Genomic DNA, 72089 nt, shown 5'->3' with positions numbered 1-72089 from the left:
CCAAAATACATACCACACTTGTGCCAATTGTTCCGCACATTTTGATGTATGTGTGGAAAATGATGCAAGGCTAGTGGTCCAGAAAACAAACCAAAAACAAAATCGAATTTTTTAATTCATCACCCATCTGTACATAAAGAGGTAGGAAAAGCATTTCAAAGTAGTTCACCACCAGCAAGATAGTTCACCACATTAAATCATAATGCAAAAAGCACCACCTGTTTACATTTAAAGGTGCATATGATAGCTTGCTGTGAGGCAACAGTGCTAACCACTGTGCCACCATGCTGCTCCTAATAAGTAATACAAAATATAATGTTGTGTGTGTGCGTATGTTTGTGTGTGCATGTGTGTGTGGGCTTGTGTGTGGCAACCCATTTAAACTTGAAATCATTTTTCTGTGTTAATGTATGGCATGGCAACAAGGCCCTTAAGAGAGGTGGGCTTGAGCTCATTTCACATTGATTTCCCATTATTTCTTATGTAACAGTATGGCAAATCTCCATAGGATATGCTGCAAGACTAGCAGTGCGGTGGGAAAAAATTATATGAAATAAACTGTCATATTAAGAATGGCACATTAGGCACACTAAATTAGCACTCAATACAACCTACAATGGTAAATACACATTTTACAGGATGAGTCACTCTTAACCATATTTTAAGTTGGTGACTACGTGTGTGGTGTACCCCAAGAGAGGTACTGGCCTTAACTTGACTGTAACAGTGAGGGCGTTTGATGGCTCTGCTCTTCTGTGGGCATACCAGCATAGTTTGGGTCTACTTGCCTTAGAGGGAAAGGTCACTGCAAGTTACAACAAACTTATCCTCTGCGATGAAACATTTCTGTCCTGATTGGAGTGGTTGTTTCCAGGATGACAAAGCCCCCATCCACAGGGCATGGGGGCTCACTAAATAGTTTGAAGAGTATGAAAAGGATGTGAGTCACATGCACTGGCCCTCATAGTCATCATGCAGATGTCAACCAGGAGCACTCTCCTCCACCATTATCACAAAACCAAATGAGGGAATATCTTCTGGAAGAATAATATTTATCCATCTAGTACTCTTCTATAAACGTGGAGAATATATGGCAAGCAGTACTGAAGGTTTTCCAATCATTCATGATGGCACAAGACCTGATTAAGACACTTTGCATTATTTTCCTCACCCATCTGTATTTACTGTTATGCTGGATTGGGTCTTTATATCCATCTACCTTAATCTAGGGTGTTGACTAAGAAATGCTGGCTCACATGGTGGACAGGTTGATTTTTTTCCCCATCAGAGCACTCTAAAGTTATGTGTAGGCTTACAGGGAGGCACTACAGGTAAATAGGGTTAAATGTTTAACTGATAGATATCACCTGGAAACTTCTCCTGTTGATTAATATATCAAGACAATTATTATTCTGTATTATAATTTTTCAGAAATGTTCAGAAATAATCTAATGAAAAATGTGCTAGTTTGTAGACACTTCCAGAAAAGAAATCGGATAAAACCAGGTTCAAGGATCAAGGATTTTCACAGGGAATTTTGGATATCTCTTTTTTATCTCTCCATACTCCATCATAGTCTGTCATAAAAAATAAAAACAGTTTTCACATGTCTTTCTGAATAAAATGTTCTATATCAGGCTATAAATGATACATCGGCAAACCTCTCTGTAAAAACCTTCAGAATATAGACGGGAATAAAACTGGAAAGTTTGATGTATGTAAGTGCTACTGAAGTGGAGATTTAAAAAATATTGTAAAATTCCACACATTTTTTGACAAAAAACATAACGTACAATTGGTGCTATTTCCTGCTGCCTGTTTTTACAGGGAACACGTAACTATGCTAAAGCATATAGCATTTAACCAATAATATACCGATAACCATTTCATGGGAACTTTACATATGTAATTTGGACGTTTTCATTCAACTGGTCTGAAAGAATGCAAATTAAATGTTATGAAAGCAAAATAGCCCAAAATCTCAAGTTGGACCAGTGCAGGAAAAGAAACACGTGTAGTTTCTTCCCTTAGAGATTTAACACTGCAAACATACAATTAATTAGCCTCACAATTTGTTTTCTCCAACGCCCTTGTAATTCAAGCTACTTCAGATAAGTATTTTCTATATCGGCAGGCTAAAAGAAAAGTCATGCAAAGTTAACTCTGCCTCCAAGATGGAAAAAATAGGCAAAAACTTTACCCGAGAACAGAATTTCCCTGTAAAATTCTGCGAATGAAAGAAGTGAGGTAGAGGCTGTGGGTTGTTGTCTTTTGTTCAAATGATTGCTTGAAATACCAAAGACAGATTTAGAGCCTGTGTGTGTGTGTTGTGCCTTTTTTATTGGTAGATGCCAGTAAAAAAAAAAAAAAAGGAAAAAAGCTGAAGCTACTGCTCCTCTTCCTGTTAGACACATCTCAGACTGGCTTTCATGCCAAGTTTGGCTGCTGCTGCACCTCAGTGTATCACAGCTCCCTCACTGAAGTCGCAGCAAAGAGGAACAGGATCGAAGCAGGAGCTCCTGGGAGAGACTCTTGAGAACAGTGTGGACTAAGTGAAAATGCTGTAGCACTTGGCCTGATGCTTTAAATGCATGTCACAGTCCCCAAAAAAAGCTTTCCGGGGGTTCAGGCCAGGTGAGTGGCTTTAGCTGCAGAGCACGCACTTCTCTTAGCAGTTTAGAAACGCAAATCTCAGTGCAGCTTGCTAGCTGCTAAATGATGCAGCGACACAGCTTTAGGGAGGAGAAACAATCCTGCTGAATGCATTTTAATCCTGTAGCCCCCATTCAGCATCTTTTTCTACATTTGTAAAACAGAACTATGCCTATAATGATGGCTCGGGGACGATCCTCTCTCCATCTGAAGCACTCTTTCATTGCAGTAAGGATGTCAGGAATCCACTTGATGCCATTTGGAAGCTAATGATACTGTTTACCTCTAAGATAAAGAAAGCTAAAGATATTGTCTGTGCTGTATGGCACATTCTTCGGGGGTCCTCGCTTTTTCAGTAAACTGACAAAAAAAACTGAACTGAGCTCAACTGTGAAAACAGAGTGAAAGCTGCATTTTCTGGGAGGTATAAATATGGAGATGTGTGCCACTGGAGATTGTATAACATATGCACACATTTTTATCCAAGATTCAATCCAAACACACTGGAGAGTGTACTGGCACTATAACTAGTGCTTATTTTCTAGTTGTGGGTACAACTTTTTATTGCAACTGAATACTCCATTTAATAACAACCAACATTTTGAATGAACAATGGATCAAATATCTATTTATTATGTGAAAATGACAAACCCACAGAGAGTTATTACCTTTCCTCTTACATTTAAGGGCCGACCACAGCTAGGATGATAACTTTAATGGTAACAATAACGATGTGATATTTAGTGTTGTGCATTCGATGAACATGAACGTGAGCATCACTCACTCCCGGAAGAGATAATGCCGCTCATGAACTGTTTTAAGGAACCCTGCTGTAAATGAAAGAGAGTAATGTTTCAGACAGGGCACTATTATTATGGTTCCCACTGCTTTTCCTGAAATGACCTGCCCCACTCTGCCTCTGATTCGTTGACAGAATCAACCCAAAGCAACCCAATCATGCTAACAACAACAATAACTGTTTTCAACACGGACACTGGATAAATAATCACATAAGACATTCAGTGTTGGATTTATTCATTTTGATTTATTTTCTAGACTCCAAAAAGACATTGCACTTTAAGGCTGGATTATAAAGCTGTTTAAAGGGATGCGATCGACCCGGAGCCCTCATTAGCACAATGATTTCCTTCTGGGCTAAAAGAAAAGTAATACTTATATTTATATGAGACTATTTTAATATAGACTATGACATTGTGGACCCCAGACGACAAGGTCGTGTGGTAATGCACTAGTTGACACTGTAAATGTAATAAACCAGAAACCAGACTAAATGTTGTTAGTAATGCTGTATGTTACTTTGTTACTGCTAAAAGTTACATAGAAGAATATGGAAGAAATTAACATGAATTTGTTCATTTTTGGGACTGTAAAATTAGTTCAAAATTCTAAAATGTGAACTATAAAAGTAAACTACAGTAGTTGATTTTAATCTGTGTGAACTGAACTTTGAGCTAGCTCTTGTGCACATTGCTGTGAAAGATAATGTTCTATAAACAGTGGCGCTAGTTGAAATTCTTCAAAGACAAGAGGAGTTCGGAGAACTCAGTACTTAAATGAGTCAACATCAATTATCCTGGCGATTGTCAAAGAGGACATCAGTAAAAAAAAAAAGAACTTCAGAGACCCCACCAGCGCCAAAACATAGGAAAGCTGAGTTTAAAGATTGGTGTGGTCCAAATCATAAGCACTGAGTACTCATGTAATCAGTCAAATGTCAACATGTTGACAGGTGTTGTGGTTTGTGTGATCACATCACAAGATCGGTATGAATGGCCCTGTTGTCTTGGTTTCCAGCCCTCAAATCACACCCTCATCTACCTCAATTCAAGACACAGCATCCAGTTGTTTTAAGTGAAAAAGCTCTGATAAACCTACTGTATACTAGATACCCAGCACCAAACAGCGGACAGGAAAAAATCAATGACTAGCTTGTGAATATAGAGAAGAAGTTCGCCACTATGCTGCAGGGTATTTCCCTCAGGAGTTTGTCGGCCATCCAAAAAAAAGAGCAAAAAGGAGAATGATTACTGGAATTACATTACGATAAATGTATCAGAAAAAAATTTAATTTTAAATTGAGTTGTACTAGTGTTGTAGTCAAGACCGCACCAACCGAGACCAAGACATTACAGAGACCTGAGAGTACCGAGAACCGAGACAAGGCCAAGACATTTGGAGGTCGAGACCAAGACAAGACCAAGACTTTTAGAGGTTGAGACCGAGGCAAGACCAAGACCATATATATCAAAGGAAAATCATAACAAAACATCAAAATGTGAGTTTTCTTTTTTTTAGCTGGGTGAAATCTTTACACTACCAATGATTTGAAGTTATTAGCTGTTTTTGAGAGGGTCCTTTTTCACTCTTATCAGTAAGGCATGGACAAAAAGCCTATCAGCGGTGGTCTTGATCGGTCTTGTTCGAAAAACCCAAGTCAGGCCAATCCGAGACCGAGACAAGACTGAGTAAAAATGCCCTCAATTCCAAGACAAGACCAAGAACCTCAAAAAATGGTCTTGAGACCGGTCTCGAGACCAAGACCGATCTCGAGTACTACAACACTAAGTTGTACTGTCCACAAGAAAAGGAATGGAAATTCCCCTAAAAAATTAAGTTAATTAATTAACTAAGTTTACAACTCTGCTTCTGAAGGGGGTGTGCATGCGGTGGCTGCTTCAGTTTAGTCACTCACACATTCAATGTCAGGCTGCCTGAGCCAAAAGAGGATAGAAAAACATTCGCCCTGCATTTCTCCCACAGCAGATCCAAGCGGGGAGTTAGATTCACATTTCCAAATGCCAAGAAGTGATTATTTTTACTGCAAATGACAGCAAGAAAAAAGTAGGCTGAAATTTACAGTTTGATGCATAAGGGTTTCAAAATAGTTTTTCCACCTCGAACGTGATTAATCTTTAATGTCTGTATAAATATAAATATGTATGCTGAGCAGTGGTATTTTCAAGCTTGAGCATAAAGTACATTAACTGGCTTCTTTCTGGACAGAAATTCCAAAACGATCATTAACATAAACTTCTAATGTTCAGTTGAATACTAAAACAATGTAGCAAAGGAAATACAGATCTTTAATTACATGATTTCTAAATGGTAAGTCATACAGTATGTTACATCTGCCTCAGACAGCCTGATTAGATAAGAAAAGTAGTTAATCAAGAACATCTGAAATAACAGACCTGTTTACTTTTTTCCTTTCACCCTTGACTGCATCATCATAAATCTTGATTTTCTCTGTGTTGTATCAGTTTCTACACAATCACTACATTCATTCAGGGTTTGAATGCTCGCTGTGGGCTGAATACTGATGAGGCAAATGATTAGTCTCCTATTTGTAAAGAGAAATTTGGCTCACTGGTGTACTTCATAATTAATGTATGTGCTAGAAAACATTAACCAAAGACAGCCTGTAGGGATAGTGTGGCAATTTTTATATGCTGCCTCAACAGAAGTTACACAGTCATTGTGTCTCCATCAGGGTCATCACTAGTTTGTGGTTAGGTTGCGTTTGCGATTGCTGATTTAGAGAAAGCATTATAATCTAGAGGTGAGGAGTGTATGACTATGCTATGCTCATTACATTACATTTGCATTAGTCTACAACGTCAACTGAGATGCATTGTCACATAATTACTAGTTAAAGCTGTCGTAAGCATTGTCGTCGTTTTAGCTAACTTCCTGTCTGTTGTGCAGTTAGCAATCCCCTCCCTCCTCTCTACGTCACCACACTTGCACGACTCCTTTGTGTATTTCGAAGCAGCTCTCTTTGCTTCTTTCTTTTCTTCAAGCGTTTTGCTTTTTGCTTGGCCTGTTTCGTACTATAGGCCATCACCAGGAGTGCTGGAATTGGTAGGTTTCCCTGTTTTGCCATTGCCAGTGTCGGTACCAGAACAGGAGGATCCTGCTCTCTGTGTTCACCTAGCAGACAGGACTGTCTCTTGATGAAATTCTCTTTCTTGATTGGATAAAGTGAGCAGGGATACCAGAAAATATCTTTTCATTTCTAATGCATGAGGAGACATGGGTTACTGACCAAACACTACAGTTATTACTGTTGGAAAAAACAATGTAACACTTATTTTAATATAGATATATCACTTACAGCAGCTTTAACAATATAATGCTACTAGCTTACATGTCCACATATCAGCATAAATCCCTATCCAAAGGAGGATATGCACTTCTTCTTCTTTTAATGCTCTTTAAATGGCATATGAACTGCATTTAGCAGGACAAACACACTCAAACAAAGCCACTGGAGTCTGTAGCTCACCAAACCATGGCTTTATTGTAGAGTAATCCAGCTTTTTTGTACCATTTATATGAAAAGGCACAGTTGAGTTGTAACAAGATAATTGTTTGATTAGTCACTGTAATGTGACGATGTAATGTAATGTGTTCTGAATGAAGGAACATAAACTTTAATTTAATTACTGACTGTACATCTTCATATCTAAGCTTCTGTTTCCTTGATTCTGTCCCTGTGCTCTAATTTAAGAATCTGATGTTAGTATGCCTGGCCTGGCAACACTTTTTGTACTACATTTTTTTGGGGGGGTTCGAGTTTAAAGGTCCAATTTGTAAGAACGTTGATTATGAGTCTCATTCCCAACTCGTCAAATACTGACGCTTTTGGATGGCAGCCGACCTGACCTACAATACCAAAGCGTCAGTACTTGATGAGTCGAGAATAAAACTTCAAAAACAATTTTCTTATAAATTGGACTTTTAAGTAAATCAAAAACCACCTAGCACATCCACTGTGTGAGATAGCTATCAGAGTTTAGGCTCTGTCCTGCTGTATTAGATTTGGGAAGGTTCACACTTCCACAACCCCAATGTTACCCAGATAGTGTTACACTGGCCATTAGGGGTGGGCGACACCACAACATTTTGTTTCAATCTGAAACCAAGTAATACAAAGCCAATATTGTGGATATCGATATTTTTTATTATTAAAACACAGGACGTTTTTTAAAGGCAAATAAAAATATTGAGGGAACCACCTTGGTGAAATACCCAAATAACAAGACTACATGTAGCCTCAATATAGAAATCCTATACCCTTACACAGCTACACGAAAGGTTATTTTGTTTACATATTTCGGGTTTGAGTTACATTATTTTTTTCAGTTTTCATTAAAATAATTCTTGTAAATGAGAATTTTCAGTGGACTGAATATATTATTTAGATGTCTGAATATAGTTTGCTGTATTTAGTCAGTTTAACTGAAATATTTATTTCACTGTATTTACCTGGATACTACCTGCCTCTCTAAATAAAAGACTGAACTCTGTCACTGTGGTAGGGGTCTGGGTGCTGAGCAGAGGTGGCAGGTCAACAGAGGGCGATAGGGCGACGCCCTCCTTGAGCCACAAAAAAAGAAAATGTATAAGAAGATTAAGTGTTCTTATTAAAATCATAATTGTTATTATAATTTCTATTCATAATTTATTAAACTATACAAATTCTCAAGACAGTGTATCCCATTTTCTGACCGCCTTAGTCAAATCAGTCACAGCACCAAGCCATATACCTTCCTTTTTGGGCGATTTTAATCTAATTGGAAATCGCCCAGACTCCTCTGATAGCCTTAAGCCATCGTAAGGCTTTTTTTTTTTTTCTAAATTCAGGTACGGCCATGCAATTTCTATGGGTTCTGGGAGGGCTTGTACTAACATGTTATCATCATACGCAACCTGGTGGTATTCACAGGCTCCTTAGATGGTTTCTTTTTCTTTGTTTTTTGGCCTTTGTATGGCTTAAGAAAGTGATAGGACAGCTTCAGAGATGACAGGAAACAGGACGAGAGAGAGGGGGGTGACATGCAGCAAAGGGCCTCATGTTGGTCGAATTTTACCACAACTCAGAGAAGCAAATCAATCATTTTAAGAGAAATACCATTCACTCTGACTGATTTATAGCCTATATCTGATGCTTCTGGATTAATATTACCTCAGCATTAATGTGTATGTTGCATTTTACTGCAGCTACAGCAGTAAAATGCAACATACACATTAATGCAGTAGTAATATTAATTTTAATATAAATTCAAGGTTGAGCTCATTTGTTTTTTGTGAGCTCACAACAAATCTGTATAATGTTTGGGTAGATTAATCTACAGCAATGAATCATATTTTATAAGATCATCATATTCTGTATGTTTGTAGTGTTGCTGTGCTGTGAGAATTATGCATTTGTAAAAAGTCAGAGAAGCAGCCCTGTTTAACTTTGTGACAATGTGTTTTATCTTTAAAGATTAAATGCATTTTTAAGCTTGTGTTTAAACAGGTTTGTGGTGTTGCCACATTAGTGATCAGCCTTATACACGCATCACAGTTCGCAACATTTTCATTTACAGCTGTGAAATAGCTCCAAACAATGCTCCTCTTTCCTTCAGCCGTCACTGCATGTCGGATTAAACTAGAAGAGAGGGTGCACACTGGAGCGAGCTGCATGTGCACATGCCACAACAACAGCACAGTGGTGTAGTGGGGAAGCAAGAGAGGGCTTACATGTGTTCACAGCAATGGAACATTTTCAGACAGCTCTATTCATTGATGAAATACAAATGTGTGGGTACAATATAGAAGAGAGATGGTGAAACTGATCCATTTGTATCAATCTAATTGTTGCTGGGATCGAGCTTTAAAAGAAGTACAGAGTATCATTAGTAACATTAACATTCAACATTTTGGGACCGATCTGCCCACCTCTACTGGCCATACCATGTTGTTAGTCTTTATCTTAAAAACCTTTACTGTTGTAGCGTTAAAGTGGAACAATGCAAACAGTAAAGCATACATCTGACTTGTCTTACTGGCTGGCAGCTGACATTGGGCTTGGTGGGGTACACCCTGGTCAAGTCGCCAGTTCATCACGGGGCTGACATATAGAGACAAGCAACCATTCACACTCACATACACACCTACAGAGACCTGGGGAGAACATGCAAACTCCTCACAGAAAGGCTCTGCCCCAGCCCTTGCTGTGAGGCAACATACCTAACCACTGTGCTGCTGTGCTGCCCACAGTTATTTTAGTTTCACTTAATTTTCTTAGTTATTGAAGAAGTCGTATAGAGAGATGAGCATACCACTTTTTCCAGTTTTGCAAGTGTTAGCGTCCCGTAACTGGTCTGGTGAGAACTGTATGCCTCCCTCTCCCTGTGCCGCTAATTTTGTGTCTATTATGCCCCTTAAATATGTGCATCTAATGACCGCTACCAATTGTACAAAATAATATTGCAAGATATATCTTAAACAAAACAATATAACATTCTAACAGTAAACATAAATGGCTCCTACAGCTCAACAAACTAATGCTAGTCTGCTGGGAACAGTTTTCATTTCAGACAAAATTGACAGTCGTTGGGTAGAAATGAGAAGCTTGCTTTTGTCTCCATCTGCATTCAAGGACACATTGTTTCAAAAATGCAATTAATGTGGACTAGTAACTCTGCCCCAGTTATCACTGTAAACTACACCATGTGGGAGAGCAGTAGGGCAAGGTTTAGCAAACAGTCAATTGAAGTTATAACATTTGAAAGGAATTTTATTAAGAACGGTCTCAATCCCCTCACCTTGCTTGCCTTGCTTTCCCAACTGCTTTCTCACATTTTCAGTGCTCCTGCCTTTGCAGTTTGCTCAGGTAACTTTCCCCTGGGTATTTAATGTGATATACTCGGCTCTTCTCTTCCACCTTATGTGTGTGTTTCTCTGTCTCCTCCATCCAACACATGATTTGGCAGTGGGATCAGCATTTATTTTGGCTCCCAGTTCTTTCCTTCCCCACTTGCGCATCCCAAGCACATCCCTCCCTCTTAAAGAGAGCAACCTGAGGAGGAAGTGAAGGAGAGCGATGGTGCCCTGTAGGAGGGAGGAGGGTTGACTGATGATCCATCCCTGCTACACAGTTGGTTGTCAGTGTATAAATGGACTCAGTCTCACAGCCATTCAATCTAAACTATAGCGAGCAGGCAGGAGCTTGCCCGCTCCAACTCTTAATGCCGTGCAGTTGCACATGTCTGCTTTCGACGGAATCCAAGTGACGGATGTCGACAGGGAGCGTGACGCATGTTTTTCATCACCTCCACTTGGAGATATTGAACCTTTATTACATTCCCCATTCTCTGTTTTGACGTAAATATGGCTTTGATTATCCGGCATTACCCATAATGCAGCAGGTACCTACCTTCTGCTTTGTGAAATGTCCTCGTGGCTTCTTTTGAAGGCGTTTTTTTTTTCTCAGATTCATGTATAATGACTCCAGTATCCATAAATAAATCAAGACTTGTGCAGCTGATATTTTTATTATTTTTGCAGGAAAATACAGGAACAAATTTTCCATTTGTCTTTATAGGCGACACATCCCATTGTCTCTATAGGCATCCACATCCCCCATTGCAGGGAAGTTACAGACATTCAGTGACATATTAGCAGCCAGTGCCGGGGTTTTTTTTTTGGTTTTTACTGTAAAACCAAATGAGAGGGGACAATAATGAAGTTGGGGTGCATGCGGCTCATTATAACTACAGAAAGTGTCTGGGCTTAAAAATGGTTGCATGTGACAGCCCAAATCCAAGGGAAGCATGTGAGTGTCGCAATTACAGGAGCTTACCCTATACAGAGAACTGAGGAAATGTGATACAACAGTCTGACAGGGACTGGGAAAGAGAGCATCTACATATTTCTGATGTGTTGCTATGAATTCAAACATACCTGTCATACATGAAATGTACTTTTGCATCAACAAGCTGATATTTCCTTCTACTTTTCTCCCCATTAGATCTTTTTATGACAGCTCTCTAAAAGGACATGTACAGTACAGATGCCATCAGTTCATGACTACCACTCTGGATTACCCACAGTGACTAGTGTGTTGAATGTCTGTCACTACCAAAGTCTTGCCAGATCAGACTCTCCTGCATGGGCAGCATTCGGTAGGGGGGGTTGCCATAGCAACAGCTCATCCCCCGTCTGTGCAATCTGATCTTGTTTATCAAGTTCTTCTTCTCGTCGGAGCAGCTGCATGGAAACAGGCCTTGATGCCTCGCGGGCAAAGGAGCAGCGTCAGATCTGAATAGAAATTCATCACAAAAGGAATAAAAATGCAGCTTCTTAAGGATCCCTACGAAACTCCAGCCAGAGTGTTAATCAGCCATTCATGTGTAGAGTCTGAGTGGCCTTCTACCTATTGTGATGTCACACAGGCTTTCTCATGCAATTCCTAATGGTTAAAGTACTGTTTTACTGCTCCTTTTTTTTTCTGTCTTTCGGTGCAGACAGGGTAATTATTTTGCCAAGCACCATTAAGCCGCCCAGCAATAGCCACCTCCTCTCCCTCAGGCCACATACTCTAAAGTCAGCCTTGTGTGAGTTCTGAGATCAATTCTAATAATATAATAATGAGTTCAATTACAAGACCCATGTCATGTCAGACGTATTTAAGTGATGTATAACATACATGAGGATATTCGAACATTACACCCATATGTGACTGCTGAACATGTCATTCCAAAGCCATGCACATTCTTATGCCATACTGTAACAGCTCTACTTCTTTAGAAAAGCTTTACACAAGATTTAGCAACCTAGCTGCAGGGATTTGCTCCAATAGGGTCAAGCACTGATGTGGGATGATAAGACCTGGTTCGCCGTCGTTCGTCCCAGAGGTTTGATGGGGTTCAGGTCGAGGCTCTGCACTGGCAAGTAACATTTTTCCACACCAAACTGGGAAAACCAAAGGAGTCTCTGACCTGATGGTTGTCTTAACCCATCAAGGGGACTAGGCTGGCAGCGGCTTCAGTCTCAGGAAGCCCAACTCTGTCTTTAGACTACAGCGTCTAGGGGGGGACCCTGGCCTGCACAGAGGACACAAAACAAATGAGAGTGGTTAAGATGCTGTCTACCAACTATGTTATTTACACACATAGGCCTGTCACGATAATCAATAAATCAATTAATCATACGATAAATTAAAATGAGCTCGATAATTTTGCCGCCTCCATAATTGCCATTTGCATGCTTGTTTGTTTTCCTCGTGTCTCTCCCTAGAACCCTCTTGTCAGTCTCTTTGTCTCTGTGGGAAGGAGAGGCCCTGCACACTCCCCCTCAGTGCCCAATACTGTGAAGTTAAGAACAGTGTGAATGATACAGGTACCCTGTTACATTTGGCCCCACTCTGGAGTGAGACACTCCATCCTAAATGTGGCTCAGCTCAACTCAGTGGTAGAACTGGTCATGGAAACGTAAATCAGCGTGACAAAGTTTGAGTGTCAATGGAAAAGCCCCAGTAGGCTCAGGTACCCTTGTCATTATATCCTTTGTATATGGAATTGCTATTGCTAACTATTTCACTGCAGAGAACACATAGCGGCTGTGGTGGATAAATGGCCTCTCATGTCAATCCATACAAAATGTGTTGGGTTGTTTATTATTGGGCTTATTATAAGGTCAATTTTGCATTTGTACTACGATCACTTGGAGCAGCAGAAGCTGAACAGTATTTTTCAAGTACTCCCAATTAAAATGTCATTAAAATTGAGGCATGTCTTCTGCAGTCAGCTTAGTGTAGATGGAAAACCCTGCCTCCTAGAAAATAGGTTTATATCTTACTAACTGGCAACAGAAGTGTTTTGAAAGAAACAATATGCGACCAGATTGGGTTTATCTATTAACAGAATGAGGAAATGTTGTTAATATACATATTTGGCATGTTGATTTAATCAACACTCTCTGTCCCTCAGCAATAACCCATTACACAGAGGTAGTTTTTATAAGTTTGTTTATCCTTCTTCTTCTTCAAACCAAAAGGCTTTCAGTCTATTAGTAAGTGCCATGTCATTGGCTCACATGATTGGTTTAAAAACCTCTATTCTAGTCAGAATATTCCAACATGTCTATAGAATTCAGTGCTGCACTGTCAGCAGGTCTCTCATTTTAGTGTTCACCTGAACACAAACAAAAATTAGTTTGTGCAAATGCTAGGACTCTTCCTATGTAGAAGGACCGAATTCATTATAAGGCAGATAGCGTTTTAATAGAAAATCATAATACAAGTGTCGGGGGCATAGGGAGTTAGCCGAGGTTAATTTCATTCTCTCCTCCCTCTCTGGCAGCAAAACGCTATCTCCACTGGCACATTTAAAAGGAGGAGTAATTGAATCATTTGTGTAGCAAAGGCATTTGAAGGCCATGAATTTTAAAACCAAAGAGCATAAAGTAGGAACTTCTCAGTAACACAGGGTTTCAGTTAGCTGCATTTTAAGAGGATGAAAAGAGTTAATCGAGCTCAAGAAACTTTTGCTTTTTTAATATAGAGGAAATGCTTGTTTGGATGCAACATACAAACAACATCTAAAGTGATATAATCACCATAGAGATGATTTTAAGTAGTTGTGGGTCACTGAATCATAGTATTGTATAGCTTAATCATGGATCTGACTGAGTAACTGTGATAACAAAAGACTATTCTTGGGTTAAATATACTCTCAGACAATGAAGCAGCACATCCAAGATAATCTCAGATGATAGTCTCTCTGGGCATGCAGTCAGGAGTATCAAATGGTACCACAGTAAACTTCAAAGCTGATCATTCTAGTCTTACTGCTGGTCATCATTTTTGACACTCCCTACATCATAAAGCCTACTTGTACAACCTTAAACCTGTGATGTGTTTCTTCTGCTATCAAATTTAAGGTGGCCCACTTCAGACAAAAGACTGGAAACTGCTCTTGAAGTGGTTTCAAGCATGTTTAGCGACAGAGGTTAAGGAATACTTGGACATTTTGGACAATGATAATATAATATGTCAATTCCCACACACACTTATCACCTCTGGATTGATTTATGAATACATTTTCTGTATTAATAACGTTTCAGTCTTAAGGTCCTTTCTCAAGACATGTATTACAAATATGAAGGGACAGCCAAGCTTAGCATGGCTGGAAAAAGGGTGAAATTGCTAACCTGGCTCTGTCAGAAGGTAAGAAAACCTTACCAGCACTTCTTAAGCTCAATTAACACCTTATATCTTAGCTGGGTACAAAAACCAAAATATGGTTTTACAGGTTGTGTAAACTAGCCAGCTGCTTGCGGTAGCCTAGCTGCATAGCCTACGCAGTGTTGGGCAGAAATGCATTACTTTGTCCCTCATTAGATCATTTTGATTACTTTTCTTCAGAAATGAGTAGTGTAAGAGGGATTTTCAGTAATCACAGTCCCAATAATATTCCACGACTGCAACATTTTCGCAACAATGTTCACTGTTTTAACTGGAATTTGGGGGTGGAGGGGATATCAGTTCTGTCTTTAAAGCTATAGTTGGTAATGTTGGAGAGCTGGCAAGATTTGAAAGTGGCACCTCCTCTAAGCTCCACCCCCTCCCGTCAGTGCTTCGTCCAAAGCCCCGCCCCCACAAACTTGAACGCACATCTGACAGTAGGAGTCAGCAGGGCAGAGGAGAGCCGAGTGTCATTATCCTGTAACCTCTTCAATACGAGTGCCCCCTAATCAGGGGCCAGCATGAGATGCGTCGAGTACAAACGCTCAATGCTCCGTGCAGGAAGCACAGATCTTATAAGTTAGATAAGCAGTATGTACCGATGACCTGTAACGTTACTGGCTTACACCGACAGAGAAGCTAACAACAACAAGTTGGCTAACGTTACATATTTCATGAAAATAACAAATCCCCCGAAGCAAAACAAATAATTACCTGTCCAACAGAAAGACAGCAACCTCTGCATCACTTCTTTGGCCCTTCAGCTCCCTCAGTTGTCTCCACCTTTCAAAAGCTGAACCGATGTTCTTTTCTAAGCCCGTTTAGTGGGGCGAGCCGTTACAAGTGGGAACAGCTTGACGTTCCGAAACCCCTCCATTGCGAAACCCCTCCATCCCGACACACCCCACTCCGACACACTGCTATTCCGAATCCGACTTTCAACTTCCAATTACTTCCCAATATGGTTAGGGTTAGGGGTTAGGGTCAGGGGTTCCACAATAGCCTTTTCGGTATAGCGGGGTCTTTACAAAAAATGGGAAACCACGCCATTACGATGAATTGAAGTCTATTTTCGGAACAGCGGGGTTTCGGAAAAGCGGGGTGTAACCGTTACAAGTAACGCTGGTGCTACTTTTGGCTGCATTTTCTCTGCCATTGTTCTCTCCTGCTAACTCGGTATGGAGTGTGCTGAATATTTCCGGCAACAGTGACACGTGATGAGTGCACACAGGGAGGAGGGAGGGACAGAGGGGGGGTGTGGGCAGGACGAGACATGAAGGCATCTGATTGGTTCTTTCCACTCGCACCGAGGGGCAGGGATTGGTCAGAGTTTTTACAGGCCTGCAGCTGCCACAGAGGTCTGATTTTTTCCGGTCCTTTTTCTGAACACATTATGTATGGACTACTCTCAGGGTGGAAGGACCATTTCACCCAGTATAACAAAAAGTGTTTCTGAACAGAATTACCAACTATAGCTTTAAGAAGACACTGGGGAGAGAGTTAACCTTTAGCAAATGAGGAGAAACAACTTTCAGTAACATCACAGTTTTCTGATTTAGGCTACACGTTGTGTCCTCTGTGTCTCAGAGCTGAAGGACCTGCTCCACCTTCATTATAAGAACAGGACTTCCAAAGTGCTTCTGTCACTTAGGCTAATGTTAAGCTAGCTGTTGATAGTCAGTAAATACCTCTTAAGTAACAAACATTTTGACAGTACAGTTTACACTGTTCATATGCACCATACATGCATGAGAGCTGTATCCATCTTCTTATCTAACTCTTTGCAAGGAAGCGATAAGTGTATTTCCCAAAATGTCTGACTATTTCTTTAACTACTGTAAGTCAGCCAGAACATGTTTCCCCAGTGGGAAATATTTTCTTTCAAATGGGTCTCTCATCACCAAGGGGCTGCTAGAGCATATGTACTGGAAGCACTTGTCATAGACAATGGAGTTTGTCTCAACGTCAGCAAAAGTGAACAGAGTGAAACTTTTGAAGTGTGTTGTATCTGCAAAAGGAGAGAAAATACAGCAGGGTTAACAAGACAAAGTGCGGACCATTCGCTGCAGTTTACTGCTGTCAAGAAACAGTCTATCAAAAATCAGTGAGATCAGAGGAAAAACTAGTTCAAGGAGAGAAAACACAGAGAGCACTGCATGAAATAATGATGTGAAAAGAAAAAGAACTCAGCTTCAACTTAACAACAAACTACAACAGAGGCCTATGAAGTACTACCTTATATACTTCTTTACACCTGACAAAGTGAACTATAACAACACCAGCTCTCAGCATGAACTCGCTTCAATCCTCCATTCGTGTGTGTGATAATTAACAGTTGAAGGAAACATCTAAAAAAGCATGAAAAGTAGTGAAAAGAAAAATAACACATGTTCCAAAGAATCTGTGAAGTTGGACCTGAATTTGTGGCTCTCAATACGAAAAGTAATTTGATGACTAAGTTTGAGTGGGAGACGAATAATAAGTAGGCCTAGAAGGAGTATGAGGAGGAAGAGTGTCGCTTCGCAGGTACACAGTTAAGTTGGCATATTAAACATACTGCATTTTCAAAAGAAAGTATATACAGTATAGGGTTTGCTTGCTCTTTCCCCTTTTGATTTGAAATAAACCTGATGGCTTACGCTGAATGGTGCTCTGAGGGGATTTTGCTGAAAGGTTAGTTCACCACTTCATCTCCATTGCAGCATCACCTGAAGCAAGTAAACAACCCCCCACTCTCTGCCAGGTATTCCTCAGCATGTCTAAATTCAGCAGTTTTGGAGGGAATACCAACAAATAAGGATCATGATTGAATGGTGTCACGTATATCAAAAAAGTGAGCACCTCCATTCCAAGCTTCAGCATCCTCCTGTCAGCCGTTGCAGCACACACTCAGTTTTGCACGACCTCGAAAGTGTTTTGACAGTTTCGGAGAATGTGCCAACGAATAACAGACGGGGATGGGATGGTGTCATATACTTGGTATCAACAAGCTGACACTGAGGACTTATCAAAGTGTCACAGCTTCACAACCACGGTGTGACAAACCGATGCGGGCTTATGACAGTGTGTCAGACTTTACACATCTGCTTTCCAAGAACGGGCCATGAAGCAGAAGGTGAAATGACCCTTGGTTTTCAGTTCCTGGACAGTTGTGGTTTGAGGATATAGTACATGGCTCATAAAAAACACTTGACTGCAACATTCCAGCATGTTAAGCTTATACAGTACAAGTACACTGTCGCATTGTTTAGCAATGATACATGCCATCTGATCTGCCACACATTCCCACACCTAAACAACTGAGTAGGTCAACTGTCAATGACTCCCTAAATGACATTTATCAACATTCCCAAAACAGCATGGCAGGCGTAGCATACGTTCATCTTATGCTAACAGTTTGGTAAGGTTTAGGTAAGAAAACTACTTGGTTAGGTTTAGGCACTGACATTACTTGGTTGGGTCTACACAGGTTTATTAAACACGGGTACACCCGCTAAAAATTGCCTATAGGCCGTCTGTGATTTTTATCTGAAGCATTATGTTGTACGCACAACGTCACGTAACGAATGCGCCAGAAACAGTTGTAACAGAAGAGAAAACATAAATAGACCCATTGTGAAAGAAGCGCCTGTAAAACGATGGATAAATTATTTTGAGTGTCACAACCCTATGACTCATTACACCATCATAATTTTAGCCATTCGATCCAATAACATTTGGAAAGTCTAGAAGAGCAGCACAATTAAATTATTTTATCCCCATTCAAGTTGGCCAGCTCAGTTGGCAATCCAGGTATGTTCAAAGCCAGGAAGTCCAGCTTTTTTGGCTTCAAAACATCACTGAGCAGCTTTCATAGGAATGAGTGGGGCTCCAGCTCCAACGCTGTGTCCAGTAATAAAACGTCCTTGAATGTACCGCATCCCAAATTCCTTCTTTATTTACACACCATCACCAGATGTTGATAACGCGTCATCACTTCACGCGCCGGAACTTAGCGTGTTCCCCCGGGTCTTATGGTTAGATCAAAATGAGCCAAGTCAAGGTGATAAAAACCTGTGTCTACTGCAGAGTCAATTGACCCGGGTGTAAATGCAGAGTTTACACACTCCCACTGCACACAAAAGCCTGATCTAAGCGGGTTCAAGTGGGATTTTTGACCAGTGGAAACGGGGGATTAGGGTGGGCTGGTAGAAATAATAGATGGGAGACTTAGGGGGTTGGTAGCCCAGAGGTTAGAGAAGCTGACTAGTGACCAAAAGATAGCCAGATAGCACAAAGATATGGTAAAATGACAGCTGTCAGAACAGGAGGGTTTTCAGAGACAAGATTTAAGATCCTGCCATTGTATCCTCAGGCCAGTTAATGGCTGTGTGTTTGTGTATGGATTGTTTGGATAGGTTCAATGCAGATGATACATTTTAACCAAAGTAGTATTCCATTCTAGTTTATAAAGAACAATTCTAAGCAGGGAAACTCGGAGATAGTGAAGCAGCATTTCCAAGTTTGCTGCTACCCTATGATTTGAGTCAGGCTAAGGCAGATTTTTTTTTACCCTAAAATAAAAAAAGCATTTCTTTTCATTCTGCTTCAGTTCCCCGTGTGTTTGTGCCTGATCATGGTGAAAAAAGGGTGTGAGCATTGGGCAAGTTTGGAGGCGAGCTGCGTGCTGCCCACCCAATCATGAGTTAGAAATGGTAAATTCAGTGCTATTTTTCCATTGGTTGATTTTTTTCCCTGTAACATTCGTTGGGTGGATAAGATGCACAGTTTGGGTGGGTTGGGTGCACCTCTGCCCATAGCTACCGCCGGCCTTGGCAAAGGCTTCAGTTTGGGTTCAAACAAGTACATTACTTAACTTAAATACATATATTGTGAGCAACTTAACTTACATTATGTACAGTACGTAACATTAGTTAACAATCATTTTTTCTGATGACAACGGACTGGCCAATTACTATGCTGTTATGTGTTGTGTTAACAGCTAAATTTCATGTGTAGGCCCGAGGTTTTTAAAACTGTGATGCAAGCCTCCCCTGGGGGGCATGGAAGAGTTATGGGGAGGGGCACAGAAGGACAGACGTGAGGCAAAGATACTGAGTGAGGTGAAAGCGACAGGTGCATGCAGGTGCTCTGACTTGGCCCGCTTATCAACACAGGCAGCAGTTACAGCAGCAGCAGTGCGTGTGACACACAGCTCATGGAGGCAATTTAGGTACTTTAAAACCATTAGTGTCTGATTGCTGCAATTTGCGTCAAAAATTGTACCCCTTCCCAGAGTCATAACACAGTCAAAGTCATGTCACTTTGAAAAACGCTTAAAAAAGAACAAAAACAATTTTTGTCCTTTTGTATAAAGATGAATGCAAAAGCCCACAGCAGCATTTTAACCATCTTAGCCATAAAAGAGGCAATTTGAGGCATGTCTGAATTTGAGCTAGTTTAATGAATACGAACACTAAGAGCTTACGCTGTACAGTAGATTGCGCAGGGAGGGATCTAAGGCTACTTTACGATATCAATGCCATCATCTAAAGTGCTTCCAGTGCCTGATGTAAATATGTTACTGGCAGCCATATCAGTTGTGGTAGAATGGAATGAGAAAATGGTGTTGCTATTTTGGTGCATTTGCTGCCAGCCATGTGCATGCACAATCCCCCTAATTGGTTACCCTGGTGCTGCAAAGGCAGATGTGAGAAGGCACCTACCTCAACAACAGGCTGGCAACACCTGAATAGCAATTAAGGATTGAAAACAGTGGCAACAGTGGATTGACACAGTGGGGAAAATCCTGAAAAGTGACAGGTCTGCAGAAATATTCATATCTTGATGAGGAACATATCAACACATGCTCATTGGGTTGTTATGACATTACAGGTTTGGTTTCTTAGATACATCCCAATCCTAACATTCAGGGACATGGGCATGGGCATGCGGTAGCTAATTACTGCCATGTGTTGAGGAAATGTATTAATTTGGGAACATCTCATCTTCACTACTCTACAGCATTCTGATGCCATTAAACTATTGCTCGGTCTGAAGGCTTGGGAGTGCCCAGGTCTCTGTGGTAACTTGGAGAATGCTAAATCCTTCATTTGGGGAAGAGGCCACAGTCCAGCTGCAGTTTGTATGTGGCACAAGACTGCCCTCCAATGGAGGATTTGTGAACTGCCACTAAATCAGACAATTGTACCACAGAAATGTGTCATTTCAAAAGACCAGCATTGTTTCCAGTACAACAGATTGCAATTTGCGATTTCAAAGTCAACTTTATTTATTCTACAAATATGGAAGCTATGGTATGAACACACACCGCAGAGGGCTACATGGAAATGGACAATTTAGCCTTGGGCGTCACACATTGCCACTGCCTCCCTACTGAGCTCTAATACAATGCCTTGAGGTATGTAGGTTTCAGGTTCAACTGCCAATCACTGTGGCACTTCAAGGCCTGTCTGGAAGGTTTAACTTGGGGTAATGAAACGTGAATATTGCTGTCAAAATACTTTGGTTTGCATTTGGTGTGTTTTTAAGGGACAAATTATCTCTAAATACTACAACGAGAAGCTCAAATAGAGCATTTAGAGGTTTGGTGTCATGCTAAGTTGTATCTTAGGGAGTTAGCTTTTGTATTTTGCCTGTGCAACCTTTGGAGCAGTAGTGACCCCTGGTCACTGGCTGCATTATTTGTGAGGGGTGGCCTATTCAAACAAGTGACTTTCTTCACCTTGAAAGTGAAGAGACTGTATGAGCTGAACATAATTTATCATCTTACCACAAGCGGACCCTCATGTGTGCACACTATGAATTAAATGCTGCGTTACACAGAGGTAGAAGAAGTACTCAGATCTGTACCCTTAAGTAAAAGTGCTAATACAACAATGTTAAAATACCCAGAAGACCAGAAATGTTTTATGGACCGCGAAACTTCGCCCAGCTTTCTATTGGCGTGGGGATGAGTAGATAATGACTGAATTTTCCTTTCTGGGTGAACTTTAAGCCCAGTAGTTTCCAACCTAGGAGTTTGGTCACAAAATAGGGCCAGGTTATGCTTATGAAATTTGTACAACATGTCATCCGACCACGGAACAATCCGAAACGGTTCTGATTAGCCACACTTAAAGATGGAGTGAAAAGTTGTTCATCACAGAGAGGGGGGAGATGCAATAATCTTTAATCATGGCAATCTCTCCTGAAAGGCATTTATAGTGTTGCTCTTAATCATCCACACAAAAAGTGACAGAAACAGTTTTGTCAACAATGAAAAGAAAGAGCAAAGGAGGCTCAAACACTGCTTTCTTTGTCACCTCACACTGTGGAATGGGTATGAATTTCCATGCCTATAGCTGTTTAAGACAGACATGGTTGGCCACAGCCATAAAATCCTGAGGTTTGAGGAGAGGGGTTTTCCAAAGCAGTTTGACCATCCAACTAATGGATTATAGTGGCACTATACATCATTTATATTCCATTTTTGGACTCTCCAATCTGAGGGGAATACTGTTTTACCTTTGAACTTTTGACTTTGAACAGTTAACCTAAAAGTGAAAAGTAGCTACATCTGTCAAAAACATGTAATGGAGTAAAAAAAAAAGGAGCTATGTGTCCCTCTGAAATGTATGTATGAATTATAAAGTACCATGAAAAGAAATACTCAAGTAGATTACAAGTGCCTCAGATTTGCACTTGAGTAAATGTTCTTACTGTTATTTCCCCCACTAGTTTTGCACTTTTCCTGCATTCATGATGTGCACTGCAATCACCAGAATATATGTTGGCATTGTATGTTTCTGCAAACCACATGTTGAAACTTTACGTTTCTTTTGGTTAGTTTTAGACACAAAAACAACTTGTTTAGTGTTAGGAAAATATCTTGTTTTGTCTTAAAATACCTTGTTTTGTCACCACAAACATGGCTACAAAAAAGCAGGAAGTGAACAGTCGTCTTTCGCTTGCCACCCGCCTCGTATCAGTGTCACAGCAGCACCATCGCCTACTCCTCCTGTTGACAAAGTCATATACATGTAATCTGAATGAATAATTGAAAAATGAAAAATACGGATTGTAGAAACATCGATATGATTCATATGAAATTAACAATGGCAACATTTTATTGTGGCAACTGGGCTGTGATGTGATGTGATGTGATGTGATGTGATGTGATGTGATGTGATGTGATGTGATGTTGACTCTGATTGATCCTTATTTTTCAGTGAGCTGCAGCATGTCCTGTGGTTTACTAACTCTTGTAGGTTTAATTTGTAACTCCTAATTCTCCAAGCCAAAAATGAATCAGATGATGACTGAATTCCCTGGTGATGATACTTCATCAATTCTCGCCTGATTTTACATTTTTACTGAGATTACTCAAGAGAGAATATCCATTGATAGATTCAGAGTGAGTCTCTGAAACCATGCAATCAATTCTCTCATCTCTGGGGTGCAGTGATGGCTGTAACAGTGGCATGTATAGCATGGGGCCCTTTGTACCTGTCACATCCCATATGTCTGGCAATTCATCTTTCTGTTGATACGATCATCTTGTCTCATAATTCATTATTTGTCTCCACTGCAGATGTACAGTATCTCTTATGTGATTGCAATAAATAGGATTCGGAGGATTCCTCTGATGACATTGCTTTCGGCTGAGTGTCTCCTCTCCACTTTACATGTGATTTGTTCAAAAGCAGACAAATGAGCGCCCTGAAGGACCATCCGAGCTCATTGTGTAAAAATGAAACTTCATTCTGCTCACAAACCCAAAACCCGGCTGGAGAGATTAAATTTCATGCTAAATTAATGACTTTGCACGTAGGAGGGTAATTAATCATTTGTCGGGTCCTTTCTCGGGCTCAGAGTGTGCTCTGGCCCTCTCAGAGACCCCGGCTCAAAAAACATCTTGACATTTTTGTAATTACACCTTTTCTCCCCAGCGTAAGGCAACTCAGCAGCTGTTGACAAACTGAGGGGTCACACTGCCCTAGCACAAACATAATAAGGCTCTGTGTTAACCCATTTAATCCCACCGGTCACAGCAGTGACCATTAAAAAGTGTTCTATTTTTCAGGCTGTAGACATACTTTCTAAGAGTTCACCAGTCAGTGGTGGAAGATAGCTATGAAGAGCCCGATGCAGGGTACTATGACTGGCCCTGGTGCATGCTAATTACCAGTTATGAAGCACACACATATACCATGAATGTATTATAGACCTGAATATGGAGGAGGTGCTCAGACTTGCTTCCAATTTTGCATAGTATCCACTAGTATCCACTTTTTCCCATAGGTCGCTATTATAAAAGACATGTCTGTAAAAAACTGTTGACAGCACACTTTGAACCTCTCCAACAATGACACTTTCTATTATGAACTTTTGATTTACGTATGCGCCCCGAATCAGAAAATGCTCATATTTGGTTTCTTTTGAAGGAAATGACAGATTTAATCAGTGTGGCCATTAACGGTGCAATATTTAAAAAATGACCTCCTGTCAAATTCACACTCAAAACAAATAGGGGGCAGCATTTCGCTAGAGTAACTGTTTATTGCCGCTAACTGTAGCTGCCATTAGCTAGTCAGCTCAGTAAGCCGAGCAGCTAGCAGTCCAAACTGGGAGTTCACAGAATCGGGGGAGTGTTAGTTTACACTAAGCTTTAGACCTGGATAGGTCAGTGCTGGCTGGTTACATGCTAACCTCAGTATGTATCTTTGCTACGCAATACACGCAAAACATTACGTCAGAAGTGTTATTCAAAATTTGTGATTATCATATTAATTTTTGAAAGTTTTCAACTAAAATTCTTACATTTTTGTACCTTTAAAATGAAACGTTTGGGTTTTAAATGGGTGTGTGTGTGTAATTTTGTTTTCTCAAAGGCTCAGGACTGAACTTGTTATCTGCCACAGGATTTAGTTTTATGCAGTGACTGCAGACTTGTATTAGATCCAGGTGAGATTGCTTATAGTTATTAGCATCATCGTCTTTTCAATCAGAAGTCTGGAATACTGATTTTGTTTTCCAGCTGCTCAGACTACCCCCAGGGTCACACAGCGCTGCAAATCAGACAGTTTGTGAGGTGCGCTGCAATAAACATAACGCTATCAATGCAGTTAATTGGTTATCAATACATATGACCTCATAGGCAAAAACAATTACCTGCCTAACTGTAAAAATGAAAGAGGCCTAGACAAAAGAAAATGCATGTATTCACACAGGCCTGGTCATTCAGCATGCAAAATTATGCATGCCATAATTAATTTGCCATTAAGGCTGGATTGATGTTGCCTTCATGATGCACACAACCAAGCCATAATTGCCTCTGGTGTTGCATTCACAGCTTTGCCTCATTACTGAAACAGATGCTAATTTAGCAGAGCAGCTTCAGGTTGACAGGTGTGTGTGGTGTGTGTGTCTTCAAGTGGATCGTTCTGCTGCATCGGCTCACATGTAAAGTGCTGCGGAAGGGAAACGAGGAGTTGAAAATGCATCATAATAAGCAACAGCATGTTCATCGTGAGGATATAAAAAAAATATTTTCCTTTTCAGTGGAGCATCTTTTAATCGTAATGAATGGCACAGGCAGTAATTGGTATGTGAGGTGAAAGAGACTTAATAGCTTTGGAAAACAAACCATTCTGCTGAATTATTAAGCTGTTTAACTAAATTATTTGCTTTTGGACCTCTTAGTTTTTCCTGTTCTTGAATTGATTCGGCTTAATGTGATCCTCCTGTTTTTTTAATAGCTCAAATGAATACAACTGATTCTTCAAAAGCTGTTTATTCTTTTGACAATAAACCCCATTAATATGTTTAATGGCAACATTTTCAGCTATTTGCAGAGAAACTACACTCATACAAACAAATGAAAAACTACAAAATATCATCTTTTCCACATCAGTTCAGTTTGTTCATGACATTAATGTCTCAGTCTTTATGCAGTGGTCATGATCTCAACAGCTGGAGATGAGTCCTACAAGGAACAGCTGCTGAGTCCACAAATATGGCCTTACATCTTCTTCGCCCGTTTCTTGGGTCTTTGGTTGAAAACGGGCGAGCTCCCCATCAAGGAGTCAGGCGAATGTGAAGCGTAGCTACCGTCTGATGCCGCGCCTCCAGGAGAGGGTGCCATGGCTCCTCCGGACTCGCTCATTGTGGACATGGGCCCAGCCTCCTCAAACACATCTCCACCCAGGACACTGTGGTGATGGTGGTGATGGTGGTGATGGCCAGCTCCCTGGCCCTCCTCGCCATCCTGTGGCTCCATTTTGACCTGTGGCCACAGTGGCGAGTTGTTGGCCCCGCCCCCTCCTTATAAAGAAGAGAGCAAGTTCAGCATAGGTGACTCTCCAGCACAACCTTTCGAAGGACTTGTGTCCCACTGTATTAGCAAAACCTTATCATGCTGCTTTGGATAGTCTCTTGACTATTAAACAATCATAGAATCAGTTATATAACAAGTGGAGAGTAGATTTTTAATTGAAAGAAGATCAAAGAACAACACTGAAAACTTTTCTTGCATCAAAAGATGTTTTTCGCTCTTCTCCTGACTACCTGGTTTGATTTACAAGCAGCTTCCATCTGACTGGATGAAGTTAACCTGTGATAAACGGTGATAAGACAGATGGTTTGTCCAATCACCTGCCACTTTGAAAGTTCCTTCTCTTTTCCAAACAGTTTCTACTGGTGCCTTCCCCAGTGGTTCTGTGTAACAAACCAGGTTACTTCTCTCCCACTTGATTACATAAAATATTCAAAGACACTTCACCCCTCTGTGTGAAATGTTCAAAAGGTCGATGAACTCCTGTTTTGTTGTAATTTCAGAGGATACAATTTTTAAAATTTTTTTTTAGTTGAAAGCTAGGTGTGAAGCTTTCTATCCACACTGCTAGCCAGAAAACTGCTGCTACAATTCTTGGAATCTGAGATGCCTCCAACTTTGCATATGTGTCTGAAGGAATACAAGAATGTATTACCTCTAGAAAAAAATGGATTCACTATGTCAAGCAGAAATGGACGCTTTCTGAAAATCTGGCAACCTGTCATTAGTCTGAAATTAAAGTAAAGCAAAGCAAAGTAACTGCATAAAAGTCTCATAGGTAAATACTTACAGGTACTGTATGTTGTAACTTCTGTGATAAATTATGTGTTTGTTGTTTGTTCTGCTGTATTTCTGTACTGCTTTTCAAAGTCAATAAACAGATGTTAAAAAAAGGGTCTTATATTCGGTAATGGAACAAAATCGACCTTCCCACCACAGATTGCATTATGTAGAAATACAGTCCTCTCAGTGGGAGAAATCCAACGCTGAAATATCAAAACCTCACATAGTTATTTTCAGCTGGATTTCTGTTACAACAACTACAAACGTCAACTACAAATCAACCCTCAGACTCCGTTTTATGGTCTGTTAATTTGGTTACTGCACAGTGTATCAATAAACATGATAAGGGTCATGTTTAATGAGGACCAAGTTCACTTGGCCAATTAACATTTTTTATGAAATATCGTCATATTTGTGAGCAACCTTAACAGAAGCAGTGGAAGAGACCTTCCTGGAAAGCCACCTAGTTCTGTATTGAGAAGGCTGGAAGCTTCCTGTTGACGGCTACACCAAATGATTTACTTATACCAACACACTCAAAGCAGCACCTTTGACTTCTCCACATTGGTGGTTTAATCACACTACAGTCACACAACACTACTATCACACAACAGAAATGCTTGTCTCACCAGAGGTGTGAGGAGAATGGTCGCCATCCAGGCCAGAAGCTAGCCTCTCACCATGGGCCCCAAGGACCCCCATGGGCAGAGCTTGGTCCCCAGAGGCCAGGTCAGCCTCGGGCTCCTCGCTAACAGGGAAGGAGATGTCGCTCATGGGCTCCTCCTTGATCCTCGGGGGTTTGGAGTCCTCCAGAGCCTTCTCTGGATTTACCAGTCGCTCATATTCCTCCGACAGATCCTTACTCACCTGGAAGAGAAATATCTTTGTAGTCCCATTTTACTGGTGACAGCTCGAAGATAAAGAAACATAAGAGCATGCCCATGATCCAACCTATGGGAAAGCAGTGGTCTGTGATTTGCCAGGTACAGACACAAAGGATCAGCTCATCACTTGTATATCTTTAGAAGTCATGTTGGCACTGAAGATAGTGAATCTCTCAGTTTGGTTTCTGTCTTGCTTCCAAGCAGCCTGCACACAGTTTTCCATACGCTCTATTGTTATTACTTGTACACAGTTCTTTATGCTTTCTGAAATGAGTCATCGTTGTGGTGGTAAAGCCATGTGCCAAATGTAATTATTTTCATTATCGTTTAATGTGCTAACAACTTTTCCAATTAAGTGTTTGGTGACACAATTTCCCCAAGAAACAAATAACGGAGGAGGTGGGTGCAATGGTGAGAATTTACTGAAACTTAGAGGTGCAGTGTGTAGGATTTAGGAGGAGTTTAATGTTCATAATTAGGTTTTCATTGGTGTTTAATAAGCTGAAACTATGAACCGTTGTGTTTTCGTTACCTTAGAATCAGCCTTCATATCTACAGAGGGAGCGGGTCCTCTTCAAGGAAGTCCACTGTGTTGCACCGCCTTGTTTCTACAGTAGCCCAGAATAAACAAACCAAACACTAGCTCTAGAGAGGGACTTTCAAGTTTTTTTTGCATTTTTTGTGGCCACTTAAGGGGAGGGTGAGACGAGGGGTGTTCAATTGGTTGCCAACTGCCAGCACATTGCTGGATGCCACTAAATCCTGCACACTTGACATTTAATAAGCTAGTTTTTATTTCATAAAAATGTAATAATTTTTTCTGACTTTAGCAGGAGCACTCTTTATTTCAAACGAGGTGGGGTATCTCCGCTACAAAATGCTGCCGGAAACGCTGTCTTCAGTTGTCTTATTTTGTGCGACCAGAACCCAAAGATATTCAATTTAAAGTAATAAGAATAATAATTAAAAAAATAACTGAGGCAAAGTAGCAAATCCTCATACTGGAGAAGATGGAACAAGAGAGCGTTCAGTGTTTTTGCTCTTAATTGATGATTAAAATGGTTGAGAATTCATTTTCTTTAAATAGACTATTCAATGAGACCAGTGACAGATAGTATGAAGAAAATTCTGCTGCTTGACTTTTCCATAGCTTCTGCTGTCTCTTCCGTCTGACACTACACAGCAGCAAACTTATGATGGATCTCAATTTTCAAAAGATATTATCCAAATTACAAAAAAATTTTGTTGAGCTCTCTAAATAAATAGGAATGGGCAATATAAATCAAATAATTTCTCACAGTATACATATGTACCCCTGGTATATGCAGTATACCAGATCTTGGATGGTTGACAGATGTATACCATTTTACAGAAAATATTGTCAACCCTATGAACAGTTACAACCCACTCCAACCTCACCTGCAGCATGTAGCTGTGATAGTCCTTGATCCGCACTTGCCAGAAGCGCTGCAGGGCCAGCACGCTGCCGATGCCCACCTCATGGAACACTTGCTCCACCACGTCTGGGAAGGGACTGGCTCCGAGCCGAGCCTCCCGGTCCACCGCCACTCGCAGCAGGCGGGCAACGCGCATGTAATGCTCGTGGACCAGATCCGTCAGGGTCTCCAGCACGCTCTCCTGGGCTGACTCAAAGCCAGCATGGGCCAAGACGGTGGCCACTGACTGATAAAGGAGCTGCCTGCAGGAGGGCCAACTCAGCTCTGTTACAGGCTCGCCTTTACCCCTTATGAGGGAGGAGATGAAAGGAGATAAATGATGACTGGTTGCTAGATTTGATTTATATTTAATATCTAAACTTTGAATGACTGATAAGACTAAAACTTACATGCTTTACTGGATGTGTAAAATATTAAAATCACAAAGAAAGGAGTGCAGTATCTTGGCTCAGGTACACAGTCAGATTAACTTACTTATAAAAGTCACTTTCGGGGTCACTGTGGCGGAGCTGGAAGGGCTGCCGCGGGGCTTTGCTGTCCACAGGTAGCAGGTCATCTGGCATAACAGGTGGGGTGGGAGGACGCAGAGGCAGGTTGGTGTCAGCCTCCTCCAGCCTGCTGCCACCCTCTGAGGGCGCGGAGCTCTGACCCTGAGCCTGGGCTTGGGCCACTGCCAAGAGACCACGGAGGCGGCGGGCATGCTGACACAGCTGCACTGTGTGGATGGTAAGGCTGCAAGGCTCTGAGGGGATGTCCAGCATTGTGGTGGGCCGTGGACGCTGGGCTGAGGGCTGGTGCAGGGGAGGGTCCTGCATTTCCACTGAGCGAAACTCACGCTGGAGCAAGTCAAAGGAGCTGCGACTGGGAGGGGCGCCTGCAGGTCCAGGGATCTCACCCCAGTAACGCATCATGATGAGTGACCCAAGTCAAAATCTGAAAACTGGAAGGGTGGAGAGGAGGTCAGAGTGACCATCACAATCAAGGATGAAGTGGGTATGAACAACATCAAATTAAAAAGAAAACTCTCTTTACATTGTCAAAATAGCTTAAAAGATGAAGTTTTTGTTGATACAGAGTGACAACTAAACTATAAGTGCCGATGGAAATCACGCCATTTATTAGTAAATCATTTATTACCAACTGCACGGCGACAATCATGCACAACTCAGACAGCGCTTTAACACCTGTTACAACAATGTACGTGTCTTGTGATTATATCGGCATACATCTGACCAACCACTACCATGTAATAAAGAAAATATAAGACATTATAATCGGATCACACTGCATTTAGACTGTGGGCATAGCAAGTGATGGCATTTTGATGGTTAAAAAAAGTGTTAAAAACAAAATTAGCTGTAATTAATGTAAGCCGAATTGAGGGTTGAATATCAATGCTTTGTGTAAGCTATGAAGTCAATGTTTAACAGGTATATCCGTTTGCCGAATAGCAAGACAACACAGGATGTCAGATGTCTGAATGGTGTTTGGTACGCTGCAAGAGCGCACAAGGGAGAACGCATAAGAAAACAACTCATAACAAGCAACGACTTAGCTACAAGTAAGATGGCAATGTACGCAGCATGCATGTTAAGCTATTCAAATGATCTGTATAATAAGAATTCGACTGTGACTCACATTACGCAGAGTTAGGTGAAATGTCTGTTGATAATTGAAACATCTTCGAAGGAAGTTGCACAGGAAGCATGCGTTCTCGTCCTTGTTGCAATAAAACCGGGCGAACAGCTTCTGAACAAGGTAGTTCCGAGACAAACCATTTTTTCGACTGTGATACAGTTATGAATTCTATAAACATGCCGTGTAGGCATGTTTAAAATATTTTCAATTACTTTTTTATTGGGTCATATTCTTTATTAACTGTTTGAGTGAGTTTTAACTGAGGCTTAGAAAACCCGGACGAAATTCACAGTAACACCAAATAAACATGGCCACCTCCCCGCCGTCAGACGTGTGTGTGAGAAATACGGATGAAGAAATGAATTCTGCAATGGAAACGGACGAGTGTTCCGCCGCTGAGAATGGAGGTGAACCTAAAAACAAAGACGTACACAACACCGAACCACAAACAGAGGACACATTTAAGAAACCGGCTCTTTTCGCCGCACCTTCACTCACCAGCAAGCGCAGCAACGTTGCTGCTCCGTCCAAAGCACCAGAAGCCGAAACAAAAACTGTGACAGAAAACAACAAAGCTGAAGTTGTTGACACTGCCAGAGAGGATTCTTCAGTTCCTGTAAATGAAAACAAAACCACCGAAAAAGGCGAACAAGAGGACCAAAAAGAGGCTAAAGATAAGAATGTGGCTCCTGGTAAAGCCAAGCCTGAAGCTAAGCCCAGGGTGCTTCCTCCTAAAGGGCCCCCGGCTGGTAAATTCCCCCCTCTCCCGTATACAGAGCCTCCCTGGGGTGGCAACGCTCCAGATACCCCCTATGCCCTGGAAATTCTTAAAAATGGCACCATAGTGGACACGGTGCCCCTCACACACAGCAGTTATTTCGTGGTTGGACGTCTACCTGTGTGTGACGTCTCCTTGGAGCATCCCTCTATCTCCAGGTACCACGCAGTGATTCAGTACCGCAGACACGCTGGAGAGGGAGAGTCTGTCGGAGAGGAGACAGGGTTTTACATCCATGACCTGGGCAGCACACACGGCACTGTGGTGAACAAGAACAAGATCCCCCCGAAGACCTACATCAGACTACGTGTGGGACATGTCTTAAAGTTTGGTGGGAGCACGAGGCTTTTTATCCTGCAGGTAACTCACGATGGTTTAGGAGCAGTAAATGTACTGATGAGGACAACGGGACAGCTTTCATTAGTGCATATCAGAGTAGGAGTAGGCCACTGAATTAGGGATGCATTACAGTGCATTGCATACATTGGTAAATGTATATTATCAGCTGTTAATAGGTATCAGTGAAATCTAGCTGATAAATAGAGCTGATCATTTGAAGGCAATTTTATTTCTTTGGGACGTTTTTTTCTTTTTTTCACTTTCAGGGGAAGACAACATGACTGGAATATGCAACACATGTTCCACAAGGGTTCAGAGAGGGGGGGAGTCAGTTTTAACACAGCAAATCTTATTATACCTGTTCATATTAAACCATCCATCTTTGCTTACTACATTGTAGCCTTTGTTACCCTCGGGTGTGCTTAACTACAGGTGATGAACTTCTTCAAATACAAAAATGTTACTGCCTACACAAAGATAAGAAGTATACACAAGCTCAAGAGAAACAGATATGTGATTCAGGCCATACCATTGTCATCATGGCACCATAGTATTTAATACTACACCATTTTTATAATTATTATTACTGTCAGTTGCAATGAACACAGAAAGGTTGTTTTTTTTTTTTGTTTGAACAAATGCTTTTTTATAATTTCACAAAATAATATGTCCTCCTGACAGACATTGAACTTGATATAAACTTGAATGTCTCAAAGATTTGGACAAAGCAAGACATTTAATGACATCACCTTGGCCTCTCAGAAATTGTAATGGGCATTTATCACAATTTTAATATGTTTTATGGCTAGTTAAGTTCATTCATTTCATTAAAATCCATTGATCAATCAATATTATTTTTCTTTATACAAAGCATGGATTATTAATCTGTAGACAGCAACCCATCTGACAACATCATAGATTTCTTATTTTGAAAACACTGTTTGAGGACTTGTATGATTGCCTGCAGTTTTCTGTGCAGTGCAAGCAAATAAATAAACAAAGAGCAATTTATTAACAATTAGATGATTCATCAATCAGCTGATGGACAGAAAAGTATTTGGCTTTTGTGTATTTTATAGACTAAATCGGTGTGTGGCAGCACCCCCTGGTGGGGCACAGAGCAACTGCACAAAAACTAAGCAAAACTAAGGTTGAAAAGACCTTTGGCACATAACAGCAGATATTTTGACTTGTCAGACACAGTTGTTATTAATATCATAATTCTGTTCTGCACTGCACGGTGCTTGTTGGAATGGTACAATTGTTGATGTTATTTATTATCTGCTGTGAAGAGGGCTTATGAGTCTTACCTGGGAATGATCTAAACCTGATCTAAAAAGAAATTGCTATACATTCTTTTTCAGAGACACAGAATTAGTAATATGTTTTTCAATAAAATACCTAATAATTGTCATCACCTTTCCCCTTTCCTCCTTCCACAGGGTCCAGAGTTTGATGAGGAAGAGGAGTCGGCTCTAACAGTGACAGAGCTGAGAGAGCGAACCCGAAAACAGAAGGCGGAGCTGGAGAAGAGGATGATGGGAGATGGTTCTGATGACGACGATGAGGAGGAGGAGAAGAAGGAGCAAGGCGGGGAAGGGGAAAGCAACAAGAGCAGGAGCAAACTGTCAAATGAAGACTCAGGCTGTTCCTGGGGAATGGGTGAGCTGGTTGGAGGATTATGCCATAGCATGTTATGTGTTATCTGTGTTGACTTATTGTTGTGTTGTCATACTGAGTGTGTTGGTGTCAACTCTCTCTGAAGGCGAGTAACTACAGACGCACTTTAATCCTTCTGTTCTCTGCTTTGCTTTCATTTCATCTGTCTCCATAAATCCCTCTCCAGCTGAGGAGGCTGTCCCTGAGGAAGATGAGAATGAGGAAAACCCCTTTTCAACAGAGTTCCAAGAGGACCAGGAAGCTGCCTACCTGAAAGACCCAAAGAAGGCTTTGCAGGGCTTCTATGACCGGGAAGGTGTGAGGCTGTTTTAATCCACAGATGTCTAGTTCTTCTGCTCTTGTTGTTCTTATGTCTGTTTAATTTCTTGACCTCAACTTTGGCATCCTTTATTTTAGGTGAGGAGCTGGAGTTTGAATATGAGGACAAAAGCCATGGCAGCTGGCTCTGCAGAATAAAGTAAGTGACATGAAAAAATTACAAAAGAATTTTCACAATCACGCAGTTGATGCTGATGTTTCTGTCAGGCTTCCTGTGGACGATGCCATGGGCCGGCAGCTGGTGGCTGAGGTGACCCACACAGGAAAGAAGAAAGAAGCAGCCATCCAGTGCTGCCTGGAGGCTTGTCGAATGCTGGAAGCCAGGGGGCTGCTGCGCCAGGAAGCAGGTGTGAATTATGACCCACAATCTGGAGATTTTGTAGCTTTTATTGCAGTGATACCAGCCGGCCGGCTGGTACCGCCATCGCTGAGAGCAAACAAAAACCGCACAGCGAAATCCCCACTCTTCTCTGTTCTGGCACCCCAGTGGTGGAATGAACTTCCGACCAATGTCAGGACAGCAGATTCGCTCGCCATCTTTCGCAAAAGACTCAAGACTCACTTGTTCAGACTTCACCTCGACCCTGCAAAGAATATTGTTTCTATCCTTTCTACTTTATCAACAGAGATATGTTGTGGTTTCTTTCTTGTGACAAATGTACTTATTGTAAGTCGCTTTGGACAAAAGCGTCTGCTAAATGCCCTAAATGTAAATGTAATTTTCATGTTATACGTTTCATTTCTAGTGTCCCGTAAGCGTAAGAAGAAGAACTGGGAAGATGAGGACTACTACGATAGTGACGATGACACCTTCCTGGATCGAACTGGCACTGTGGAGAAGAAGAGGCAGGACAGAATGAAAAAGGCAGGAAAGATTGAGGAGCGGCCTGAAACCTACGAATCATTGGTAAAAATCTGCTTTTGTTTATACACGACTGTGGAAAAATAACAGTATTTAGTACATGTTCAATCTCCTCCTTAAAGGTAGTGTCTCTGTGCTGGAATTTCTAACTTTTATACAATGCCTTGAAAAGTATTGATATTCAATACCGTGTTTTGGTAGCACAGGGAAATTGACACAAGATTGAATTGCATAAAATTTCAGATTGTTATTAAAAGATAAATATAACAAGGCTTGTGTACTGTGGGTTAAGGACAACCGCATCTAAGTTAGTTTATTTTGACCGTAGTGTATTTCCTATCACTAAAACTGAGTTATCTCAGGCCTGATAGCTCTGAGGGGGATCAGCTTTGACGATTACAGATTACAACAACAGGACAGGACCTCACATTTTTCAACAGTTTACTGGGCCACCTTGTTTGATGTGATGTTGAAATGGGAACTGTCACCAACCTCTCAAAATTCTTGAGTATTGAACCCTTTCAAATATTCAGATTTGATATGCAACAACACCTTATATTATTCACGTTTGTCTTATTTACACTTTGTGTTCAGCATGATTGAAACTGCACACATATCATCTGCATAAATATACCTAATTATAAACAAGAGTAAGAGTCTACAACCATGCTAGTGCCTCTGTGAGGCTGTACCCTGAGCTAAACTCGTAATATCAGCATGTTACATGGTATAGAGTAGAGGTTTGCATCTTCACTGCCCCCACAATTCGATTCGATTACGATTCACCAGTCTACGATGCGATTCGATTCAATTATATGATGCATCTTGATGCATCTCGATGCATCACATCCTCAATTTTCTATATTACCACACATGGCTTTTTCATCAATTAACACAAACAGATAAATATGGACTCTTTATTTAGAAAGCTGATTTAAAATTCAGATGTAAACAAATGTCACATGTTTTGTTACATTAACTTGCAAAGAAAAATATAATTATAGGCACTAGCACAACAGCTTTCTCTGTTAGCTGCCACTCCTTCACTACATCAGACAGAAGCTCAGCCAGATGAAAACCAGTGTGGCTTTCGAAAACGACTCTGGTTTGCAGCACATGTGACACAATGTCCCAGTCGTCATTAAGGTAATGTGCCGTTACCGTTAGATAGGAGTCGGTCACCACAGAAGTCCATGAATCGCATGTGACTGCTACTCGGCAAGCTTCCCTCATTGAATTCATCACCTGGGCTTTTGTTTCTCTGTACAACGCTGGCACAACCATGTCTGCAATTGTTTGCCGAGATGGGATCTTGTACTCCAGGGTCTTAACCAGCTGGCAAAACCCGGCGTTCTTGACGACGCCATAAGGCCTTAAGTCCTTCGCTATGAAAGCTCCTACACACCGAGTTATCCTCTGGGCTCTCTCGGACTTGGACGGCAACTTTCTCACAGACTCGTCGATCTTTGACTGCGCTGGGTCAGTAGTCTTCTTTCCGTTGGGACCAGAGGCTAACATTAGCTCAGCGTGCCATCGGCTAATGTGGTTCCTCATATTAGTGGTGTTACCGAAGTATTTGATTTTAGCGTGGTAAGTTTTACAAATAGCATGGGTCTTGTCCAGTTGTCGTCGCATCCCAGGAACTTCATAAAATTCAAAATGTTCCCAGATATCCGCTTTTAAGTTGTGTGGATTTTTTATCGCGCATCGGCTACCGCTACTGCTTTCCTCCGCCATGTTAGATGTTGGGTTTACTATAGGCGTGGGCGGATCGATCCAAATATCGATAGTATCGATACCAAGGTGAGTATTGGTATCGGATCGATACTAGCGTGATGAGATCAATATTTTTGTTGTAGTTTCTCTTCTATAAGAGAGAAACTCTCCCCCTCCCCCTCCCCTCCTGCGCTGCCTGCCAGAGCAGAGACAGACTGGTGAGATGGCAGAGAGGAAGAGGAGTGCTGTTTGGAGTTATTTCACAGCTTCAGACAGAGAAACTGCTACCTGTGACGTATGCAGGAAACCAATACTTGTATAAGCATTTAAAAGTAGCACACCCAAAAGTTAACCCTGAGCTGCAAAGCAAACGGAGGGAGGAGGAGGGAGCTCCCCAAACCTGAACCAGACCCCTGGCACAGAGACAGACATCACTGACAGAGGCCTTTCATCAAAAACCTCAACAATATCCAGGTAGCAATTTTTAGAAGTTATTTCCAGCCTTAATTAATGTTGTTTTTCAAAGTGTAATTGGTTGTCAGAGATGCCATTTTAGCAGACAGTTGAAATAAATCTTAATTGTTTTACTGGAACTCAAAAATATATACTTATAGTAAGATATATAGCCTACCTCAAACCTGAAGTATGAATATGGCAGAATATAATAACCCTTTTGTGTATCTGTTGAAGGAACATTAGTATTCCTATTTAGGCTACATGCAGATATGAAAACAGGAATGAACTTCCGACCAACGTCAGGACAGCAGAATCGCTTGCCATCTTTCGCAAAAGTCATTCATCCTTGATGAATAAGCAACTACTTTGCTCTGACGAGGGCTTGAATATTGTTTCTATCCTTTCTACTTTATCAACAGAGACAAATGTACTTATTGTAAGTCGCTTTGGACAAAAGCGTCTGCTAAATGCCCTAAATGTAAATGTAAATGTAAATGTGAGTATTGGTATCGGTATCGGCAATACTGGCCCTGTAATTACTTGGTATCAGATCGATACCAAAATTTGCAGTATCGCCCACTAGTTTACTATGCTCGCGCGTGTCCGTCCTTCACCACAATGCAACTTGAACTTTACAACTTTTACAACTTTCAGAAACGGGAAACGCAACAACAATCGCCCATGTTTTATTTTGAATTTAAGAGTCGATTATGTGACGTAACTGCATCGATTCAGAATCGTCCCATTAAGCATCTCGATGCATCTTTGAATCGATTATTTTCTGCATCCCTAGTATAGAGTGACCATTTTCACCATCTTAATTTAGCATGTTGGCATGCTAACATCTTCAAATCAACACTAAATCAAAGTACAGCAGATGCTGATGGGAATGTTACTGTTTGGTCATAAACCAAACTTGCCCTGGTGATGGCAGTAAATGAAGATCTCATGGAAGTCCATTCAGTAGTTTTTTGGGACATTTCACTCACAATCACAAATGTCAACCTCCTTAAAACTGTGGTGACGCCAGAAGAAACACCAGGGGATCACGAAAGTCAGATTTCACCTTCTGTTGCAAATTTTATTTGACTGGTGAACAACTTAGACATTGTCAACCTCTAGAATGCAAAGCTTCCTCCCCTGTGGTAACCACAGTCTCATAAATCACACAAGAGGTGCCAATGTCTCCTCTCAGTCAAAAAAAATGTAAATGCAGCTGCTCTGTGTTCTGAAAATAATATAGGAATCAACTTCACATGGCTTTGGAAACAACTCTATACTGTGAGGTGTATTTATGTAAGCTGCACTATATTGTTAGGCATACTGTATGCTTCTGTGGTAACATTCATGTATTTGATTTTCATGTAGGTGGCCAAACTGTCAGAGGTGGAGAAGGAGCTGGCAGAGACACAAAAAAAGCTCAGTGCTAATAGGGGAGGTGAGTCATGATCGCCTGGGTGTTCTCTAGGCAGATGCCACACTGCCTATAGATGCATGTGCTCTTAGTTATTGTATGTTTCGTCCCTATCATCTTAGACTCCTCCGGCTCTTCTACCGAGGACCCGCTGGATGCCTTTATGACTGCAGTGCGAAGTGAGGCAGCCATGGACGCCGTGGAGCGCAGGAAGCTTCATGTGCATGTAGCCGACTTACGCAAAGATGCCCAGAGGCTGCGCAAGCTGGTTGAACTCACACGGCCTGCCCAGATGCCCTCACTGCTGCCGAGGTTAGAGATGGTGCTGCAATCGCTGGTTGAACACCTGAGAATTTTTATTTTGAACAAATACCCAAAGTCCTGAAATATCAGCACATTTTCCATGTCGATGATGTTAACAACAAGTACAAGAATTGCAAAGTGTTTGTTTTTTTCTTCTGAGAAACATTCTCTTGAGTGATGAAACTTTTTGTGAAAATCCACATTTAAACCTTATTTTGATGTGTGTTGGTGTGATTGTGGTAGCTCAGAGTCAGAGAAGCCTAAAAAGACCTTACCGCTGTTTGGTGCCATGAAAGGAGGAAGCAAATTCAAACTGAAGACTGGCACCATTGGAGTATGTATTGTTTCTCATGTTTGGTAACTCAGTTGAGTCATTTGACTCCTTCATTCCTCTGAAAATACTGCATTTCTTTTCTGTCTTTTGCTCAGCTTCTCTTTTCACTATTGATATTTTCTTATCTCTTGTAGAAGTTGCCTCCTAAGCGCCCAAACTTGCCCGCAGAGCTCTTCGACATGAAAGCACTTCCATCAGGTGGAGAAGAGGAGGAGGAGGAAGAAGAGGAGGCGGAGGAAGAGAAAAATGAGGATAATGATGAAGAGTTTGCAACGATCACAAAGATGAATGTTGACTCAGAAGAGTCTAGTCCATCCATCTCTCAAGAGAGCTCTCAGGCTGCAGGGCAGCGAAGACAGCGACCAGCAGCACCGTCCCAAGAGCCAAAAGGTAAAAAGACTGAACCCAATGAAGGAGGTAGGTTTTTTAAGTAGACATTAAAGGAAAAGTTCACCCAAAAAAGAAAATGTAATCATTATCTGCACAGGCCCACGCGAATGGAAAGTTAAGTGAAGTGTCGTAGTTCACAAAACATTTCTTGAGCTCACAGCAAAACAGTGTTGCAGCAGAGGTTCGAGTCCCGGCCTGGGGCTATTTGCTGCGTGTCACTCCCCCTCTCTCTCTCATCCTGCTTCCTGTCCACCTTGAGCCTGTTCTGTCAATAAAGCCGTATAAAGGCCAAAAAATACTTTAAAAAAACCAAAAAACTGTTGCAGCATTCTCCACACAACTCAAGTAGATGCGGAACTGTTAAAATGTAAAGAAAAAACTGGAATGAAAAGCATAAAATGGCTCCATAAAGCTCATCCGGTATAATCCAAGTCTCCAGAAGCCCTGAGATCACAAATTGACTTGAAAAGATATTATTTATACCCTTTTTAAAGCCAAAATCTTCACTGTAGGTGCAAAGCTTAAAGCATTAGCACATATCCCATCTGAAGTCTGTGCAAGAGCTCACCGTGTGTCGAGGGTGTAAATGTTTTGTGGACTACCAAACTTCACCCAACTTTCCATCAGCGTGGGGTCAAGTAGATAATGACTGGATTTTCATTTTTGGATGATCTTATCCTTTAATGCAGAAAAACAGGAGGAAGTGTACCCTCTGTATTTTGGTTTTCTGATTCCTTCTTAGTATGTTCAGAAGTTTTAATATCAACTTCATCTGCCACTGGGTGGCAGTAGATACGTAATACATACAAAAAGCATGCTGTTGTCTATGTTTCATCCATAAGAAGTAGTAGTTTTTCAAACGGGTATTTTTTCTTTTACACTTTTACAAAGCAGTCAGCTAATATCTGTCCCTGTCACTCATATCTGTAATGGTAAAATTAGAGGTACTACTCTTGTTGGACTGAAAATGCTAGAAAGATTACACAAGTAAAGTAGATTATAAATGGAATGTTGATTTATTTTAAACTTGTAGATCAGTGTATATGCTAATCATTACACTATGTTTTTGTTTGTATGACTTCATATTAGAGCAAAGCCACAAACGGAGGAGCAATGAGGAGGCTGGTAAAGCAGAGGAGCAGGTTCCTCAGTGCAGCAGCAACAGCAAGACTGTGGCCCCATCCACTCCAGGTGGGTCTTATGATTTATTGTTCCCATCTTAATCTATGATTTCTCCAGTGTTGGTTATTGGTGATAATCTCTAATATACTCTTCCTACATCTCCATAGATCCCAAAGCAGAAGGAGACGGGGAGCCAGCAGCACGGCCTGGCCCCAGAAAGAATGTGAAGAAGAAAGTGATGGGCCCCAGCAAGGTAGCCCCCCGACACACACACACACACACACACACACACACACACACACATACAGACACACACAGACACACACACACACACACACACACACACACACACACACATACAGACACACACAGACACACACACACACACACACACACACACACACATACAGACACACACAGACACACACACACACACACACACAAGAAAATACATTTAATTCTATCATACAGAGAAGTCTGACCAAATTAATTGTTTCTCCACAGCCACCATCGCAGCTCTCAGGGCGGTATCCAGAGGACGACCCTGATTACTGCGTGTGGATGCCCCCTGCAGGTAGAACACCTGACCTCATCAGGCTATTTGCATTAGTCTGCAAGACTGACTTATTGACCAATTGACCATGTCCTTAGGTCACAGTCACGCTTATTAAGCAAGCAGTTTATCCTTAACCTTATTGCTCTTTGTTCTAACCAGTGAGACATAAATACTTTTGTCTAAGTCTTTAGACCCTTTGTCTGAACACGTTTTCAAATCTGGTTAATGGAGGCAATATCTGGAAGTCAGATATGAACACAGTCTGTGCAGCATAAGTAGGTTTCTAGGATAACTCGATTGGGTAACACTTTGTAATAAGGTCTTTTCTAAAAAGCACAAGTTAATATGCAATATGGTTCTTTTAAGTCCTCATAAGATGCTAGTTACCATTCCTAAGACGATATGGGTGTTAATAATAGCATAATCAACACATTTACTATAGGGTCCATTTCTGCAGCTAAAATTGCAGTGACATTTTGATTGTTCACTCAGGAATGCAGATCATAGTCAGTTCAAGATAAGCTTGAATAAAAATAAACTTTGAAACGAGTGCCAGATCGAGCTTGGATTCAAGGTCTGAACTAATTGCACTCCATCATTTCAAGATTGTGAAAGTTTGATTACAAAATGTTGGGGCGCTGTACTGTACTCCCTGTCAAATGGGTAAAATTGTTCATGTGAGACATTTTAAAGGAGACACTGTTCATTTTCAGGTTCATAATTTTCTTTTGGGTCACTACTAGAATAGGTCTACATGCTTTAATGCTTAAAAATCAGCTGCAACAATGTATACTCCCCTTTTCCAACACTCTGTTTTAGCTCTGGTCTCTTTAAGGCCCCCCTCCCGAAAAGCGAGTCTGCTCTGATTCGTCAGCTCACACACACCTGAGCCAGCACTGCTAACAACAATAGCGTAGCTATGCTTAATAAATTCTTACGTGCCAAACTAGGCGCTAGGTATAACTTAGGCAAATGTGTGACATGGGCTGTGTTCAAAATGATAAACTAATGTACTGCTTACTACATACTCAATCAGTATATACTACATACTGCCTACTAAACAAATGTTTAAGTATGGTATTGCCAGCAGACCATTCCCATTCAAGTATAGACTAAATCAACATCACATTACCATCTCCTCCATACATCCATATACCAGCGACCGTAAATCCACACTATGTCCAGCACTCAAGGCAGCCTTAAGACTTTAAGTATTTTTTTATTGCAAACTAGAGATAAAAGGTAAAGAGACGTGGTGAAGGCTGTTTTTTGTGGTTCACGTTTGGTTCACGTTTGATCTTTAAGTATTACAGTGAAGTAACTATTTGAATCAAAAATGGACAGAGCAATGTTAGCAGCCATTGTCAGTATGCATTAATGAGCAAAAACAAAGTCTCTGGCTCTTTACATTATCTTATAAAGTTTACTTAAAGCAACACTCAACTGTAATAATGAAAAATAAACAGAATAAATGCGTTACAGTAGACAGAAATGTTGTTATGCATGCACTGGAACCTATATAACAAACTGAAGGAGACGAAAAAATAAAAAAGCATAATGGGTCTCCTTGAAGCCTTTTTGAGAATGTGATACGACATGATTTGGTATGTAACTGTGAACCCTTATGATGCTTCATCTTCTTTCTTACCTGTAGGTCAGACTGGAGATGGCCGCACAGCCCTAAACGACAAGTTTGGTTACTGAGTTCCTGTGTCTCTGCTCCGACAACTTTTATACTGCAGATAATACCTGCACCACAAAGCCTCTGGCCTCCTTAACCTTGACCATTAACCCTCTCCACCCATCCCAGTTCCAGGAGCCTAAAGAAATGGGAGCCTGTAACAGACTGGTCAACAACAATAATGCTGCACCTTTTTATTTATCTTTGGGGGATATTTGCATTTTCTGACTGCCATAAACAAAAGGCAAACCATTCCAATTCACATTAAACTGGTGAGCTTGGGGATCTGCCCCCCTCAGAGCAGACACTGGGCAGTCAGCCTGCTGGCTCTTTCACCAAGGACAATAATAGAGATGGGTCAAACTTGAATTTTGTCCTTTTTTATTTGAATTCTATATCATCCAAGCAGAAAATAGAAAGAGACCGAGCAGGAGCGGTAACTGATCTGAATTCAGCTTTCTGGTATTTGGATGCTCCTCTTTCAGTTAAATCCACCTGACATCCAATCTGTATCCCTCCCCTATTTGGCTTCAGTCGATCGCTGGCATAACCTTTTTTTTTCCAAAGGAGAGTGTGTAGCAAGAAGGGAGAAAGAGAGAGAGAGAGAGAGAGAGAGAGAGCATTGAAGCAGCTTTTCTGACCATCTGGACACTTGGATGGCTTACTGGATGAAACGCAAGCTGATAATGACTCAAGCTAAGTGGAGTGTGTGTCTGTCTACACCAACACACACACACACAGCCCAACCTTCTCAAAGTTCTCTTTTTAACAAGATTGTCTTTATGAGCGAGTAAGCTATTGGTGTGTGTCTTTGCCTCAAGCAGGATTCCTCACTCTGTGAAATCCCACTCAGTGCTGTTCTGTTGGTTTGCTGCCATACTTTCCACCCTCTTTCCTGTCGCCTTTTCTCAAAACACAAAGTAAAGAAATGTAAACTGTATTTTGTTATATAAATGTGTAATAAAATCATCTGTACATAACTCTGGAGCTGCTCTGAGCTTTTTTACACACTTCACATTCACCCTGTCATTTTCACTCTTCCCTAAATCCGTCCTCTCTGGTGTTCACTTCTGGGCCTTCTTCACAACCGACACTCAGCTTTGACGTCAGAGTTTCTTTCCGACTCTTTCATGCCCTCTCACACACACAAAGAGCGTTTCTCAGGGTATGATCTGGCACAAAGAGGCTCGTAGTCTTGGCTCTAGATCTTTGCCGAGATGTTCTGTGCTGTGACCTACTAATCAGTGATGGAAAGCATCCCCCCAAACACATGAGAGGAGCCCTCTGTCTTTCCACCTGGCAGATTCTCCAGATGATGTTCCAATGATAAAACATAAGCCTGTGCACTCTTGTCACTCAGATTAGTGCAGCTCTAAAGATGTACAGGGTGTCTACTGGTATCAGACACTTAAATGTAATGCTTTTCAAGACCATTTTAATCAAATTTAAGACCACTTTTAGGGCAAATTTTCTTTTTCTTATTCTAGCATTGCAGCAAAGTATGAAGCTAGGTTGTTTATGTGGTTTTGTGCATAGGTAGGTTTTAATGTAGGAATATGGTTATTGGAGTCAGATCAGTCTACATTTGTCAAGAAGTTAGAGGATAAGTCCACTCAAAAAAAGCAATTCAGTCACTATCTACTCACCCAGCAACTCATGTTGATAGAAAGTCAGATGAAGGTTTGTAATCCACGAAACATTTCTGGAGCTTCACAGCCAAACAGCTTGTAGCATTCTCCTAAACACCTGAAGTATATGCCCCAGCACACATCCCATCTGAAATGGGTGCACGAGCATGGCCATGTGTTCGTGGTTGTAAATATTTTTTTTGTTTTGTTTTTTCAAATTAAATTCTGATCTCTTCTAGGAACTTGGATTGCACTAGATAGGCTGTACTGAGCCATTTTATACATGGGTATCTTTTTTTTTACTTGATAAAACAAGTCACCGTCTACTTCAGTTATATAGGAGAATGCTGCAGAACTGTTTTGCTGTGAAAGTCCAGAAATGTTTTGTGGACTTCGAAACTTCACCAGACTTTTCATCGGCATGGGGGCGAGTAGATAATGACTGAATCTTCATTTTTAGGTGAACTTTTCTTTATGGTTTGTAACATCAGACGTGGACTTTCTTGTAGAAGGGCTGAACTAATTTTGCCTGAAAATTAAACATGGATAAATGCAATTAGATAAAATGTTTGTGGCAAATGAAACCCAGAAATTTAAGAGTAATTTATGACTTTTAAGGCCTAATATTTATAAGACTGACTTGAAGACTTTTTAAGGCTTTTTAAGGAACTGCAGACAAGCCTGTGTGCAGCATTGGAATGGTGGATTTAGTAGCTGTTTCAACATAGATTCTGTGAGATTCACATGCCTCAATCACATGAGTAAAATACTTTAAGTATTTAAGTACAGATGTGTGAGAAAAAAACAATGTAAATTGTCTTAGTAGGTGTAACCACAAGTCAACAGAGCACCTTTAGTGTTCCTTGGCAAAGAAAGGTATCTTGATGATGGTGATTGTGAGTAGATATGATCTGATAAACCATTATTTCCTACCCAATACCTATACCTGAACTTTGTGTCGACTGATACCGTTTACCAACCCCATACCAATGTCTTAAAAAATGTATATATTATTATTGGCTACTTACGCAGTAACAAATCTCTTAAGTTGCATACATATTACAGCCCTTTAGGCTCTATCAGAGGCATCTAATCCTGGTGATCAGAATGACCCTTATTGGAGACCATTGTCACAATATATATAATATACTGATTTAAATAAAAATCACCTCCTAAACAAGAGGCCACAGGGCATTTATTGATTTTGTGCAACAATGGACACAACCATGTCACAATGTTACATTCACTTCGGCGAAATCTTAGTTACAGTGGTGACATTCTGTGGAATCAATTGATCAGCTCATTTCAGGAGTTGAGAACTACCTCAAGTTTCATTCAATACAACAGGAATGTGATTTCAAGGCATTAAGAGATCTTAAGAAAACACTGGGATGTCTTAGATATACCAGAGGTCCTCTTCTACCTAGAAAGTAATGAGGTACAATATTGGAAAAAAAAAAAAAAATGGCACACTACAAGTAGGCTATGCTTAACATAGCACCGATTACACTTGCCAAATGTGCAGCAACTATTGTCATACTTCCTTATTTCCACATACCTCTCTTTCTGCAAAACAGCGGAATTCATGCAAGGAAAGAGGATACAAGTACTTAACTTTGACCTGGACTAAAGGTGACAAATTCATTAAAAAACGTACATCATCAAAAGGTCAACTATTCAACTACATACATGTCATACATGTTTGTTATAGCTGGTCATGACCTGCATATTCAATGACACATCCAAAGAAGTAGTTTTTCAGACAGACGAATGTGACCACTGTCTATGTTCATCTCAACAGTAACAAGATATCAGATGACTCAGCTTGCCGTGTTTAGTATATAACGTTACTAAGAACCTTACAAGATGTCCAGTAATGACATCAAAGGAAGAAACCTTGGAACCATTTGATTGTCTTACATGCATTATTTCCCTTGAATCCCAGAACTAAATCCAGGTTTTAAAATGGTTGGCCTTGTCCCTTTGTACCACCTCCGGTCCACAATCCATGTTTGTTTCCTGATCAGTCTTTCTCCAATCACAGGATCTTTTCAGAGACATAAGCTGAACCTGAAGTATCCTTACATGTGTTGTATTGAGGCCATTTTATTTTCCACATGTTCCTGTTGATTTCATGTGGAGAAAAGTAATCAAAGTGACAGCGTTACAGGGTGGGATTACCTGAGTGTGCAATAGTTAGACCATCAAACAAATGTCTTTCTAGCAGTCAGTTTCAGAACAGTCACTTCTTGGTCTCGCTGCAGAAGCCACAAAAAAAGCAGCCGTCTGGGAATGAAGAGAGGATTATCTAGTGGTGGATGAATTTTCTTATGAGCAGGGAGGATCCTCAGACGGGGTCAGGGGGCTGCAGGGGGGCACTGTGCTCAAGGAGCGGAAGGCGAAGATGGACGGGTCGTAGGTGTATCTGGGCGGAGGGCGACTGCTGGTCAGATTCTGGGAACACAGAAAGAGAGAGACAAGAGGTCAGTGAGGTGGTGAGTGACAGGCCTGTCACACGTAGGTGTTTGGGTTAATCCAGCTTTCAAGCTTTATGGGTTTGGAAATGGCAAGGATTACCTGCTGCCTGCGAGTTATGGCATTATTGGTCAGTTACAGTATGTCACTTCATGTCAGTAGTGACAGCAGTTTCTCTAATCCTCAGTAATGTGGATATCAGGTGCATTTTTAGGCGCGAAGGCTCACGCTTCTTGGACGCTTGACCAACACAGGCTACACCCTCGCAAACACTCCCTTGCTGTACCTGATTGGAAGAACGCTACTCATGGGCTGTCTGCTCCAGGATTTTACACTGAACTAACATGGCTTTCAAGTTTTCTCTTACATTACGAAAACAGCTCACCCAAATGTGTTTCTGAAGACGTTTTAAGCAGAAATAAGCCATGCATTTTAAATCTGTCTTAATTTGAACTCAAACACAGCACTACCAGAATGGATTGCATGGCTGCTTATTTTAGTGTAATCAAACACAGCAGGATTATGCTGCCCACTGACAGCCAACATGGATTTGTATTCACAATGTAGCATTATCAGAGAAAAAATAAGACACATCCCTGTCGGTGGTGAGTTCACTGTGCCCTTTCAAATTTCAACAGTTCTTGCGCTGAGTAGCCCATCAGTGATAGTAAGTATAGTATAGGTAACATCACGAGAAGACACACTCTGTTGTAGTCTTCTCATGATGTAGCACTCAGTTCAGTTTGTCATTTGCGACAGTCATACATCCTTTTCGCCCTGGAGGCGTCTCCTGGAGGATCTCTGTTCATCCCAAATAAATTTTCTATAGTAAAAGACAACACTTATGCCATTATACAACATAACAATATTACAAATCAAAGGCAATATATAGTCTCATATTAGGATAACAATAAAATATTGATATATTGTCCTCCCCGACTGTGTAATAATACTGAAAACTAAACTAGCAGTGGTGGGAAAATTACTGTGCCTCGTTTGAACATTTTCAAACTGATCTTTTTCATTTACCCTGCAGGTTGTGTGACATAAATCCTTTTCCACTAACAGAGCCACCCCCCCTTCTGAGCAGAACCTCGCTTCTCGTGGCTCTACAAGCCCTCCGTCTAAAATTAGCCCTGGTCATTTTCCTCCCTACAGGAAACGACAGGAAATGACTTTGTTGTATTTGGCAGTGAGGCAGCACTTTCTCCAGAGCCTGCTGAGGGGGAGTGAGGTTTCTTAGAAGGTGGACTGAGAAAGATTAAGACCCTGAGACAGATTCACAGTAATTAAGAGCTGATCCCATAGGGAAAACTTGAGTGTGTGTTTATACGGAGAGCTGTATATTCTCACTTTCAACCATTACCGAACACCTCTCTGACAACCGAGATAGATGCAATCCTGTAAGAGACTGATTCCACTGAGATGCTGAGAAAGTGCCCACTGCTGCTGGAAAAGTACCCAGTGACATCAGTGCAAAATAAGGCCCCATTAACAGTGCATGTGAGACTACAGGTGTTGCTATGACTTCAGCCAACATCTTAAGGGATTCAGTACTGACAACTGAGCTACAGTAACAAGGCAACAATTCCCAACACCATTTAGAGTTGGTTTATCTACCAGTGTTAATATAAACAGGCAAAAATTGAGGGGTGGAAAAACAAATCGTAGCCCAAGAACAAGTTAAAGTAAACTTGATGGATGTTCAGTGTTGAGATGTTCTCCATATGGTAGCTGCGAGTCAGTCCAACTGTGGGGGAGAATCGTAGATCAGGATGGCTCCCTGTCCACGTTAGCCATCACCACAGAGTAGTCCTGTGGTCACATCTGCAGTATGACGGACATTAAGAGCCCAGAGGGGTCAAACAAAGTACAAGTCGCAAAAGTATAAAGCTCTATGTTGTGCAGAACGCTGAGCTAGTGAGATCTCAGTTGTCCTTGAGCTGAACAGGTAGTGATGTAAAATAACCAAGAGTCATACTTGAGTAAAAGTTAAGATATTGTGTTAAGATATTACTTTGGTAAAAGTAAAGGTCATTGTACAAATGGGACTTGATAAAAATCTTGTATATCTGATAGTAAATGTACCTTAGTATCAAAAGTAATTTTCTAGCCATTATTGTGTATCAAGAAATATCAAAAGTACAAGTAAAAGTAGATTACAAATATATTTACATGTATGTATAAAGTGCTTTAGGGAGAACGTATTTTTGTAGGCTAACCAGAAGTTAGCCATCCCCTGGTTCCCTCAACAAAAAGCGTATGGGACTTTTCAATTGGATTTTGGATTATTACAGAAAATCAGCTCTGAGGCAAACACAAGTTATGATACTTACAAGTTTTGTTCAAAAGATAATCTTCACAAATGAACCATTTTTATGATTTTTGATTATTGAATAAATGATAGAAAAAAACCTACAATATTTTCCTCCAAATGTAGTAGAGTAGAAGTAAAATGTAGCAGAAAATGGAAATACTACAGTAAAATGTTCAAGTACTGTACCTCAAAATTGTACCGAAGTGCAGTAGTTGAGTGAATGTACTTAGTTATATTCCATCGCTGTAACCACCTTTGACCAAAATGCTTCTTCCTAGAGATTTACTATTTACTATTGACTGTTTTAACTTGTCTGTCCATCATTCATTTAGGCTGCAATCTGCACATTTGAAAAGTTTCCACACTGGGAATTGGACCAGGGGTCCAAGTGTTCACAGGAGCCCTGAACTAGAGCCTATGAATGAGGTGCTTGTTACAAACATGTCTCATTAATAAAAACCAAAGGGGTATGCAGTACATTTTCCCTCAATGTAGTTTTCCCCTCCACTCTGCATATCTGCATCACTTCTCTTCACTCAATCAATCTTCATCTTCCTCTCCGCCCATTCATTATGGTGGCTGAAACCAGATGCCATCGCTCTTGCCTGCTGCAGCCTGGGAAGCTCTCATAGCCCCACTCTCCTATTCACCTCCAACCCCTAGAGGGGAAGGCCTCAGCAGCAGCAACACCGGCTGAATCTGTGTTTTCCTACTGCTTCCACATGACCCCCCCTCCTTAAAACACACACACACAACCACCACCACCGACCTACTCAACTCCTGTAACAACTCCCATGCTTGAATGCTTGAAACCAGTCTCAAAGCCGGGGCCCCATCCAGATACAGTGTCTTTTCTGGATCCCAGCCAGGAAACCAAGGGTTGACAGACAAAAAAAGGAAAGAAGGATAGAAAAAGAGAAAGAAAAGACAGAGAGATGGGGTGGATCACGGTGCGTAGTGGCACAAAGTGTAGACAGAGTCAACACAAGCCTCCAAATGGCTCATCAATCCAAAGACTCCCTGTGTACTCACTTCAAGAAAAAATCTATGAACTGGAACATACCCAGTGCCCACAGACGTCACTGACAGGGACAACAACACAACTGACGACGCCAGCGAGAACAGAGAATAATGAGCAATATCTCTATGTATCAGTGGAGCTAAACAGATAGCAGCCGGCCAGGCTATAAATGGAAAATGACTTCATCCCTGGAAATACACCACAAGGGAACTGCACAACACTCCACCTCCTCTTCCTCCTCCTCAGCTCCATCTCTCATCACCACTCACTTGTTCTTCCCTAAACCACTCTCAAAAATGATCCTCCTTTTTTTTCTTCTTTTTTTTTCTTTTTTTTTTTACATATTCGTACTGATGATACATACCTATATGGATGATTAGAGCAACCCAGGTGCTGCTACAGTTGGTGTAAGTGTGCATACATAAACAAGTGTGCGATAAGGTTCCATTGACACTATCCCACACAACGTGATAATAACGTCACTTTTCTCACCACACTGTGCATCCTTCTGGAGTACCCAGCTCTGTGCCAAGATGCCCAGGCTTGTTCCAGTCGACTGTCCAACACGCTGTAAAACAAAATCAGCCCATACACAGTTTCAGTGCCGAATTGGTGGATGATTTGTGAAGGGGCTGTGTTTGGGAAACCAATTTTACAGGAAGATTGGTTGGGACACCAACCTGGGAAAATACCTTTGTCTTTACAAAGGTATTGAGGTGAGGGAATGTGCCCGTTTAAGACCACTAATGAGACAAGTGGATAGCTCATTAAAAGGTTGTTGAGTGAGATCACGAGATCAAACAGACCTGATAAACAGAAAACAAAAAAAGAAAACAGCACATTTTTCTCCTTGTTTCTTTCTCCCAAGTATCATTGCAGTAAACAGTGTTTAGCTGAGTGCTGTTTGCAGAAGGAATCTGACAGCGATAACAGATTTTCAGACGTCTCAGGCACGTCTCTGTTTGGAAGCAGGGCATGGGAACAAACGCTGTTGCCAGATGCTGTCCCAGTATGCAGTTGGATGGACATCAAGGTGCTGGCGACAAGACAGGCCTGGCTGTTAACAGGGGCCGAGCAACCTTGCAACCTTATCACTGCTGTAATGGACACCCTGATCTAGACTGCCTATTATGGATCTACATTAAAGAGAAAGGTTGTGGATGCAAGTGTGTGTGTATATATAATTAAAAGCACTTGTATGAACAAGTTATCTTAATGACAGCCATAGACAACAGGGTTTTTAAACATACCATAAAAGGTTTGCATTCATCATGACTAAATACTGCAAGACGGTTTAGTTTATTTAATGTGGGAAACAAAGTTAAATAAAAATGAACTCACCCTGATCTTTATAGTCCGCGTCTTCCCTCCACAGTTCTTTTTCAGCAGCATCTTCTGTGGAGAACAAGAATTCAAAATGTCAGCTATGGAAGAGCATACAGTTCTCAACTCCATAAAAAAACCCTTCAGCTTAAGCTTTTATGCATGGCCATGACAATATAAACGGTGTAAAAGTTGCCTTTCTGTACAACTTCATTTTGTGTAAAACCAACTTTTCGTACTGTAAACCCAAAAAGTAACTGTATTGAAGTCATGCTTGAGTGGTCAGAATCTAATGGATTATATTGTACCTAGTTTGACTTTCATTTGGAGAAAGAAAAAAATGGGGTACTCCATAGAGAGGAATGGTGACATATAATATATTTGAATGTAATTTATATTTAACATATTTAATTTATGTTGATAAGATATGAAATACTGAGATTAAGTTGAGCTTGTTTGCTCGACGAGTGGGGTAAGTTTATGTTTTTTTTTTGTTTGTTTTGTCTACTGGTCTAGTTCTGCTTTGTTGTTAAGATTGTGGGTCTTTGTTTTGTTGATATGGATATTGTATATTGAGTAATATTAATAAAATCTGTCCAAGAAAAAATTAAGAAAGTTTATGTGCATGTGAATGTTAATTCTAATTGAGAATATACTCAATCTTTACATAAAAACAGCGAGGTTTGACGTGACAAGAACTGTGACTTGGCAGTCAATTAACATTGAATCAGGAGGATCAAGGAAGTGAGGCAGATCCAGCTGTCTCACGAAACTAAACAGTCGGTCAATGAAGCTTATGCAATATCCTGTCTCCCACTCCCCTTCATGTCCACGCAGCTCCACTATTCTCAAAAAAACTGTGGGGGTGGAGGGACCACACAATCATCGAATTGTCTCGAGTCGGGGAGGTAGCTTCTAAGGGGGAAGGGAGCACAGGGAAGAATGGAAACACAAGACTCCTGCTGTTGTGATGTGGGAGAGAGCTGGTGTGCACTTGCCCTCATGCTCACCTCCTGCAAGCCCTTATCTTATTTTATTTTTTTTTTTTATCAATGACACTACAGTCCATGTGGGTGCAAGCTGCTTAAACCGAAAACATGAATTTGGAAGTTGTATTTAATGCAGATACTGTATATTCTTCATACTGTGATATGTGATTAGTTTTGTACAATCTTCCCAAACTGGATCACTTTAAGATGGTTTAGCCAGTTTGTTTTACAAACTTTCAATGAGCCTACATTATATCAGAATTATCATGATACATAATTTTTTTCCTTCCTATCTTTTCATCCAACACATTTACCACTCCGACTGCAGCAGAATCATTCTAACCACCACCAACCCTCACCACCCTCCTCTTAAAACTGCACACACGTCCAACAGGTCGTGACTTGCAAACTTAGCTAACCATACACAAAGAGTCAGTTATCTGTATGATTGTTTTGGGGATGGAAGATTGTTTTTGAGAGGTTGATTTAAAATATTTTGTCAGAGTGTGATGGAAACACAAGACTCCTGGACCTGTCCTATCTATTCTGCTGTTTCAAAAAAAATAATTACCTTGTCGTGTTTAACAAATGTGTGTCTGATTATTTAGTCCTTTCAGATGTTGGAGCTGTTCAATGAAACATCAACACACCAGCTGAAATGCATTACTAGTAGAAATGCATTAGTAGTTACACAACTATAATCTTATCTTTCAAACATGAAGTGCCAAAAATACAACTGAGCATGATGTTCAATATGAGAGACAACTCATTGCAAGAGTTTTATGTCTCAGCCAGTTGATTTCATACTATAATTAAATGAATAGAAACCAATGGCCGTCTAGTATGTTGGAAATTTTTAAAAACAGTGTCTTGACTGGGAAACTGGTAAACTAGCAAATAGGTGGTGGAGTTACACCATTTGTGTCTAGGGGTCTCACATAATTTTCAAATTACCAGAATCTGCCACCAGAATCTGCCACACAAACTGTTGCTCTTAATGAAAATCAGGCTAACATACAATAGCGCTACTACATCCGAGCAACTGGACATGGATTCGCATGCATGAGGGACACTACAGGAAAACAAGCCACTGACCTGTTTACCCTGCCTTTACAGGTGAATTCTGTAGACCTGAATAAACCTTGGCCCAGTATTTACATGTTTTGGTGTGTAAATGATTACCAAAAGTTTTGGATTTGGTTCAGTAGATCCTATCAGCTGGCAGCTGTGACACATCCGTTGAAGTTATGTACACTAAAAGTGCTTGTTTATGCCAGTGACAGGCTGGGGTTGTTTCGCTCTGAAATCTCATGTAATGAGTTGTTGCAGTTGTTGCCTCATCTAGATTCTCAAAATCAGTTAAATATTTAGCCATGAATTAATAATACATTAACAAATAAATAAACTCTTGCTGGCAGTTCCTCTAGGTCAACTCCAAACTCTTCTCTCCAACTATGATTCACATTTCCACCGCTATTTTCCTGCAAGAAACTGACCTCTCACGAGATTTCAGAGCGAGACTTCTCCTTGAGTGAGACTCCTATTTTCTGTAGGAATCATTTCTGTAATGTTGTCTGAAACTTTTGGTTTGTATGAATCATTTGCACACCACAACATATAAATATATACATATATAAAACATATATAAAATTATGAGATAAATAAATGTGTGACTAAGTTTATGCTGGTCACATTGTGGCACGCTAGCCTTTCTTGCCAATGACTGGCCTTTGATGGTCCTGGATCAGTAATGTCCTAAGAGGAGTTTGAGAACTACAATAGGATGTTTCCCAACATAAAAGGGAATAATTAAATCTGAGAATTATTTCTCTCCTTGTTAGTTGGCACATGGAGATATTGTGCAACAATTTCACTTTGCTCACAGGTTTTTACTCCCCCAGGTCTCTTAACTAATTCATATATAATACAACAAAATACTTCTCATAGGGAAGGAAGTGATTAAACTAATGGGAGTCTGTTGTCTAACATGAAAGATGTTCGACAATCCAACCAATGCATCTCTACTTTCCACACAGAACACAGAACTCTGTAAAATTGATTCTTTTGAAGGAACTAGCACAGTCATCTTTCCTTCTTAGGTTTAAACTCCAGAACAGCACGTGTGAAAGATCTGACATGGTGACCGTGGTGGGGTTGAGGCAGACGTAAATGGAAGTTGTCCAGCTAAGGGGTTAATGGGAGACTGGAGCTGTGTCTGCTAGCTACCTCCGTAGGCCCCCTATTGTATTCCCTGCAGCACCTCCCATTCCACTTGACTGAGTGCGCACACACACTCTCACACATACAGACACACTCACACTGTGACAACAGACACACACTGATACAGCAACAAACTCACAGACAGGAGGATGTGCACATACAGACACAAAAAGACAGGCAGGATGATAGACGCGTACCCCAGCTTCTCACACACACACACACACACACACACACACCCACTCTTCCTCTTTTTTTCTCTTCACCCCTCTCATTGCTGCCCGCTGTCTCTCATCATCTGTTCTTTCCCTCTAAAAGCCCCATGGACATATGGACCCCTGAAACCTGCAGTTTCTCTCTCTGCAAACGCACACACACACTAACACACACGCACACACCCTTTCCCATCCACGCTGTGGGCCAACAAGTCTATTGGATTTTAATGATTAGTGGACCAGCTTCTCCATGACTCATTAGTGGCTGTCGTTTTTCTGTTGTTTATTTAATCCTCTCCTTCTGCCTCCACCCCTCCATCGTTTCCCCTCGCTTGCCAGCCTTTGTGAGAAACGAGGGCGGACATCTGCCGTCCGTGCCTCTCTCTCCTTCATCCCACTCCAGCCAGACCACCGTGGAGCCGAGCGTCCGGCTATGGAAAGGGAAGACTTTGTTTGCTTGTGTGAGCGTGCACGTTAGTGTGGATGTGTGTGTGTGTGTGTGTAGGGTAGCCAGTTAGACTGCAGGGACGTAATTGTATTTTTGGACCAAATCCTCAACCCGACATAACTGTTGGAGCTGTTCAAGGGGGTAATCGACGGTTTATCTGCTGTTTGGTACTTTTAATATATTTTATGGAATACAAACATACAATGGAAAGTTATCTCATCACATGCAACAACTGTATTGAGATTGCTAAGAAATATACTTCAGCTAAAGGTGAAATGGGTTTTAGACATAAAAACATTTAAGTATTTGGGCCAGGAAAAAAATGGTTAAGAGGAAGACATCACCATACCACCACCAGTTTCCAAAATTAAGGTGTTTCCAAGATAAACAACTTAATATTGCCCTGAGAACTTGACTATGGTCTATTTTTTACAGTGGGTAAGGTAACTATGTGCAGTCACTGTATGTAAGTACTGTACCTTCGTACAATTTTGAGGTACTTGTATCTACTTGAGTAGTTTCTTTTTATGCTACTTTATATTCCACTACAATTCAGACAGAATTATTGTACTTCTTACTAAACGGCATTTATTGAACAGCTATATTACTTTACAAATAAGATTACTTTACATTAATTAATCAATAAAAAATAATCCAAAAATATAAAAGTATAAACAGTTTACCATTTTTCTTTTTTTACAGTCTTTTTTTACATAATATTATGGATAATATTCATAATTATGAACATAATTATGAATATTATCCATAATATTATTCTATTTCTGCCAATAGATCCTCCACACTGGCTCTTTAATAGTGTTAAGTTAATAATATGTAAATGATAGAAAAGGCTAAATTTATTGAGCCAAGCTAGTTGCCACTACATAGGCAGTGTTCAGTACAAACTATTACATTGTCAGATATCTTAGTGCTGTTAAAATAAGTTTTATTAACTTTAGCTTTGACTACTAACCTGTTGCATTTTCTCCAGGTCCAGACTGGGCCTCCCGGGCTCCCCACCAAAACTGTGCCGATACTTTCTGTAAGGTGCTGACTGGTCAAAGTGGGTCAAAATGATGGGCCGTGCAACTGGCTGCACCACCTGCAGCTGAAAGCGCATGGGGGGAGGCTTGAGGCTACGTGGTGGACTGGAGCTGAAGAGTACAGGGCTGGGGGAGGCAGCCAGGCAAGTGCCCGACTCGACCAGCGGCCTGGCGGAGGCAGCCGGTGACCCGCAGCCACATAGGTCCCGCACCTCCTCATCACTGGAGGCGCTACTGTGGTGATCAATGTGGCGCTGGGGAAGTGCAGACACCCACTTCCTGTTGTCGCCGCAGCTGATACGCTCAAGCTCTTCCTCTGAGGAATGGCGATCCAGATTGGCATCTAAAAGGAGCCGTAGGCGACGTAATCGGGCTGGAGAGAGCGGGCCCTGGTTGTGCTGCTGGCTGGTGGCCAAGGGGGTGAGGGCACAATTCCTCCGTCTCTCTGGAGGAGTCAATAAACAGGAAATCAAGTCAAAGGAGAAGATGTAGACATAATGAGCGCAAATGCCTATTGACAAGCATTTTATCTGTTGACGTGAAAGAACTTATTATATTGTGTGATAAGTGATGGCGAAGACCATCATCTATTTACAAGAAAAACAGTACCTCTGTCAATCTGTGCAAGCTCCTGGTTCTCCCCCTCTGAGTCATCACTCTCCCCTCCCTCTCCACTGCCATGGTAGGAAATCTAGAAAAAGGATTGACATTGAAACTATACTGTAGGTCAAGCATGCCAGATGGTAACAACTAAAACATTTAACCCTTACATTAGGGCTGAACGACTTGCAAAAAAAATATCGCGATTGCGATATGAGTCACAATTTTAGTGGGAATGGTAAATTGCATTTTATTTCTGTGCCCAACAAGGATGTTTCCTCATCTCTGGAGAATATGATTTGTAGGCCGGGCACCTCTGTAGCACAACATTTCATTTCTAATTGTATGTTGGATATTTCACTTGTCCATATTGCGATTTCAATAGTATTTTGATTCAGTTATGCCTTACAGTTAAGAATGTTCTAAAAATATTCTCCTTTTGTCTTTTTTACGTTTTTTTAAAAAGCAAACTTAAATGATTTATGCCATAACAGGGTTAACCAATCCCTTATTCAGAACTCTGTATAATTTTGCAGTTTTCCTAGTTAGCCACAAAAACAGACTACTAACCAGCAACGCAGACATAACCCATTATTGGCTTTCTACTGGAAAAATTGTCTGAATTTTTCTACAACCAATTTTGGCATGGTCATTTCTACAGTTGCTTCAAATACAGTATGGATGGCAGGACTAGGTGAGTCACAGCCCTGTCTAAATTAAGTTCAGGCTACGTTCTGTTCCCACAACCTGAATCACTCTGTCTCTTTAAAATCAATTCCTCGTCTACACCAGTAGCAACAATACAGATACCCTGCAGACTGCAACGCTAAGAGTTGAGTAATGCGCCTCACACTCAGTAATTACCACTCCGAGGCCTCGCTGAGCAGCTGCCATCTGTGCTTGTGCGAGTGTGTGTGTGTGTGTGTGTGTGTGTATGCTTACACACATGGATCCACACAAACATACAGTGTCCTCCCTTCTACTCTCTAAAACACACACACACACATACACACATGCACGCACACACCTCCTCTTCTCTTGAGCTCTTCAAAAAGAGGAAAAAAGGAAAAAGGAGCCAGGGCCTCTGAGTCCAATAAGAGAAGACACTAAGACAGTATTCAATTCATGTTAAGTGTGAATTCCAATATATAATTTCACAGACTGTGTTCACTGTGTATTTTGGTGAAATAAATGTTAAAAGGCTACTTCGCAAGTGAAGTTCACAAAGCAATTACATTTCCACTGTAGCTCGGATATGGAGTTCCCCAGAATGTCCAAAGATTTTACTGAATATTTTCATACTGTATGTACCATACTTAAATACAGATATTCAGCACAGGTAGGTTTTATGAATTCTAACTTAGGTTGTCAAAAGTATCAATACTTTGCACCCAAGGCTGCACAGATATTTTTTAGACATTATTACAAATGTGTTGGTATGTGTTTACTGACTTTTTTTGTACCAGCACTGTTGTTAATAAATTAAAAAAATATATATATATTCTATTGTGTGCCCAAGACTTTGTTGTTGTTGTATTGAAAAAGGTATCGAGTATTGTTTTTTCATACTAGTAATGTATTCAACTTATTTGAAACTCCAGAACATCTGCCGTACTTTGGCATGACTTCTCACATCGTAATGAATATACAGTACCAAAAAAGGCTAAACAAAACACTGGAAATAGTCTGGCCTGAATATTACATTTGAGGGTACTAAATAGCACAGTAAAGGATATACAGTACATGTAGGCTAATGTTTCGGGGATAAGCTCACAGTACTGACACTGTTGTTGAAGATATTAGGATAGAAGTGCAGCCTTGTTGCTTTTCAGTGCTGTGGGACAGATTGTCAATGAACAGGCCCAGAGCCAGTGTACAAGACAAAAAGAAATCTGCTCTCGAGGAGTCTTAAGTTAAACAGCATAACTTCATGAACTCCATAGGAAAATTACACAGAGGAATAACTGTGAGAAGGAAATGTATTCTGGCAAGTAGCCGACTTGGGGCTTCAGCTTCACCGTACACACTCCAGTGAATTATTGTTGGGCAGCCTTCACGAAACAGCTGAAATCCTATTAAACGTTGCTGCAGGACACTGACAATGAAATGATGCTGCTGGTTCATACACATAATGTCTTAATTGTACTCAGAAGAGGCATGAGATTTAGTTTAGTCTGAGACACTCAAATCCGCATTCGTGCTCAGTGAGATCATCAGGATGATTATTTTTTACAGATATATAAAATGACAGACTTTGATTTCTGTTCTTCTTCTGACTTCATCGCTGAAGTTTCGCCACAGAGCAATCATTGTCTGTGCAACTAGAGGAAAATATAGAGAGGCGAAGTCCCTCCTCTTTTTGAATTGTGCTGTGAATTACACATGTAATGTTTGTCACTTTAAAAAGTACATTTGGATTTAAAGAAAGTCGCTGTTCTCATAAATATAGTAAAAAAACATTGAACTACATCATCACCAACATGGCCATCACCTTGGCACAGAAAAAGTATGAAAAAAGTCGAAAATGACGAGTCTGACCATATTGAAACTATGCAAAGGAAGAGTTAGTCAGTTTTGTGAGCTACCTAATATGGCTGGCTCACAGATTTATATAATAGAACTAGATAGTGAAAACAAAGATCGCACCTATTCAGTCCAATGAAAATTGAAAAAGTTTTGAGAAATGGAGTTTTCTAGCTTCGAGGTTTACTTCCTGGTTACACAGCCGACTGAGTATGCGCAGTAGAGTTTCGTGTTCCCGGTCTGCAAAATAGACTTTACATTGTGATGATTTGACTGAGTTTTTAATCACTTTTCTAGGCTTGAGAAAAGTTTTACAAATATAAAACCTCCATGGGTCAAAAATTAATAATAGAAAGAGTCAGAATTGGCTTTGTTTGCAGTTCCAGGTGACTTCTCAACAGCTTTACAGACCTCTCTTTTATAAAGGTGCTCTATTGGGAAAATGCCTTTTGAGCCACAGGGGAATTCTAGCCACTGGGCAACACTAGAAGCAAGGTTGAGCTGCACCTCCGTATCCATGTCTGAAATACATTTATTGACTGGCTTTACAGAGTTAGGGATTTTGGTGAGTGGTCAGCGAGACAACATCACTTACACAACCTATTGTGTGTGTAGTCTGTCTAATTACGTATTTTCACAGTCAACCGTCTTATGACAAACTGCAACTCTCTTAAGTAGAAAAATCATCATTTGAATGGACAAACATCATATGTGAATTCATGGCACAATTCAAACACTATCATTATTTGTCTCTCACTTGTGACGACTGTACGGTGTTGGGTAACATTACTTTAAAAGTAACTAATTACGTAGCAAGATTACTGCCATTAAAAAGTTACACAAAAAAACGTGTTACATTACTGCGTTATCTACTGAGAAAAGTAACATGTTAGAGTACTTTAGTGTTACCAAAAACCCTAACCCTTTGCGACTTTGCGGATGTTGGTTATATTTTCCAGACGGCGTGTAGCCAACTGTACATGTACCTTTGAATGTATTGACTCTACCATAATTTGGTAGCCTTCTTTTTGGCCCACAATTGGTAACTCCAATGATAGACGCAATATAACATTTACAGCTCTTTATTTAATCTGACAGCGAAATGGGCAGAGGCATACAGTATTAGGCACAGCTGTTTCAATGAAAACAATCCAACAAGCATTTCTTGTCCTTTTTGCCCAAAAATGCAGAACAATGGGAATTCCACAAAGTTAATGCTGTCTTCTCTGCCATCTCGCTACACTGAATAAGCTAGCTACGCATGCGCACTGACACAACTGTAGGTTTACCTTCAGCTGGCACATAGCCACCTGCTAAGCAGCAAGAGAGAAACAGAAACAGTGCAAATCAGGTACAAATGCTTCAGGTATTTTCTTTTGTTTTCGTGGCAACAAAAGCAAAGGAAAAGACAGTAAGTAACGATTACTTTTATGAAAAAGTAACTACGGATTACTTGAATTGCAGACCTAAGGCATTGCTTTACTCATTACAACAAAAAAGCTATCTGAGTACAGGGATTGCTTTGGAAAGCTTTAGCCCCAAGACTGCTACTCTACATATTTTTCTGATATAAGGTCCCATGGTGGTGCACCAGAAGGAAAGGGACTGTGCTTCTGTATAAGCTGATAGTAATGATTTCCTTTCCTTTCCCAGAGGGAGCACCTCAGAGGTTTTTCTTGATCAGAGTACAACAGAAATGTGTACCACTTGTAATTCATGGACTGATGTCTAATGTACAAGACTTGTTCATGTGTTTCAGGCACTGTCACAATATGCTGTAAAAACTGTGTGTCTTAGATAAACACATACTCACAAACATATAGGGATCTATCTGATCTTAAGTTTCAGACTGACGCAGTTGTCATTTTCATGCCCAGCGCCCACGTTGTGTAAATAGCAAATGCACTTGCACCCACCTGTGCGCCCCTGGCCATGTTGGTCATATTTTTGAGGTGTGGTCAGGCGCACTGATGGCTTATAGTTATAAACTCTCCAAAGGTAACGAGTCAGGAGTTTTAAATAATCAATGAAGTTTATCAGCTGTTCCTTGTGTGCAAATGAACATGTTAATGTAGAGATACTATATATCGTTTCCGTGGGAGGATCGCTGCAGGTAATGTCATTAATATTTTCCTTATTGAGGACGTATCTCCCCTCTCATCCCACCCATTATTCATCATGATAATACTTTTTATGACCCGTCCCGCCTGATCCACCGACTGGGAATTGCACACACAGTGGGACGGGCAGCAGCGCTCCTCCTCCTCCTCAGTTAAATATCAGTTTATTTCTTATATACTGTCAAACAGAGTTGTTGATGGGACAGATGATTGTGAGATGGTGGGGCAGAGGGTCCAGCAGCCGAGGATTACATCCTTTTCAGCTCAGCAAAGACAAGTGCCACTGGTTAATATGTGCCAGGCCCTGGCACACCTCGCTCTTGGGAATGGGAGACAACACTCTGATTGGTTTGATTTATGTTCTGCCCAAAACACACCCATGACTAATTCAGAGTCTAAATACCACCTCTTTGCACCATGCAACTCACTTTGCACCCAGATTATCCACCGTTTAACTAGCAAAATGGACTTGGACACGCCCTAAACACACTAGCACGCTGCGCTTTAGACCATGTGCTATAAACCGTCTAAATAGGGCCCATAGTGCGTTAAACCATGACACACAATTTTTGTATGTTTTAGCAGCTGACACAACAGCCTTCCACTATCAGTGACCGCCTTACTTCACTGACAGACAGATACACTGTTAGCCACAACCTGAATAGTTAGTACACTATGTTAGAAATTACTATACATAGCAGGTCCTATCAAAACACCATCACAGCTCAGCATAAAAAATACAACCAACTAAGACATGTATAAGTGTTTGAATAAGTTTCATTCCTAGTTCTGTTTCAGACCCTCTGTTTCAGTCAAGCAAACTTGTTATCTGACATCAGAATGAAAGAAATTGTTCTTCATGTGTATTTCATGCAGTGTGTGTGTGTGTGTGTGTGTGTGTGTGTGTGTGTGTGTGTGTGTTTATGGGTGAGTGAGATACAGAGAGAGAGAGAGAGAGAAAGAGAGAGAGAGAACTTTGCATGTGTTTTTCAGTGAACCACATCTGATACGGTTATTTTGGCGTAGCTACCTACAAAAAATTGCAGACTTTGCCTAACTGACTTTCAGTTTATGGTTAGACAGAACAGGAACATCAGGGTTTCACCATCATACTCTAATGTAGCACCATCATTCCAGCTCTAAAGTTTGGTGTTAAGTTGATGCTTTGTTCTATTTCAACTTAATATACACAAAATATACTGCTACTGAAAAGTAAATACAGCAGCTGGATGTGAAAGTGCTTGATGTATTTGATGACAATGTCCTTATGAAACGTTATACTATAGAAGAAACATGTCCTCTTGTTATATTTCTTGTCACTTCCAGTTCTTTTTTTTCAGCTGCTGTGTAATACCATGGTTAAGCCTGGATTGCTCCACTCCAACCTGGACAGGCTGCCCCATACTATAATCCCTGCAGCTAAGCATCGATGCTGCCTTTCCACAATTTTTCCAGAACATTTACTGTAAGATGGCCCCACACAAGACAATCAGTATTTCTGCAACAAGTCAGTGCAACAGAACTATATGAACTCTGAAGACACATGAAGTAAGGCAACATATTTATGTTGCAAGATAAGGAACAACATGCTATGGAGAAACACATAATGTATACATGATGCATCCCAATGAGATGTTCAATCAGGACCACCCACAGTCACACCCTTCCCCACACACTTATTAGTCATTAGCACTGCATTAACAGTGAAAACATGCTGTGGTAAAGGAGATGTGTTGAGCTGAAAACAAGTGTGAAATTGACATTTAAAAAGCTAAATGACCCTCTACTGCCGCTTCCACATTAGTGTACTAGAAGTATCTCTGTAATAGCTTGTAAAAGAATAACTTCTGTGACTATGTTATTCAAATGTTCTCTAATATTCTTATTCAATCAATTTTGGCTCCACTGCTACTTTGCATGACTAAATTATGTTTGAGGATGTGGGCCTGCAGTGCACAAGACTAGCCTGGAGGATATTTCCTGCTTTTATCACTATTGCAGCTTGTTCATAGTTGTCCAGTGTTCCCAGTTTTGCAGTACTAAGGAACTCTATTTAGAGTTCTGAGACATGACCCACAAATTGTACAGTACATTTATGTTTAGAATCTTCAAAATTTATGTGCTACTCATATATGATGCGATGTGATACAGGATTCAGTCTTTAACATTTCTGCACATTTATGCGTGCATTAAAGAACATCAACTGCAATACGATTTGCTGTGCTTGACCCTCATAGAAAATTCTCCAAAAAGACGTATAAAAAGTGAAAGGAAGACTAAATGACATGCTAATTCTTACAATTTAGCAGGTTTACATGAATTTATAGATTTTCTCCATTGTGCAACATAAAGACTGCAGTGTGGTCTCCACCGCCTCACAATTTACAGACTGCAAAGTAAAATTAACATTTTTAAAATCTGTTTTATAGTCATCATATAATTATTCCAGTAATTTCAGACTACTTGATATAATTCAGGGTGCTGAGACACATAAGCAAGGTGAAAGTGAGATTGCATGAATGAAGCATAATAAAACTGCTTTTGTGCGAACGTGCGAAGACAGACAAAGAGTTGTGTGTTTGTGTGTCAAGAACAGTTGAATGAAATCCTTGTCAGTGCCTTGCATCACTGAGCAGCTTGCTAAGCTGGATCAATGGCAATGTCATAGCGTACACACACACACCACCCAGTTCACACACATATCAGCTTTGCTGTGTCCTTCGACACTGACATGGACATTGTCACACTCCATTCCCCCTCTCCTGAAAACACACAACACAGAGAGGGTCAGAGATGGTTGATTCACTTTGCCTCACACTCCAGTGGATCTTCCTTGTAGTGTAGTGTACAGTAAGTAGTCTTGATTAGTGTAAGCTCCTGGGATATGTACCGTAACAGGGCCTAAGAGACATTTAGCCTCTTTTCAACTATCCTGAAATGGCCATTCAGCCCTCAGTCAGCGAGCACTGCAACAGCCTTAAACTCAAATGTTATCTCAATAACTTGTAATACAGATAAGCCCCAAAGGGGAAATTCATGTGACATGAAATAATTATGCTGTAACAATTCCTCCAACTAAATCCAGCAGAACCAGAGAGAGAAATCTGCTTTATTCATCTTCATTAAAAACAATGGATGTCAATTGTTAGCCATGATGAAAACACCTGGGCCAGACGCTTAGAACACTATGCAACCCAGCCTTGGTTTGCTGACATTCACAAGAACAGCAAAACTGCGAAACCACCAAACTATAAAGAACTAAACCTGTATGTTTTCACTAATGTGAGCCTTTTAACGAGATAACAACACTGATGGTTAACTTTTACAGGACAAACCAACGATATGACACATGAATATGTGTTTACTCATCATGAATCAAACTGCTAATCCTGTAAAACAGTTGCAAAATATCTTTTGTGAATGTAAGTCTGAGAAAATAGCCCTGATGATGTCATATATACAGGACTACAGATATATGAACAAGCCTGCATGAGAAACTGAAGGGCTGGAGTTTGAAAGACATGGGTATTTATGATTTTGGGAGTCTCTAACAAAAATCTTCTGTTGAGTTGAATTATAGGAAATGTGGCATCCAGCATTTGTGGAGCATCACCCATATTGGAGACTTGAAGTTTGTTTATCTCTGCCCCTGCTGCATTAGTTTGGAGCATTGCTGTTTTTGTGTGTCTCTGACAAGTTCTCCAGCTTTGTGGATGTTAACTGCTAAATCTCTGGATTAGGCCTTTAAAGCATAGTTCCATTTTAGTACAAATTGTGTCTTAAAGTCATAGCTTTGGCCATCATTTCTATCAGTAATAATAACTTTGATCTCAGCAAAGGAACTGGCGAGATTTGGGAATGCGGCGCATACATCTTTCCAAGAAAAAGACGAGCAGTCAGACAATCAGTCAGGTTGTTAACAAACCCACAGTTAGGCCAAATTTCTCTGGCACAAAGAACAAAGGCATGTGCTATTGTGTTCATATTTCTGAATTAACAATCAGTGTTGTTTACAGTGGGAATTTCCTTGTAAATATAGCGCATTCATGTGGGGTAAGAATAATCCGCAAAATGAGTTCCCAATAGGGCTGCCACTATCATTTTCACAATTAAACAAATAAATAATAAAGTCTATTTTACTGCCATAAATAACAAAGAAAAGCAAATTCTTACAATAAACCAGCAAATGTGTTTCATTTTTGCTTGAAAAACTGACTGAAATGATTAATTAATTGAATAATAAAATACTTTTTTTGACCAACTAATCATTGAATTGACTTAGTTGCAGCTCTAGTTCCCGACTGGGAAATTTCACGTGAAAGCTGCGTCAAGTTGAAACAACAACTTGAAAGCTGTCTATACACAGACACATAGCAGACGTAAGCAAGTTTGGTTGGTGGTAAGAAACTTTTTATTAATTCCCATTTGCTCACATGTAATTTGTAAAACCTGACAGATACTCGATATTTGGGCTGATGCCAAATCCTGATATCAGCGAGTAAGAAATTCTGATATATTGGACAATATTCACATCAGTCAAAATTGATTTTCAAACACTTGTGACAAAGATGTGTAATGCAGGCAGGGATATTTTACAGTTTATTGTCTAAAATGACATCTGTTCACTTAAACTTCAAAAGCGTCAGTGGAAATTTAGCAATTGTGAATTACATCTCTTTTTATGCATTATATGTGCCAAAACAGATATGTCTGTGATAGGCCAACATCTGCTGATAATATTGGCCAACTGTTGTATTGGTTGGTGTATAATAATGTGTATTATGTATTAGGTTGTAGCCATTAGTTTCTGTCCATGTAGAGCGACCTAGATTAGTTAAAATAGCGTTAAGCCTTATAACAACTCAGGTAAAGCAATATATTAGCAGTTTAAGGGAGTGTACTGGTGCAGCAACAAGTCTGGTACAAAATCACTTTGTAATATTAAAGCTTCAACTTTCAAACAGCTATCTGTTAATGCTCTGAGCAATAAAATACAAGATATCTTCTTTGAAGCATGTAATAGCTCACAAACACACTTAAGTCGGAAGAACAACTTCCCAACTTGGAAAATGGGACCTCAGATAGTTAGTGTAAGTTTCAGTTTTAAAGATATGAAGCTTAGCTAAAAGAAATCATGTGTATCAGGCTAGAACGTAAGCAACAGGCCTACTCACAATTCATTTTTCCTATCTCATTAACCACTTTCAGCAGATGGGCCCGTACCACTGAGCAGAGAAGCAAAAACAAACAAAAGTAGACAACAGGGATGGCACACTTTCCGCCTGTGTTCTCAGCCAGGCCTTTGAACAGGGGCACTTTGGCACAAAATGGCTGCCATGCGACTATACAGTTGGTTGCCGCACAATACTGTTGTGGATGGAGCAAGTTAGTGACCCATGCAGGATACAATTCACCCATCTCCTCACCAAAAAAGAGGCATTATGCAAACTGAGCAGGCAGTAACAATGGAGGAGCACTTCCATGGACTCTGTTGTGGAAAATTAGAGGGTAAAGAGGTAGATGTGGGGACAATAATAGCTCCCAACAATAAGGGTTTTTACTGAAATGTTTGTTTTTTTTCTTGTCTGATCTAAATGAGCTACCACTGGCACACAGCTTTTTCCACCAGGGGACTATAGTCTTCCTCTCTGTAGTTGAAACATGTGGACTAGTTTCACAGCTATGAATGTAACTCAATATCAGATCATCCTCTCTTACACTTAAGACTACTATGTGTGTGGACTTGATTTAGTCTCCCAAATGGCAAACATTTGACCTTATGAGTCAACGTGCGTCCATGTGAGAGAGAGACCGTTGTTATTGACATGCCACATGTTTGCTGATGTGTTTGTGTAGCAGTGTGGATCTCCGGTTCCTTCTTGTAAACATCTGGCTTGCTCCTGTAAAGCCATGAAGAGTAAAATTCCTTCTAACGTGGTAATGAATGGGTTGAGGTGCTTAGAAGGCAGAAAATACAAACAACACAGACTGATATCAGAACACACAGGCTGGTAATTTCCACAGGGGAGCTGTGCAGTTGGTCTCATGGTGTATGACTGTGTGTATGAGTGTGTGTGTGAAAGAGAAAGAGAAAGGGAGAGAGTGTTAATGAACTCAGTATAACCCCGTTGAACCAAGGTTACAGCAGGCTGAGAGCCCATAGTGTTAAAGCTGCGTTGTCAACTGGCCTGCAAGTGAACAAGTCACAAGACAAAAGTAAAGCCACGCTGTTCACACATTTCTTCTTCTTCTAATGTAGGATACTGTGTATTTAAGTGCAGTGAGTGCTGACAACGACGACATGTGTTTAGATAAAGCCTAAAATAATGTGTAATAGCATTACAATACCAAGTTAAGTCAGTCAAACTTACCTTCAGGTGGAAAGGATGTATCTCATTTAGTGAATGTCTTCTTAGCTTCTTCGTCAGCGTCTTTAGCATTTTTGCCTGAGTAGCTTATGGCTTATCACCTACAATTACGTCTTTATTACTATGTCTTATGTGACGTTCACCGCAACTTCATTAATCAGCTAACACGAGCGACTTTACACATTTAAAGGAAGGCACGCGACACTATCAGTTGACTGCAAACCGCCAGCCACAATTACAAACGGCAGCGTTCGCAGCTGTCCTCTCTAGCTTCAGGTTAGCTGGTGTCAAAAAACAATAATACACCGACATTCGTTAAACTGCGTAGATGTGGCTTGTTTTCAGAGGCTGCAACGTAGCAAACTTGAGTTCATCACAGTCTCTGTTGTTGTGGAAAGTCTTTTTCTTTTCGTCGGGCGGCTCTGAAAGATGGCTCACTCGCCGCAGCCCCGGCTAACTTGCAGAGCTTAATTCAAAGATGTTTGGGAAAATTAAAAAAAAACAATATCAACTTGTTCGCATTCAGACATGCACACACGCACACTCACACACATACACACAAGCAAATGCATACCAGTTACACGAACACACGGAGGGCTCCACCAGCCTCAGCGTACTGCCCGCTGATTGGCTGCGCTGCTGAGTGATGTCATATTTCTCTCTGGAGGAGGAGGGCTGAGAGTTAAAGCCACATTATCTTGTCTGCTTCCTCTTTTTTCGTCAGGATAATCATTTATATGAACTAGAGACACGTCTGTCTTTAGCAGAACATAGGACTTGATGTACCGGCCGCTGCTTCTGCCTCAGTATAAACTTACTTTAATTAAACTTTCTAATAAGGTAGTAGAAATAGTTTCCCATCTACTTGTGTTAAAGTTGTTGGTGTAGTTAATAACATAAATGATTGCTACATGCAGATAATTCAGAGTTATCATCCCAATAAGTGAAGACATGAAGGTGACTGTTATAACTGGATTTCATTCTTTCTTTCCCTGAGGGTAAAGTGTTGACAGCTAGACAGACATGTGACTCAAGTCATTTGGTCCAAGTCTCAAGTCATTTCTTTCTTGGGCAAGTCAAGTCAATTAATTGAATCAGTATTATAATTATTGATATTCAATAAAATAAACGTAATCAGAGCAAATAACTTCATAAAATGTCTTTATTTCTTCGCAATCCAACAAATATTCCCTCCACATTGAAACAGGAATATACTGTCAGCCAGACTAAAAGAAACCTTGCAAAACTAAACTGAAAACATAAAACAAATACATATATAAGTCACTGAAGTCTTCGTGTCTCAAGTCATTTATTTTCTGCCATGTCAAGTTGTAAATCATCAAAAGAGTGACTTGGGTTGACTCGGGCAAAATGTTACTATGTGTGTGCATTTTGGGCCCTGTGACATGAAAACATGAAGAACAAAAAGTACTAATAGTAGTTACAGTATGTGTTCTTTTTGGTCGATGTTTACTGTATTAACCAATGTAATGTAGGATATAATACAGCACAAATGGATCATTCCTTTCACTGAAGTATGTAAACACAGTGAGTGCTTGAAACAGCTGCAGGTGTAAAGACAGAAAATCTTTCCACATCTGATTTAGAACCAACATTTCCATTTGCCATGCTTTCCATCATGTGGTGTCCTTCTTTCCACGGCGGTTAACTTTTCTTTTATTCCAGTGGCCAAGAACAACCAGAGCTTCTCATGAAACCAGAGAGACAGACAGAGAGAGACAGAGGGAGATGTGAAGAAGGAGAGTATGTCAGGTATAATTGGTGTAAGTGGGGCATCCAGTTTCAATGATGTCATTCTTTGCAAACACTGTCTACTCTAAGATGTTGTTGCATGTGTGCATATGTTGCATGCATGTCCTGCTCTGTAGCTGCATTTGTTGTCTCCATTCTCCTTCTGTAAGTAAAAGAAATGTTTATGCTCGACAAACTAAATACTGTGTTACATTACATTTAAATAACACCCTACAAGAAAACCATCATTTTATCATTTAACATTTTCCAACCATAACTGGATATCTTTAGATGGCCATGTTCACTAGTTGTTCATTGAGTTTCTGCAGATTCAAGGCTTGTCCATCCATGGCGCCTATCACTTCTAATGCTACCATATCCAGCACTTATCATGTTTACTCCAAAACCTGGTGTTGTACGTGTAAAATCAATGTATTAGATTCATTATAGTGACTTTAGTTTTAGACAGCTTTCCCAGTACCTGCCTCTCTGCTGCTGTTGAACACACAAACAGCCTGCTATGCCTTTAAAGGCTTCTGGCTTTCTTGTGTTCTATGTGAGAGGCTTTCTCACTTAACACCTCCGGTCAATGACCTGGTAAACTTTCCAAGGAACCTGTGGCTTGGCTCCAGGTCAAGCTCAATGCAAATCCAATTTGCCACTGAATATAGCCAACAAGCCAGCAATACCCAGGTCCTGTGTAACCTGTGTAACTCAATGTTACAAGAGTTTTTTCTGATTATTACAAACTTTCCAAAATCATGATAAAAAGAAATAGTGCATATGATGATGTGTAGTGTCTGAAAGGTTGCTTGACTCATTTTGCAGTTTCTTGTCATGACATTTTTGGCCACAGGAGGGCAGCACTTTCATTCTTTTAGAGGAAAGGAATAAATGGATTAGATCAAGGGAAAGATCCTAGATTGAACAGAGTCACAAATCCTTTGAACAGCATAGTGTGTGTGTGGTGGAGGTGGGGGGTGTAGTTGAAGTGACTGCTATGACCTTGAACCATCAGTTGTAACTTTATAAAGAATGTGATAAGTTTAATATTAATATTAATCAATTAATAAAACTATAAACTTACCATTTACTAATGATAGCCCATTTGATGATAGTCACCCTCAAAGTACACACTGTTAGGTATTAGCGTATTCTTTAAAAAAAGAATAAGACACATTTATTTATGTTATTTAATGTTTTCATTCTGATTAAATGTCCTTTTCCGCAAAAGCCCTCCTAGGCTTTTTGTGTTTTCAACAACTACAAGCTAACAAGAACCTCACCTCTACCCAAAGTGCATTATTCTTCCAGTGACATAGAAAGAGATCGCAAGTCTGACTGATGAATGGATTATGTGTGAGTTAAAGGGGGAGAAATTGTATTTCATTCATTGATTTTCATGACTTCATAAACTGAATATACAAATTGTCCTCAAAGGAAAACACAATTTCATTCTGTTTTACTAAGTAGCCACGTTTCTAGCTTCAAAAAGTGTGCATGGGGACATTATTCCCCTCTTGTTTATTCAGTTGTGGAAAAATATGAAATAAATAATTTTATTAAATAAATATTATAGTTTGTACAATATCTTATTATTGTTGGTAATTTTAACTTTCCAACTTTTCCAAAACTATATAGTGAACCTTTAAACTATATTAAAAAATGCCAAAATGATGTGACTCAATATGTAATATATTATGACCGTATTAACCCACTGGTTCTGAAGGTCAAAACTGAGCTGTGGGCCCCTGTTGAGCCCCATTAGAAGCCCCAAAGACAAACCAGTGTTACTCCTTGTGAACAACCAGCTTTTGGTTTGTTTTGTATTTGGAAAAAATAATGCAGCACGAGAGCATAATATCACAAAGTAAAACTAGATATTGACATAAAGCCTCAAGTTTAGGTAGGGGTCACCCTAGGGCCCTTTTTTTATTCCAGGTTGGTGCTTTTGTGCAGCTATAAGGAACTTTATTTTTTGTCGATTCTGGCGACACCTGTGGACAAAAAACGGTGAGCACCATCACCTCATGTCACCGAGATCTTGATCTGGCATTTCTTTTGACATTTGTTTTGGAAGCGAGGGAAAGAACGGCATATTTTTGACATATTTGTAATACTATTTTTCTTTTTCAATTACAGTCGTTCGCAGGATGCATTACCTCATCAGGATAGTGATGAGGTAATGTATCTATTTGTGACTATGTAAGGTATTAACTTTAATATGACGACGCTGAAACACAGCAAACTTTGTTTAAGTCGCCCACAGAGCAACTTCTTTTTCCAGTCGTTGAGACTCCTTAATTCATCCTTTGTGCACGCCATGAAAAATAGTT

The 72089-nt window shown here is 40.6% G+C and overlaps 3 protein-coding genes across 5 annotated transcripts; 1 reads left to right on the top strand and 2 right to left on the bottom strand.

The window, feature by feature from the left end:
• Positions 1-25447: 25447 nt before the first annotated feature.
• On the bottom strand, positions 25448-31345 carry supt7l (SPT7 like, STAGA complex subunit gamma). Of its 3 annotated transcripts, none has more exons than XM_084381657.1 (5): positions 31264-31345; positions 29602-30067; positions 29090-29414; positions 27416-27653; positions 25448-25993 (listed from the first exon to the last, which is right to left on the bottom strand). In XM_084381657.1, exons 2-5 carry the CDS (start codon positions 30036-30038, stop codon positions 25692-25694), a joined length of 1302 nt encoding a protein of 433 aa, XP_084237783.1. In that variant the 5' UTR covers positions 30039-30067; positions 31264-31345; the 3' UTR covers positions 25448-25691. The 3 variants fall into 3 exon arrangements, with proteins under 3 accessions (XP_084237783.1, XP_084237781.1, XP_084237782.1); XM_084381655.1 differs by lacking the exon at positions 31264-31345 and adding an exon at positions 30766-30844; XM_084381656.1 differs by lacking the exon at positions 31264-31345 and adding an exon at positions 30766-30844 and having other exon boundaries at positions 29602-30060.
• slc4a1ap (solute carrier family 4 member 1 adaptor protein) lies at positions 31073-43694 on the top strand (the record flags this gene model as incomplete). The annotated part of the gene is made up of 14 exons (XM_084381654.1): positions 31073-31903; positions 33325-33544; positions 33729-33857; positions 33959-34019; positions 34088-34227; positions 34627-34787; positions 38283-38352; positions 38451-38640; positions 38875-38965; positions 39100-39355; positions 40445-40546; positions 40645-40730; positions 40982-41051; positions 42688-43694. 14 exons carry the CDS (start codon positions 31073-31075, stop codon positions 42735-42737), a joined length of 2457 nt encoding a protein of 818 aa, XP_084237780.1. The 3' UTR covers positions 42738-43694.
• Positions 43695-45515: 1821 nt separating this feature from the next.
• Positions 45516-68582, bottom strand: LOC311273709 (uncharacterized protein). Its single transcript, XM_084380917.1, has 5 exons — positions 68005-68582; positions 57000-57081; positions 56321-56835; positions 51497-51550; positions 45516-46796 (listed from the first exon to the last, which is right to left on the bottom strand). The coding sequence occupies exons 1-5, from the start codon at positions 68071-68073 to the stop codon at positions 46671-46673; spliced, it is 846 nt and encodes a 281-aa protein (XP_084237043.1). The 5' UTR covers positions 68074-68582; the 3' UTR covers positions 45516-46670.
• Between the last annotated feature and the right edge of the window lie 3507 nt (positions 68583-72089).

Source organism: Pagrus pagrus, assembly GCF_965226575.1.
Source record: "Pagrus pagrus genome assembly, chromosome: 18".
NCBI classification, from domain to species: domain Eukaryota; kingdom Metazoa; phylum Chordata; class Actinopteri; order Spariformes; family Sparidae; genus Pagrus; species Pagrus pagrus.
Note: the sequence above shows the minus strand (reverse complement) of the source record. Positions and strands in the feature narration are given on the sequence as shown.

Excerpts from the sequence above, each read along its gene's own strand:
- supt7l (XM_084381657.1), bottom strand. The coding sequence starts at position 30,038 with ATGATGCGTTACTGGGGTGAGATCCCTGGACCTGCAGGCGCCCCTCCC. Across the intron at positions 29,415-29,601 it reads CCCGAAAGTGACTTTTATAA|GGGTAAAGGCGAGCCTGTAA; the intron begins GTAAGTTAATCT and ends CTCCCTCATAAG. Across the intron at positions 25,994-27,415 it reads CCATTCTCCTCACACCTCTG|GAGGGGGCGGGGCCAACAAC; the intron begins GTGAGACAAGCA and ends CTTCTTTATAAG.
- LOC311273709 (XM_084380917.1), bottom strand. The coding sequence starts at position 68,073 with ATGCTAAAGACGCTGACGAAGAAGCTAAGAAGACATTCACTAAATGAG. Across the intron at positions 57,082-68,004 it reads TACATCCTTTCCACCTGAAG|ATTTCCTACCATGGCAGTGG; the intron begins GTAAGTTTGACT and ends TCCTTTTTCTAG. Across the intron at positions 56,836-56,999 it reads GCTTGCACAGATTGACAGAG|AGAGACGGAGGAATTGTGCC; the intron begins GTACTGTTTTTC and ends TGACTCCTCCAG.